The sequence below is a fragment of the Phalangium opilio genome, unplaced genomic scaffold (genome assembly GCF_054372755.1).
Source record: "Phalangium opilio isolate 3A_F unplaced genomic scaffold, DU_Popi_V2 ptg000032l_1, whole genome shotgun sequence".
NCBI lineage: Eukaryota > Metazoa > Arthropoda > Arachnida > Opiliones > Phalangiidae > Phalangium > Phalangium opilio.
Genome location: NW_028324159.1, coordinates 4,822,520 through 4,894,089, shown reverse-complemented (window position 1 = coordinate 4,894,089; position 71,570 = coordinate 4,822,520). Strand labels below are relative to the sequence as shown.

General features: G+C 37.3%; 5 protein-coding genes and 3 long non-coding RNA genes across 9 annotated transcripts; 5 read left to right on the top strand and 3 right to left on the bottom strand.

The window, feature by feature from the left end:
• The first annotated feature begins 23,128 nt into the window (after positions 1-23,128).
• Positions 23,129-23,558, top strand: LOC149685364 (uncharacterized). Its single transcript, XR_016384071.1, has 3 exons — positions 23,129-23,284; positions 23,345-23,407; positions 23,474-23,558. It is a non-coding gene; the product is annotated as an uncharacterized LOC149685364 (long non-coding RNA).
• A 7,468-nt stretch (positions 23,559-31,026) lies between these two features.
• LOC149685363 (zinc finger BED domain-containing protein 4-like) lies at positions 31,027-33,015 on the top strand. The gene has a single exon (XM_089871023.1). The coding sequence runs from the start codon at positions 31,027-31,029 to the stop codon at positions 33,013-33,015; it is 1,989 nt and encodes a 662-aa protein (XP_089727149.1).
• Positions 33,016-37,731: 4,716 nt separating this feature from the next.
• Positions 37,732-40,901, top strand: LOC149685362 (uncharacterized). Its single transcript, XM_089871022.1, has 8 exons — positions 37,732-37,762; positions 38,507-38,658; positions 38,729-38,926; positions 38,997-39,078; positions 39,260-39,814; positions 39,885-40,088; positions 40,162-40,336; positions 40,585-40,901. The coding sequence occupies exons 1-8, from the start codon at positions 37,739-37,741 to the stop codon at positions 40,713-40,715; spliced, it is 1,521 nt and encodes a 506-aa protein (XP_089727148.1). The 5' UTR covers positions 37,732-37,738; the 3' UTR covers positions 40,716-40,901.
• An 8,419-nt stretch (positions 40,902-49,320) lies between these two features.
• Positions 49,321-50,632, bottom strand: LOC149685361 (uncharacterized). Its single transcript, XR_016384070.1, has 2 exons — positions 50,478-50,632; positions 49,321-50,383 (listed from the first exon to the last, which is right to left on the bottom strand). It is a non-coding gene; the product is annotated as an uncharacterized LOC149685361 (long non-coding RNA).
• Positions 50,633-50,849: 217 nt separating this feature from the next.
• Positions 50,850-52,062, top strand: LOC149685360 (uncharacterized). Its single transcript, XR_016384010.1, has 2 exons — positions 50,850-51,518; positions 51,584-52,062. It is a non-coding gene; the product is annotated as an uncharacterized LOC149685360 (long non-coding RNA).
• Positions 52,063-53,630: 1,568 nt separating this feature from the next.
• LOC149685359 (uncharacterized) lies at positions 53,631-54,743 on the bottom strand. The gene has a single exon (XM_089871021.1). It carries the CDS (start codon positions 54,741-54,743, stop codon positions 53,631-53,633), a length of 1,113 nt encoding a protein of 370 aa, XP_089727147.1.
• A 2,826-nt stretch (positions 54,744-57,569) lies between these two features.
• On the bottom strand, positions 57,570-60,719 carry LOC149685358 (uncharacterized). The gene is made up of 6 exons (XM_089871020.1): positions 60,701-60,719; positions 60,200-60,621; positions 59,352-60,115; positions 58,551-58,826; positions 58,047-58,407; positions 57,570-57,887 (listed from the first exon to the last, which is right to left on the bottom strand). The coding sequence occupies exons 1-6, from the start codon at positions 60,717-60,719 to the stop codon at positions 57,570-57,572; spliced, it is 2,160 nt and encodes a 719-aa protein (XP_089727146.1).
• A 1,005-nt stretch (positions 60,720-61,724) lies between these two features.
• LOC149685357 (uncharacterized) lies at positions 61,725-65,733 on the top strand. Of its 2 annotated transcripts, XM_089871124.1 has the most exons (4): positions 61,725-62,173; positions 62,555-62,694; positions 64,094-64,166; positions 65,080-65,733. In XM_089871124.1, exons 1-4 carry the CDS (start codon positions 61,952-61,954, stop codon positions 65,671-65,673), a joined length of 1,029 nt encoding a protein of 342 aa, XP_089727250.1. In that variant the 5' UTR covers positions 61,725-61,951; the 3' UTR covers positions 65,674-65,733. The 2 variants fall into 2 exon arrangements, 1 of the variants encoding a protein (XP_089727250.1); XR_016384069.1 differs by lacking the exons at positions 61,725-62,173; positions 65,080-65,733 and adding an exon at positions 63,544-63,869 and having other exon boundaries at positions 62,578-63,480; positions 64,094-64,183.
• The last annotated feature ends 5,837 nt before the right edge of the window (positions 65,734-71,570 follow it).

Genomic DNA, 71,570 nt, shown 5'->3' with positions numbered 1-71,570 from the left:
CAACCAAAACGGAAATTATCAAAGAACCCCGTAGACTTTACGAACTCTTAAGTAACCCGGATGTTGAAGTAAAAAGCGTTTTAACAATCAATCAAGAAACGTTGCTAGTCAAATGGGTTCCTACGACTGAGGCCGACGTTGTTTTGAAGCATACCAACGTCTCCATAGCTTGCTATACAACGGCTATGGCGAGACTTTGTTTATTAGAATATCTGGAAATGGTTGGGGATAAATGCTATTATTACAATACAGATTCTCTTGTGTACATGTCCCCCCTGGGAATACCGCTAATAGAAACTGGTAACTTTCTGGGTGAAATGACCAACGAATTGGAAGGTTATGGTAAAAACGCCTACATTGATACCTTTGTCAGTGGCGGATGCAAAAACTACAGTTATTGGGTAACAGATCCCGACTCTGGCAAAAGGTTCAATACAACCAAAGTCAAAGGGTTTCGTCTTAATGTCTCTAACGAGAAACTAGTCAATCACGAAACTTTAAAAGGACTACTAGGCGTCGATTTAGATAAACCCCTTTTACCCATAACTGTTCCGATTCCGAGACATATTACTAGGCTTCCCAATCACACGCTTGTCTCTATAGATACCCACAAAGTTTATAGAGCCACGGTCGATAAAATCCGCATACTAGACAATTTTAAAACAGTCCCCTATGGTTACCAACGTCCAACTTAATTTATTGACTAATTTAAAACTAATTTATTTATTTATTTACCAATTTAAAAGTTTATTGACTAATTTATTGACTAATTTATTGACTAATTTAAAAGTTTATTTACAAATTGCCTAATTTATTGACTAATTTAAAAGTTTATTGCCTAATTTATTGACTAATTTAAAAGTTTATTTACAAATTGCCTAATTTATTAATTGACTAATTTAAAACAAATTTATTGATTTAAAACTAATTTATTTATTTAAAACTAATTTATTGACTAATTTATTTATTTATTTAAAAGTGTATATTGTATATTTAAAAGTTTTTAAAATAATAAAAAAATTTTAAACTGATTTTGTTCTTTTTTCGCTTTCCTGTCATACGCGTTTATACGCGGCGCGTTCTTTCCCGCGATGCACGGCGCGTTTTCCCGCACGACGCGTTATTTCCCGCGAGAAGAAGATGCGCGCGACCCCCTATATTAACGCTAGACTACTTAATGTTTAATTTATTTAAGCTCGAGAACTCGGAGAACAATGATTCCTTTTTATCATCCGTGTACCATAACGGTAAATGGACCGAGTGGGGCTGGAAAGACGTTTCTTTGCGAAAGAATCATTAAAAATCATCGGGAAATGTTTGAACCCAATATCGTTGAAATTATTTTCTATTATTCAGAATATCAACCATTTTACGACAGATTGAAAGGTTTGGTTGTCTTTAAGGAAGGTTTGCCGGATATGAACGAGTACGACGGCTCTCGAAATTGTCTTCTAGTAATAGACGATTTAATGGATCAGAACAAATCAGGTTTGATCGGTTCAATTTTTACCAAGTTTAGTCATCATCGTAATTTAAGCGTGTTATATTTAACTCAAAATCTTTATCATAAATCCAGCGACGCTAGGGACATCAGTTTAAACACAAATTATTTGATACTGTTCAAGCAGGTTAGAGATAAATTACAAATAAATTATCTAGCTAGACAAATGTACCCGCGTAACCCGAAATTTTTAATGGAAAGTTACTTGGACGCTACAGAACAACCTCATTCGTATTTGCTACTGGACTTTAAACAAAACTGTCCCGAAGATTATAGGGTTAGAACAAAAATATTTCCCGATGAGACAATGGTAGTGTACGTGCCCAAAAAGAGATAAATAAGACACGTATCATACAAGAGCATTCATTTGAATTATGAAACGCCGAGCGATTACATCACAGCGAGACGTTCTCGCACTCTTGAGTAAACTTAAAAAAGGACCTAGACACGCTTTTATAAGATCCGCGGATAAAGGTTTAATAGACGCTATATCAGAATTAGTTTTAAATACGCTACACGGAAACGTGAAATTGAATTTGGCCCAAAGAAGTAGGCTATACAGGTATAAGAATAATCTGCGTAAAATAGCTAGTAAAAGAATAGCTTGGAAAAAGAAAAGGGCTATTTTATCGAACCAAAAAGGCGAAGGTCTTTTTTCTTTGCTCGTACCCCTTCTTTCATCGGTTACCGGAGCCTTTAGTTCGTAATGTACCATAAAATGACGTTGGTACCCTTGAATGAACGGAAAATACCGTCTCAACCCGATATTCAACCCGTTGATACTCTAAAGACAGATGTTATGCAAGAATTGAATAGGGAGATGCAAACGGTTTTAAACAACAATTCGTTAGACGATCGCTCCAAATGGATTATGTACCAACAGCTAGTCCAAAGGTACAATAACGTTTCTCGAGAAATCGTGCCGGATCCTACCGAAAAATGGATTGACATGTTCCCCCTTAAATATAAGGGGAGAGCAAAGAAGGTTTTTACTCAGTTGCAATCGCTTGGCGAAACCTTAAGGTGGTCGAAAGAAGGAAGACTTTTTGTAAACGGACGAGAGATCAAAAATTCTGATATAGCGCAGTTAGTATACCATTACATTTCCCCCCTTAAAGAAATACCCGAGGGCTGGAGCGATTTTCATAACATTGTAAAAGAAATTGAAGGGCCAAAAGCCACCGTCTCTCCCGAAACAGCCCCCCTACTTCCCCCTCCTCCTCTCCTTCATTTCACTTCCCCGCCAAAAAGAACTCCGTTAAAGCGGAGGCTAAGAAATTACGGTAAAGAAAATTCAAGCGGGCCACGATACGTTACGAAAAGGAAATCTTCTTCTATAATACCAAAATGGCTGAGCTTCAACCCGACAACACCGAAAAATTAAAAGCCATATACTATGATCCTTCTAACCCCGCCTCGTTTTCAGGAATAGACGCTTTACATCGAGCTGTTAAAGATGATGGTATATCGAAAGCGGAAGTAATTTCGTTTTTGGAAAGTTCCACCCCGTATACTTTGCATAAAACGGCTCGTAAAAAGTTTAAGAGGCGCCAAATTATAGTTCACAATATCGGTGATTTGTACCAAATAGACTTGGTTGACATGCGATCCTTGGCCAAAGATAATGATAACTACACGTTTCTATTGACGTGTATAGATTGTTTTAGTAGAAAACTATGGGTCGTGCCTTTACTACGTAAGACGGGAAAAGAAGTTGTTAGAGCCTTAGCTCTTATATTCAAAGATCAAATACCGATTAGAATAGAAACGGATAAAGGGAAGGAATTTTTGAATTCCTCGGTCAGAAAATTTCTCAAAGAAAAGGGGGTTAAATTCTTTACAACCGAGAATGACGTCCACCACGCCCCCATTGTAGAAAGAGTGAATAGAACGCTAAAGTCTCGTATGTTTAAACTGTTTACCCATCTCCATACTAGAAGGTATATCGACCACCTGCGAGATATAGTGACGGCGTATAACGGCGCTTGGCATAGTACTATTAAGATGACACCAAATAATGTTAAGCCAACCAATATATTAGAAGTGTATAGAAATATTTACGGGACTGAAAGCAAAGGACAGAAAAAACGCCCTCCCCCCCGAATAAAAGTGGGTGATTACGTCAGGGTTAGCAAAGTAAAAATGGTTTTTGAAAAGGGTTACGAAGCCAATTACTCCACCGAAGTTTTCCAAGTTGATTTTATCGGAACTGCCCGTGATCCAGTGATTTACAAGTTAAAGGATCTGGAAGGAAACCCTATAAGTGGCGTGTTCTATCGCGAAGAGGTTCAGAAAACGGTTAAACCCCAGCGGTTCAACATTGAAAAAATCATAAAGCGGCGAAAAAGGCGTGGTAAATTGGAGTTATTAGTATCTTGGGAAGGTTACCCGAAAACCCAAACCTCTTGGGTTCGTGGAGAAGATGTCGAATCAATCGTTTTACCTAACCCTACCAAGTAACGTCAACGGCTCGTTATTTCCCGATAATACCAGGGCGCATTACTGTACCAAATTGCCTAATCCTATTCATTTAAATGGAAAATGGGAAGTGGCTCTAGTAGATATAATGTATACGTCTACTTTTACAACATGCCAAGGCCTAAGGAAGAACGTGATGTTAGTTTTCATAACGTTTCCAGATACGGGAGCAAATATACAGTTGGGGATGTAGTCGAAGGAAAGAAAAGAGAGAAAAAAAGTAAAGACGCTAGGAGGGAGACCCTAGTTATGCCCGACGTTCCCCCGGGGTTTTACAAGTCTATAGAACATTTAATAAACGTCATAAATAATTCGTTCGACAAAAATGGCCCAACATTGCGGTTGATTTACGATAACGTAACCGGGCACATTACTATAAACCAATCTGAAAAATTATTGAAACCTTATTTAAAATTCGAAAAAGCCGTTGCCGAAATTCTTGGATACGATGAAGCTAGCGAATGTATCGGTCGTAGCCAAAGGCCCTCTAATTTGAATTACCACGTTCCGGACCAGTTATTCATCTATTTAAATATCGCTAGCGATCAGATTGTAGGCGATCATTCGGTTCCTTTACTACGGATCGTTTCGGTCGACGCCAAGAAACCTTACGGGTCTCAAATATTTCAAACCTTTACCAATCCTCATTACGTACCCGTTGGTAAAAATTACTTTGATATCATCGAAGTTAATATAAGGAATAGTTTAGAGGAACCGGCGCCATTTGAATACGGGAGCTTAACGGTTAAACTACACTTGCGATGCCTAAGCCCGACGTCTTAGAAAGGCGAGAATGTTGCTACAAGCGATATTACAATAATCAAGCGGGGGCCGGAGGGTATTATATTGGAAATAACCCTAATTTGAAAGGTCACGGGGGGTTCGGATCCTTTTTTTCAGGTTTGGTAAAGTTTGTTAGGCCTTTGCTTACAAGCGGTGCCAAATTTCTCGGCAGAAAAGCTGTTAGTACAGGGACCAAAATTTTCAGTGACGTAGTATCGGGCAAGGATATTAAAGAGGCTGCTAAGAAAAGAGTAACGGAAACTTTAGATGATATTAGAACACAACATGGGGCAGGGGGGAAACGTCGCAGACGTAAAAAACCCTTGAAACGAAAACGGGCTCAAAGTAAAAAAGGTATAAAACGAGCGGCTACCAGGAAAATAAAACCAGTTCGCCGTCGTATACCCTACAGGTCAAGACGACACGATATATTCTCCTAAAAATGTTTCAAGCGACAAAATCTGAGCTGGATTTTTTCGAATCTGTCCCGATTCAAACATCGGTAGAATCGACCAAGTATGTTTGCTATCGACCTATTTCGGTTTTGGATGGAGACTCTCAGATTGAATTTTACGTTCCCGGAAATGGCGAAGAATATATTGACGCCTCTCTAACTATGCTTTATGTTCGAGCTAAAATAGTACATACGGACGGTACAGATATCGATGATACAGATAACGTAGGACCCATCAACAATTTTTTACACTCGCTCTGGGATACGGTAGAAGTGACCGCCAATGATACAGCTATTTCATCTTCAACCGGAAACTACGCCTTCAAGGCCTACCTAGAAACATTGCTAAACTATGGAGGAGACGCTAAAAAATCTCATTTAACTTCTTCTTTATGGCATAAAGACACGGCTGGGAAAATGGCTTCTGCAACTGAAAACCAGGGACATCTTGTTAGAAAAGAGTTAGCAAAGGGATCGAAAGAGATTGAAATGTACGGGGCCTTACACGCTGATATGTTTAACGTTTCAAAATTCATACCCAATGGCGTAAGTCTTAGAGTCAGGATGACCCGAAATAAACCGGGTTTTGTTTTGCTCGGAGCTCCTCCCCCGGGCGGCATATGGTACAAGCACGAAATACTCGAAGTAGGTTTATATATTCGTAAAGTGAGAGTAGCCCCTCGAGTAATGCTAGCTTTAGAATCGGCTTGGACTAAAGCCACGGCTAAATATCCATTCACTAGGACAGAAGTGAAAGTTTTTACCATTTCGGCAAATATTCAAAAAACTACTATAGATAACGTATATTTAGGGGTTTTACCAAACAGATTAACAGCGGGTTTAGTAACTCATAACTCGTATAACGGCAAATTGAGTTGGAACCCTTTTGACTTCCAAAACTTTAACGTGAATTATATTAATCCGATTATCGGTTCGGAACAAGTACTAGCTAAGCCTTTGCGACCAAATTTCAAAAAGGGTCTTTACGCTAGATCATATTATTCTCTGTTTACCGGATCTGGTACTCATTACAAAGACGACGGTAACGAAATATCTATGAAGGAGTATCCCAAAGGCTATACGCTTTACTGTTTTGATTTGACTCAAGATGGTACCGCGTCAGATATAAATCATTACAACCCTATACGACAGGGACAATTACGACTTGAACTCGGGTTCGAAGAACCGGTTCCCGAAACGCTGAGCTTGATCGTTTATTCAGAGTTTCAAAGTTTAATGCACATAGATCATAATAGAACAGTCGTTGTAGATTCGCCATGAACGCTTCAACCATAAGAAGGGTTTTGAGATACACCCGAGGATTCATGGGCGTATACCCGCGTGATATTCTACCCAAATATATCCTTCGATATCCGGCTTCCATTGTTATAAATCTAGATAATCACAAAGGAAACGGTAGTCATTGGATTTGTCTCTATATCGATGGGAATAAACAATGTTATTATTTTGATTCCCTGGGGCTGGGTCCCTTGACAGAAGATATTAAAACATTTATGAGAGAAAATTCTACGAAAATAAACTATAATAGGAGGGCTTTGCAGCCCCCCACCAGTTCCGCTTGCGGTATATACTGCGTTGTATACATTATGCACAGAACGAGGAGAAGAAGCACAAACCTGTTTTTCAAGAAATTTAAAAGGGACCCGTGGATGAATGACGTCATCATATCCAACCTCTATAAGAGAACCACGCCCCCCTCGGAATTCTCGTATCCAATCCCGACTCGGTATTAGTCCACGTCCGGGCCTCATCGTTTCCAGCCTCTATAAGAGAAGCCCAACGGTCGTTTGAGGTTTCATATTCAACCTCTGTTCGGTTTTACACGGTCATACATAGACTCGCCGCTAGTTATTATTATTATGAAGTCCGCCGTTATTGAGTTAGAATATCTGAACGGGTGCACTCGTAGTGACGGCACTACAGACCTCATCGTTAAAGAACTGGCCATAACGACCATCGAGGCAAAGCCTTCAACCGTTTCCTGGACATTCGCGCCACCCTACAATAAATCTCACGTGGCGATTTCAAAACAACGCCAGAACCAATGGGTCTCGCGTAATCTACACCAGCTGGACTGGACTGCTGGCCTAACCTCTTACAGCAAAATCGACGAATGCCTCGCCGCTGCTCTTCAGGGGGTCGATTTGATCTTCTCCAAGGGCGATTCCAAAGTCGCCTTTCTATCGGACCGCCTTAACAGAACGGTGCACGATCTAAACGATTTCAAGTGCCCGAAAGCCACCACCGCGGACATTTCTTCTCTCCCCGTACGTTGCTTGTACCCACATCCAGTCGGTGAGCACCGAACGGCCTGCGCCTTTGACAAGGCTTTAATTTACGCCTTATGGGCATATTCTAACAAAGCCGAAATTAATATTTCGTGCAATCTTGATACACTTAACGAATTTTATATGTAAAAAATAAATAAATGTCTTTTTCCCCTAAAAATGATTTTATTTTTTCAACATACACATATTACAGTTTTAAACAGGGCCTATTTTTTTTCTAGCTAGGAGAGCGAACGTGTCTAAACACGTATTGCAAGGACCCGTTATTCGGGGTTTGTTGTTAAGGATTGATTGGGCCTCATTTCTAATAAAACCGAGATGATGTAACCTTGACACGCTTTAGTTATAGTATGCAAGTCTAGACACGGATTATTTTTACAGGGGCCTCTTTTGTTTCGTTTTGTCGAGGGGCCCTAGGTCTTGTTAGAGTTTAGTTTTTATGGAGTTCCGGTTATAGGTTGGGTTCTAGTTAAAGTTTAGTTTAGTTTTTGCTGTGGGGGAAGGAAGGAGTGGGCCTCATTTCTAATAAAACCGAGATGATGTAACCTTGACACGCTTTAGTTATAGTATGCACGTCCAGACACGGATTATTTTTACGGGGGGCCTCTTTTGTTTCGTTTTGTCGAGGGGCCCTAGGTCTTGTTAGAGTTTAGTTTTTATGGAGTTCCGGTTATAGGTTGGGTTCTAGTTAAAGTTTAGTTTTTGCTGTGGGGGAAGGAAGGAGTGGGCCTCATTTCTAATAAAACCGAGATGATGTAACCTTGACACGCTTTAGTTATAGTAAGCAAGTCTAGACACGGATTATTTTTACAGGGGTCTCTTTTGTTTCGTTTTGTCGAGGGGCCCTAGGTCTTGTTAGAGTTTAGTTTTTATTTAGTTCCGGTTATAGGTTGGGTTCTAGTTAAAGTTTAGTTTTTGTTGTGGGGGAAGGAAGGAGTGGGTGAACAGGTCTGGACATGAATTATTTTAGCCACTAGGGGGTGTATATGCTTTTATATAAGCAAACGGGAAAGGCCGTTGGGCTTCATAACCCAGTATGAACGTCGAGGCGAAAAGACGTGAAAGTTTCTCTCGTTGGGAAGCCCCGTATACAAATCCCAGAGATTTAGCTAGAGACGGATTTTTTTATTTATATACGTATGGTACCGATACCGTAGAGTGTTATTTTTGTCACGGTATATTAAACAGTTGGAAACCTCGAGATTCGTTGCACGAAGAGCACAAACGGCATTTTCCTAGTTGTCCCTTCATCCGCGGACTTCCAACAAACAACGTACCGATCGAAGACGACAAGGGTCACGACGTTCCACCCACCGCCCGCTCTGATTATATGGAGTTTCGCATTCCAAAGTCTGTCATTCAAAAGGCAATTTTGGATACCTACGTCAAAGAAATTTTCAGCGACCCCAAGAACCGCGATATGCTAAATAGGACATGAATTCGGAAAAAGCCCGTTTAAAAACTTTCCAATCGTGGACGTCGCTTTACGTTGATACCGCCGAACTAGCGCGAGACGGGTTTTATTTAGACCGTAGAGATACCTACAGATGTTTCTTTTGCCACGGTACTCTTCAAGTATGGACAACCTCGGAATCGGTACACGATAAACATAGACAATTGCACCCCGACTGTCCATTCATTTTCGGGCAAAAAACGCTAGTCCAGACGGACCGTACCTTCAGATGTTTCTTTTGCCACGGTACTCTTCATGTATGGGCAACCCCGGAATCGGTACGCGATAAACATAGACAATTGTACCCCGACTGTCCGTTCATTCTCGGGCAACAAACACTCAATGTGCCTATCGAATCATACGTTACTTCGGAAAACGAGGACTATATCTTCCATATCAAGAAAAGACGAAGCTAAAAGACTCTTACAATGGTGGAAAAAAAAGTTACTTTTTGCCCTTTAATCGTAATATATAAAATACCTTACGAGGATCGTTTGAACTATTATTATATCGATAAATTGCATTTTAACGAACGCATCCGTAATATTAATACTTTACTTGAAAAAATACTTTGTGTAAATATATAAATAAACCTTGTTAAAAAATATTCAATGTTTCTTGCTTGATAACATACATAGCGCAAAAGTAAAAATTCGGGAGAGATTTACTAGAGAGAGGGAAAGTACATTTCAGTACGGAGTTGACCAAAGGCGAGAGATCGCGCGCAGGCTCGTACACGGGAACCTAGCTAGAGAGGAGGAATTCAGTAATACGCTGGAGAGGCCAGATTGCGCGCTAGAGAGAGAGAGATGGTAAAAGAACCCCCGCATTGACAGCGCTTTCGCCGGTATGGAGCTCGGGGCGAAAGAGAAAGTGAGAGAGAGAGAGGGGCGGCGTAAAAAAATACAGTGGCGGGAAAGGAGCTGGGGTAAAGAGAGAGAGAGACGGGAATGGAGCGGAGGTAAAGAGACGGCGAAATAAAGAGATGGTGAAAGTCAGCGAAATAAAGAGACGGTGAAAGTCAGTGAGGGGGAACAAAATGTACCACCCCCTCCGGGGGCGGAATTGAAGGGGGCAAAAAGTACCGGGGGGCCAAAAAAATTTGACCCACCCTGCGCGGGTATCGAGGATGGGGGAAAAAAAATTCATCCCCCCCTGCGCTGCCCGCGGGTATCGAGGCTTACTATTCTCTTTTAGTAGACGCTTCATTTAATAAGCGCATTAAATTTATTGCATGGGTTATATGCATGCATTGAATAATGTATTAGATAGACTTCATAACATTTTTTTAAATTATTTGGATTTTTGTTATCATTGACCGTTATTAAAAGGGGTTGTGAGCCTGTATGGATAGTGTTTGTCATCCTCATAGAGCTAAGTGGAGCCGGGGAGGGATTTAAAAAAGAAGAAAAAGTCTGTTACCGCCTTTAATGCTTTAAAACCGTTAATGGCATGTTTTTAATCTGTTCACATTAGAATTATGTTGATGATGTCTAGCCCGTACTCAAGATGACATTACTTATTTTATGTTGATGATGTCTAGCCTGTACTCAAGATGACATTATTTATAACCAGCATGCCAGCACCCAATCAGTTCCGATACACTCTCAAACCCAAAAATTCGGCAATTTATTTTCCACGTGTATTAAATTTTACATATTTCTGACTGTCAAGAGTTCATTGCTTTTTTCTGTTGCATGATTGCAATTTACATCCTCCGAAGTCTTCATGACCACATACCCATTTTAAATATAACTTTAACTATTCTATTGTCATTCATTAGACCTACTTCAGATTTACCATATTCATATTTAGAGAAAAAAAGGAGTGATTATACCAATTGCAGCATACTGAAATGCTTACTTTTCAAGTAACTGTTCATTGGGAAGGTGTAAATATGGTTACTGGTTATGTTTTATAAGTTATATCGATTTGCAGTTGTAAAGCGCTTCCGCGACTTCCAGTGTTAGTTGCGAGGCGCAAATGGCTTGACACTCAGTCTCTGGATAAGCTTTTTCGTCAGCAGTTGGAAGATATACCTCGTCTGCGAGAGGAAAGGATAAATATTGATTAAAGGGTATGGGTGTATCTCGCTCATGAACACACCATTCCATGAGAATATAATAAGTGCGAAATTGTTAATGCCACAAGAGCATGAACGAATCATGGAGTTGCTCTTGCGATTTTGGTCATGCTAAGTGCTCAAATAAGGCTTTAACCATTCAGTTACCACGGGCAATCAGCCCTCTCACCTTTTTACAGCAGTGACTTCTATACTGCGATCGACAGTTGCCACACAATCTGAATAAGTAATAAATAATAAAAGAAATAAATTAAATGGTGTGTTTTTATTTAAATCGGATTTTAAGGGGGAAAAATAAAGAGTTTAGTTGAATACTTCATAAATTAATTAATCCTTCATAAATTACACTCACCACTTTACTCGACACGTTGATCAACGTCGGGAGGTTGATAGAAAGTGTTGAAATGTCGTCTGCTGTAAGTGCGTTCAGCACATAGTGTTACCGAAGCAACCAGTAAAACCGGTGTTTAACCGGTAACTCATTTGTCAGTTTATGAAAAAACATTTTGAAAAAACATTTTGAATTTGGTGTATAATTTGATAGTTTACATCTGAGTCTGCGCGGAATTTGCACCAATCACTGAGCCAAGGCATGTAACGTCATCGGTAGACGTAGCCAATTAAAAGGCCAAGGGCAATGGTTGACGGTCCAATCAGAGAGCCAAGGGCTGAAGGAGGAGCTTAACTTTTCTGCAGAATACGGCCGCAGGTACTCATGATTCCACCTCTGCCATAAGCGATTCAGGATAGTCTGTTGGTACTTCCATCGTTTCCGCAAATCACTGTATCTGTTGTCTAAGATCGTAGAATGTTGGGGAATAGAGGTCAAATCGTCTTCCAATAAGGAAATTCCCAGGTGTGAGAGGTTCCGGATCAGTAGAATCGTCATTCAAATAGGTGATTGGTCTACTATTGATAGTGGCCTCGGTTTCTGTCAACACCGTTACCATTTCTTCAAAGTTGAGGAAAGCATTCCCCAAAGTCTTCTTCAAAGCCATTTTGACAGATTTAACAAGACGCTCGTAAAATCCCCAATACCAGGGCGCTCGTTCAATGATAAATTTCCACTGGACACCCCGTGACCCTAGAAATTCTCCAATCCTCTTTTTGTTTAAATGCTTCCAAACGGCTATCAGCTCTCGGTTTGCCTTCTGGAATGTTTTGGCATTGTCCGAATATATCGTGTGAATCAGACCTCTTCTGGACACAAACCGTCTAAATGCCAGCAGGAAACATTCAGTGGATAAATTGGAAACCAACTCTAAATGTATGGCTCTCGTGGTTCCACCGGTGAACAAGGCGATGTACGCCTTCTCTCCCTTTCCTTCTATTCCTTTAATGTAAATAGGACCTGCGAAATCGACCCCTGTTATCATAAAGGGCGACGATTCTTTAACTCTGTCTTTGGGGAGGGAAACCCATTCTACGTCCATCGGTATTACTCCCCACTTCTTGCAAATGAGACAATCACGTAGGATCCCTTTTGTGGTCTGTCTGGCCTTCGGTACCCAATTCATTTCCCTCAGCTGCGTGAGGGTGGCGGCTGTACCCGTATGCATGACTTCTTGATGGGCATGCATGATAATCATGTGGGTAAATCGGTGGTCGTTCGGGAGAAGAATAGGATGTTTGGTCTCGAAGGAGAATTCGGACTCTTGCAGTCTACCACCTATTCGTATGACGTCATCCTCGTCTAGAAAGGGTTTCCATTGCGCGATTTTTGATTTCAGTGTTAGTTCTTCCTTATTTTTAATTGCAAGATACTCTTCTTCAAAGTTTTCCCTCTGGACTAATTTGATCCAATAGAGTTTGGCTTGCCACAATTCTTCTGTGGTCAAAAAATCGCTTTTGAATTTGTTCTTCATAGCGGCAGGAGTGTAACGCTTCACCCATGCCGTTAATCTGACCAATTTTCTTACTTCTTCGTATTTATTTAGGTTGAGTAGGGGTTCTGATTTCGTTTTGACTCCAACATAGTTTTCGGCTATTGTTTGCCGTGTAACTCTTCTTTCTTGGTCTATTTTCTCTTGATAGGGTTCTATAGATTCCTTTAACCTAAATTCTCTTGCCTGACTTAACCAAGAAGGTCCATGCCACCAGGTGGTGTTATCTTGAAGTCTTCCTATTCCTTGTTCCTTACTTAACACACCCGCGGGGTTTTCCTTCCCTGTACAGTGGTTCCGTCAATCTTTGAATCTCTGAGACTCGGTTGGAAACGAATGGTTTCCAGTCTTCAGGAGAACCCCGTATCCAACTGATGGTTATGGTGGAATCGCTCCAGTAGTAGATATCGGCTTCTTGAATAGAAAACATCTTCCACAACCGAGTGGTCAATCGCGCGCCGATTAATGTAGAAAGCCGAATTTCGAGTTTACCCGCTTCGAATGTTTCGATAACAATTGTAGCGAAACTAATGGATGGAAATTTATGAAATTAATTTCAAAAGAAAGCTCTAACTTGATAATATAATATATGTAAAAATTAGATTCGAATAACATGTAAAAAATATGACAAAATTCCGATGAAAGAGTGCCGTTTTAAGCAGGAGTTTCCTCATAGCAAAAGTAAAAAGGGGGAAGTACGTATCTCTAGCTTTAGCTAGTGCAAGTCGTCCCTTTCTGGTTGCGATTTAAATTTAATTTGAAGAACTGATTACTCAAATTCTGTTGATGGTTTTGTTTCGTAGAAAATGCCCAAAAAAACCTACAAAACGTCGTTCATTTTATCAAGTCGTCAAAGGTCTAGAATTATATACTCCAATTTTCACCAAAGACTTCACAGAGCTGATGCACTAATTGATGATGAAACATCTACAAGTTCAGAGTCTAGTGTTTTAATAGCTGGAGAAAGTCAGTGTCATACTCTGGGAGATTACAATGTAATCGTAACAAATACAGACCAAGCGAAAGAATCTGTCCTGAACGATACTCAAAACGAATCTAATGAAATTTGCTCTTTTCACTAGGAAACTGACGAAACGCGAGAAGGAACGGTTCCTGAAGATGATGTTGGAGAAGGAAATAAACAATAAGCGGAGGTTAAGAATGATGAGCTTAGCTTTCGCCAGAAATTAGCTTATTGGGCTGTAGATTGCCGTGTCACGAAAAATACATTGAACAAGCTTCTAGTAGTGCTTAAGGAAGAGTTCCATGACCATGATTTGCCCAGTGATTCCAGATCACTGCTTAACACACCAAGGTTTACTTCTGTAGAGCCCGTGAGCCCCGGGGAATATTTTCATTTTGGTCTTCGAAATGGGATAATAAACATATGGAGTGGCTATCCCGAGATAAGAATAGATATTGCAGATGTCTCTGTAAATGTTGACGGGATTCCTATAGCAAATAGTACACTTAGTCAATTTTGCCCAATTTTGGGCAAGCTTAATTCTATTAAAGGCAGTTGTCCATTTGTTATCGGTATCTACCATGGTTGCGAAAAGCCGAAGGACTGCAATTCCTTTTTAAAATTTTTAGTGGAAGAATCAAAAATATTAATTGATGAAGGGGTTGAATTGTATAATAGTGGTCCACGAATACCTGTAAAAATTTCCGCATTTATCTGTGACACACCAGCTCGCTCATTTATTTGTCAAACCAAGGGTCACACAGGATTTTATGGTTGTAACAAGTGCACTACTAGAGGAAAGTATCTCATTGGAAGAACGTGTTTCCCTGAATTAAACGCTTCTTTACGAACAAACGAATCTTTTCGTGGTGAAGAACAGAGAAGCCATCACATAGGGTTCAGCATTATAGAAGAGATTCCAAACTTGCTCATGGTAAGCGGCTTTCCGCTAGATTACATGCACCTAGTGTGCCTAGGCGTTATGAAAAAACTGCGAAATTTAAACTACCACCCGTTCATGTTGAAGAAATGTCGACGATTTTAACATCATTACAAGAAGTAACTTCTTCCGAGTTTGTTCGCAAACCTCGCTCGCTTGTTGATATAAAACGCTTTAAAGCAACAGAATTCAGGCAATTTCTGCTTTATTCAGGACCTCTAGTGTTGAAGAAATTTCTACCCAAAAATTATTACACACATTTCTAGCATACTTTACCAAAACCTACAGTGTGCTGTATGGTGAGCATTTTGTCTCATATAATGTCCATGGACTAATTCATCTAGCCAAAGACTCTGCAGTGTTTGGAACGTTAGACTCTTTCAGCGCTTTCGAATTTGAAAACTATTTGCCATCATTGAAATTGAAACTAAGTAACTCTGGGCGTCCTTTGAAACATATAATTAACCGAATTAGTGAAGAAATTAACATCAGAAAGAAAAATGGAGAGATAACACTAAAGAAAATGAAATATCAAATTTTGTATAACAATGGCCCTCTTCTTACCCAAACAATAGCATTGATAAACAGTATAAGAAATTTACGCTAGATGGCTTTGTGATTGAACTCGAATCAAGAGATCATTGCTGTTATTTAGCTAACAATTCTTACATCGTTATTGAAAATATAGCAACTTTGACCACAAAAGTTGGCATTGTTATCGGAAGAAAATTTCAAAAGATAGAGAACTATTATACACGGCCTTGCAACTCAGATTTGACTGGTGTTGTTATAGCGAGTAATCTAGCAATAACTTTAAAATCCTTCAACATAACAGATATTGTTGGCAAGGTTCAGAAGTATCCTATTGGAAGCGACTCGTTTTTACTTATAAGGATATTACACTCAATAAAAAAATGTTAATTATGAACTATTTAAGACAAATCCGCATGGACTATAGGAAATCATGCAAAAAGATACACTAGAATTTATAGCAATATAAAAAATTTTATCATTTACTGCCACAAATGCGCGTTTCAAGATATTTTTGCAATTAAATGTAGTCTATGCATGGTTAGGATGTTCAATGAATTTGAGTTTGTTGTAAATTAGAGATAATACCGGTTGTTTTTTATCTATGTCCAGATTATATTTTCTATACTTGTGTTTTTCATGCATCGCGGTCATTCTTGTAATCTTTATTTTTTATCGCGATGCCTTAACTATATAACCGGATAACATTCCGATAACGTTTGTCAGTTCCCAGTGATCAGTTCCCAGTTATCTGTTCTCAGATATCAGTTCAGTGTATTGTTCCCGGATATTAATACTAATGTTCTAAATTAAATTAATAAAGAGTTTATAACCAGTTAAACCCAGAGTCGTTCTTGCGTCAAATAACAACAGGTTATGGGCCCAGCACGCTTCCACTGCGCAAAGGTTTAGAAGTCATAAGAAGTTCAACGCCGGGAAGATTATACTTTAAGGTGCGAATTCAGACATAGAATGGCCGGAAATCACCTGGGACGAATCAAGACGTTAACTAAGGATAATTATGATACCTGGAAAATGAAAGTGGAAGCCCTGCTTCAAAAGAACGATCTCTGGGAGTACGTAGATGAAACTTCAACGAGGCCAACTCTGGTACGGGGAACGGAAGGCAACGCCCAGGCGGTCGCTACCTGGGACAGTAATGATCGGAAAGCAAGAGCGGACCTAATCTTGTCGATCAGTCCGTCGGAGTTGAAGCAAGTAAAGAATTGCACCACCTCACGGGAACTATGGAAGAAGCTCGAATCCATCTACCAGTCCAGTGGACCTGCCCGGAAAGCCACGCTGCTGAAGAAACTGACCCTCAAGAAAATGAAGGAGGGAGAAGATGTCCGGGATCACGTCCGAGAATTCTTCGATGCAGTAGACAAGTTGGCTGACATGGGAGTAGCTGTAAACAACGACCTACTGGCCATTATGTTGTTATACAGTCTACCAGAATCGTACGAGAACTTCCGGTGCGCAATAGAGTCCAGGGATACGTTACCTGATCCGGAAGCCTTGAAAATAAAGATCCTGGAGGAATCGGACGCCAAGCAATCTAAAGAAGACGAACCCGTGCAGAATGCGATGATGGGCAGTAGGGGTAGAGGAAGAGGTTCACGTGGACGAGGAAGCACGACCTTCAAGTACAAGTGTCATGGATGCAGGAAACCCGGCCACAAGGTAGCCGATTGCCCCGACAGAAACCATGGTTCAGGCATAAGAACCAGAAGGAAAGAAAACGCCCATCATGTACTGGCAGAAAATTTGGCCGAGGAAGAATTCGCATTGCACCTGAAGGCTTATCACGATTCCTGGTGCCTGGACAGCGGAGCCACCTCGCATATGACTTCCAGCAGAGACTGCTTCAATGATTACGAAGAGACCACGAAATCTTTAAACCTGGCCACTGCAGAGTCAACGAAGATACGAGGTGTTGGCGTTGTAAAAGTACACGCAACGAATGGCAGCGACAATCGAATTCTTCGCCTGGAACGAGCCCTTCATGTCCCGGATTTAAGAACAAATCTCCTATCCATTGCCAAGATGACAGACAAAGGACGTGAGGTCACATTCAAAAAGTCGCAGGCCTGGATTAAGACGGCAACCGGGGAAGTGATTGCAGTTGCTGACAGAGTTGGAGACCTTTATTTCCTGAGAAAGGCTGAAGAAACGGTCCATTCAGTGCAAGCGGAAATAAAGCCTAGAAGCAACCTGGAGAACTGGCATTTCCTACTCGGTCACTTGAACGAGAGAAGTTTAAAGGAAATGGCCCGGAAGAATTTGGCTACGAGACTCAACATTGAAAAAGATGGGAGTCTGGGAATCTGCAAAATCTGTATCAAAGGAAAGCAATCGAAGGAGCCGTTCCCGAAACCTGAGGATAGCCGCACCTCGCATGTCCTGGAAATAGTACACTCTGACGTATGCGGCCCGATGAGAGTAACGTCGATGAGTGGAGCCAAGTACATCGTCGTTTTCACTGATGATTATTCCCGGTGGAGTGAAGTCAGCTTTTTAAAACACAAGAGCGAAGTGTTGAAAGCCTTCAAAGAATTCAAGCAACGAGCTGAAAAATCAAGACCTTGCAGTCCGACAACGGAACCGAATACTGCAACAATGAATTCGACAGATTCCTGAAAGACTCTGGGATAAAAAGAAGGCTCACCGTACCATACACCCCGGAACAGAATGGCATTGCCGAAAGAAAGAGCAGAACACTCCTAGATATGGCCCGATGTATGATGGTACAAGCGCAACTTCCACCATCATTCTGGGCAGAAGCGATGGCCACGGCTAACTACATTCGAAACCGTTGTCCTTCCCGGAGCATAAATGGAGAAGTACCATTTACCAGATGGACCGGAAAGAAGCCATCCCTGCAACATTTGAAGATTTTCGGCGACAAAGCTTTGCTGTTGGACGAAGATAAAAGGAAGGGGAAGTTTGCAGCCAGGAGCAAAGAATGCGTTTTCATCGGCTATTCTGAAGTCTCGAAGGCCTATCGACTATGGGTTCCGTCCGAGAAGCAAATTTACCAAAGTCGAAATGTCAAGTTTCTGGGAGAATTTAATAAACAAGGCGGATATGATGATTTCGTCACTCCAGAAGTCAACCTAAAATACGGAAGCAAAGCTAAAGGCGAAATCGAAGTCCCGGCCACTACACACGCTGCAAAACCGCCAGGCGGAGAAGAACTCAAAGAAGTCAAAAAGGAGTTCAAAGATGAAATCCCGGAAGAATCTAATTCCCAGGAAAACGACGACGTCTTTGAAGAACCGTCAGAAACCCTCGTTCTGAAGAAAGGTCCCGGAAGACCGAAGAAAATAAGAACTGGAGTACCCGGACGACCGAAGAAATCGTTCAACATGATTCCGAGCGTCTCAGAAGAGTCTACTGAAGAGGCTACTGACGAGCAAGAAACCCTGTCCGATGAGTCAGCAAACCTAGCTATCTTATCAGAACCTTTGTCCATGAAGCAAGCCCTGGCTTCTCCGTACGCAAACGATTGGAGGAAAGCAGTAACGGAAGAGTTCGTTTCGCTTATCAAGTGCGAAACCTGGGACATCGTTGACTGTCCGGAAAACCAGAAGGTCCTTGGAAATCGTTTGGTCTTCCGAACGAAGTACTTACCCCGCGGAGAAGTAGAGAAAAGGAAAGCCAGGCTCGTAGCGAAAGGTTTTGCCCAGAGACCAGGGATCGACTACCAAGAGACGTTCGCACCCGTCATTAGATCCAGCTCAATAAGACTGCTTATGGCCCTTGCTGTAGAAATCGGTTTGGAAGTCCACCAAATGGATGTCGTCACGGCCTATCTTAATGGCGAACTCGAGGAGGAAATATATATGGTCGTCCCGGAAGGATTAACAGAATCCCTCAAAGAAATCGTCAAGTCAACCCGGTTCAACAAGTCAATCGTTGCCAGAGCAAAAAATGGACCAGCGACCTGGAAGAAGAGGGACATAAAGTCTGTCGTATCAAGAAATCCCTCTACGGCTTAAAACAATCGGGCCGCCAATGGTACAAGAAGTTACATCAAAGACTTTCGGAAATTGGAATGACACCATTGAAGAGCGACCCCTGCTTATACGTTTTAAGAGTCGCGGAAGATATTATGATCATTGGAGTCTATGTCGACGATCTGATCCTTGCAAGCAACAACCCGGATTGGATGACAGAAGTAAAGATTGAACTTGGGAGAAAATTCGATCTGAAGGACCTGGGGCCAATCCATCACTGTCTCGGAATGGAATTTCACCAAGATCTAAAACAAAATACCATCCGGATCTCCCAAGCGAAATATGCAGAAACGGTCCTGGAACGTTTCAACATGCAAGACTCCAAAGCAATAGCAACTCCAATGGATGCCAACAACAAGTTGCAAAATCCGGAACACCCAGTAGCAGAAGACATCAGTCGTATTCCGTATCAATCTCTGGTCGGCTCTCTCATGTACCTGGTAGTATCATCAAGACCGGATATGGCGTATTCAGTCAGCGCATTGAGTCAGTTCAACACAAGTTATGACGAAACTCATTGGATTGCCGGGAAAAGAGTTCTGAGATACCTGAAGGGAACTCTTCATCATGGGTTGCTTTATCGGAAGACCGGATTGCCAATCCAAGGTTTCGTTGACGCAGACTATGGTGGTTGCCCGAAAGATAGAAAGTCATATACTGGATATGTCTTCAAACTAGCCGGCGCTGCAGTATCCTGGGAAGCAAGGAAACAGCGAACCGTTGCCTTATCCAGTACAGAAGCAGAAAATATGGCGATGTCCGACGCAACCAAAGAAGCCATATATCTCAAAGGACTTCTCAACGAACATAGAGTATCAGTTCAGGCGATCGAGCTGTACAACGACAACCAGGGTGCCCAGAAACTCGTTCAGAATCCTGTTTTCCATGCCAGAACGAAGCACATTGATATCCGGCACCACTTCATTCGAGACACCTACGACCAGGGACATATAGCCTTGCGGTATCTACCAACAGAGGAAATGCCAGCTGACATCTGTACGAAGAGCCTGTTCCGTCCGAAGCATCTCCTCTGCGTCAAAGCCATTGGACTGGAAATAATTAAATGACCACCCCCTGGATAGAAGATTGAAACCACCGATATTAAGAGGGACTGTTGTAAATTAGAGATAATACCGGTTGTTTTTTATCTATATCCAGATTATATTTTCTATACTTGTGTTTTTCATGCATCGCGGTCATTCTTGTAATCTTTATTTTTTATCGCGATGCCTTAACTATATAACCGGATAACATTCCGATAACGTTTGTCAGTTCCCAGTGATCAGTTCCCAGTTATCTGTTCTCAGATATCAGTTCAGTGTATTGTTCCCGGATATTAAACTAATGTTCTAAATTAAATTAATAAAGAGTTTATAACCAGTTAAACCCACAGTCGTTCTTCCGTCAAATAACAACAGAGTTTTATTGTATTTGCAATTTTATTCATTCAGACTGTTTACAGTTATCTTGGTGCACTTGCAGCTTGTTGTTTTCCGTACCATTTTCAGTCTCTTCAAAATGTACGTATTTTTTTGGGGATGCACTTTATTAATGATTTATGAAAAGGCATGCCAAAATTTGAAAATCCATACTTTTAATTTTATGAATAAGCACTTGTATGGTCACGTGGATAAAATCATGACTAGTGAGAAGTACGTTACATTAGCTTTAAAGTTGGAGCATATACTCTCATAAATCAAATGATTCAATTATATTAACATATGTGCAACTTGTTAAACGTATATAAATTTATTTATTTTCAGAACAATGACCACAGAGGGATATTATTTAGTGGAATTTGATAGCTCATTCGAGCTTGCCGTTGTTCCGAAAGAATGGGTAGATTGCGATGGCCCTGAAAAAACGCTTTGTTCCTATCCAGGGAAGGAGAAGAATTGTACCAGGCTTGTTGTTGGTTCAATCTCAAAAAGAATGGAAAAAATTTCCAGTTGAAGTTTTGTTCACATGTGGTGAGTTTTAAGAAATATTTACATGAAGGAAAATGTATATCGCTAGTTTATTTGAAATATTTGATTTTTTAACAAATATGAAGTATTAAGAATCCGCTTGAAATTCTCTATTTGCATAGAACTATGACGTTGCTGTGAAAAAATTGAGAAGATAAATAAATGAGTCGAGCAGTGAGAAAGAGCTGGGACGTGGGCGCAGAAATAAACGAAAAACAGATTTTTTAATAAATAAATCCCAAATCAATGGAGGCTACCATTCAAGTTCTTCAGACGAGACAGATGATGATCCTGAAATCCATTCACCGCTTGCGTCACCACCAAAATTATCATTAAAGCGAAATCTGTCGGATGCTTCTTCAGGTACAGGTTTCTTTGAAATAATGTATAATTGAGATATATAGTCATTGCATGCCGAATCTATGATGATAGGAGAGTACAGTATATCTTAAATTTATGCACTACCACATCTTTTTATTACTGGAATTTCAAAAAGTTTCGAAAAAAGGGAAGGCGTCTGAAATCAGACGCATCCAGGGATGCGAGCAATGGTGTTAAAAGTAGATCTCGTAAGTAATTTTGGAATTGAATGCTACTTTAAAACACTTTATTATAATGGGTTTATAAAATTGAAGTATCAAAGACTCGGCAAGAAAAAACTGGAAATCCAATGGACCAACCAACTCATGGGTTATTTTCTGACTCAGAGCGTAATGTTAAATGATTTCGTATTCGTTACTTAAGGCTTTAGCTAAACACATGCCCAAGCTACACCCTCCACCAATGTGGTTTAAAGCTAGTGCGATTGAAATCCATGTAATAGCTTGAATGGACTGTATAACGCCTATGAATCTTGCGAATCAAACCAATTAAAATAGCGAGAAGCAACTCAAAACGAAAGGGCCGTAAAAGAATTGAGCGCTGTTATAGTGGACAGTAGAGTTTACGTTAAATATATTCCATCTTTCAATGGGAAACAGTTTTTTGTATATAACCAAACTAGTAGAGAAATTCAGAAATCTGAAATTTTAAGAAGAATGAATTAACTTGACCTAAATTTTCTCACAACGGAAATTCTTAAAAAGAAAGAGAATTATATGTGTCCAATGTTTCGTAGCCTTCATTCCTTCACATAGTTTATAATTACATGAAAAATATTGTTGTAAATTCCCGTTTTAATCTGAATATCTTTTTCTGAGAGTCGAAGCACGAGCAGTCCATCTTAAATAAGTCTAGGTTTACTTATTATAAATATTCATGTATTTAATGTTGAAATTTATTCTTAACATCCTGCAATGAAAGCAATAAGGATGAGACGCATGAAACACAAAATGCAGGGGAAATTCTTAAAAGTATTAAATTTATATTATGTCACGAACTTCAACACAGTAAATATTTTAAAACCATTTTAGGCAAACCTAGCAACAGTCAACTTGTTGCAGATAAAGGTGATATAATTATTTCAAATGTTTATTTAATTCCACTACAAATAGATAGGACAACGTATTTTATGAAAGTAGCTCATTTTCCCTCGATAATTGTTATCCGTGTGTTAGATTGCGGAATTAAAGGTCTACGATTAAAGTTTTCTCAAATAAGATAATATCGAAACTCCCATTTATTAATATAGTTAGTCATTATAGCATTGACCTTAGAACTAGTACTTGTAAATTTATTTTGTCCCTGGCTCTTTGTATAGATTCTCATGATGATATCCTCGAAGAAAGGGGTAATTCCAGATCACCTCAACCCAAAGCTAATTCTAATACTGATGAAGGTATGTCTATGATTAGAACGGTTAATAATTATGAATTTAAGTTTGTAATATAAAAATAAATAAGGTTTCCAGACGCCGAGAAACAAAGGAAACTCTGTGTCTAAATCATCGTCATCAAGTTTTATTGCGACTAGAACACCTAGTAAGTAGTGACGAATCAAGTTTTTTAGTGCCAGTCATCTAGCATTAACTTATTAAACAGCTTCTCATCACGATGAAGGTGAAAGTCTGATCAGAAAGAACCGGATGGTTATGGTGAAAGAGAGTGAGTTTGAATATCACATAATCTTTTTATAGACTGTTAGTTTTAGGTTTATTTTTCTACTCGTAGGCTGGGTAAAAGACGTTACTAGAAGTTTGGAAATTATAAAATATAATCAGAAAGATTTATTGGGCATGATAGAAGTTTTAGTCAAACGAGGATCATCATCAAATCCAGTAATTGATTCTGAACCTGCCAAAGAAAGCGATATTAGTGAATTCGGCCTACCACTATCAGATTTGGATCAATTATCGCAGCTTGAAGAAAATTTGAAGGAAGATGAAAAGAAGCAGAAATTGGTATGAAGCAACAATTGAAATATTTATAGCATTCAAACACATTCTTTCATTTCAGCAACGAGGACTTCAACAGATAGGAGGAAGAAATGTCAAAGAGAGTGTGAAGCGTGTTTTTTCTCAAGCATTCTCTGACAAACTCGCTGTTCTTTACAACTGGAATGGTAAGAAAGGAAAACGAAAGCTCAGTGATCTTCGTATCACTAGTGTTATTATGGGTAAGTTGAGAGAAACTGTTTTCAGCATCATTCAACAATGTTTGTACGCCTCAATCCTTAATTCATAAATCTTAATTTTACTTCTCAGATACTGTTATTTTAACTAAAACTTTTGATACTACTGCTAGTGAGATAGAAAATGAGATTAAGTCAAGGCTAAGGCACGCTTCCGACCGCATCAAATCTCAAGAATCAAGTATCAATCGCTAAGAAAACAAACTTTTGCTCAATAAAAGGAGGGTAAAAGCAAAATGAAAAGATTTTTTTAACTGATGTTCTATAATGACGCACATGGATAGTGAAACATTGAAGAAATACCTCCAAATATGTGTTTGTAAGTATTAAAATAGATTTATATTTAATTGATAGTTTTAAATATGAGCTTTTTCAATTTTTTAAATCTTTCAGAGGTATTGAATTTTGTATTGCACATACTCAAGCAAAACGAGTTTTCATTCTCTCTTTAAAAAATTTCAATACTTTTCATTGCGTATAAAATTTTAAAGTATACCTTTCTAACACGATAAAATTTTAAAAAGTAACAAAAAATTTGAATAATATTGCAAAGAATGTTTTCAATATGAAGGAACTATTTTTAATGTTAAAAAATTTAGATCTAACAAAGGATTTTTCTCGAATGTATCTGCATATTGTTTTTAAGTAATTAACGATAGTCATAAAACTCTTTTGAATTTTGTAGAAAAAAATTAATAGAACTGAAGAACTGAAATCTTTAATAATTAAACTAAATAATTTGAACTAACAAGAAATAAAATTAATTATTTTGAACTAACAAGAAGTAAAATCTAAATAATTTGAACTAATAAGAAAAAACTTAAAAATTTTAACTAATTGTATGTAAGAACTGAAGATTTAACTGCGAGAAGAATAACTTGAGAACTAAAAATTAAAAAAAAAAAATAGAAAGTACTTTATAGATCTCAACTTTTAGTTTAAGATAATTCTTTCACTAACTAATGACTTCAATATTGTTTAAATAATATCTGCTTCTCTGTTTCAGTTTGAACATATGTATTTCAATGGAATGTCAGTATATTTTTAAACACTGTTCTTACTCTGCATTAAACCATAAATTATTAAAATTATTTCGTTTCATTTGTGTTTTTTGCCTTGGTAAAGTATGGAATTTCCGGGTAATCTTTAGGATATTTGAAAATGATAAAAACAACTTTATCATCGTAATTATTAGAAAGCTCGTCTGAACAAGAGAAAAAAACCCTGAAAAAAAGGCGTTATTATAGAGTCAATTTCCTTGCTCAACTTGTTAAGTGGAACGGGGGAGGGGAAAGCAGCATTGAAGGTATAACACAACCCCCTCCCCCTCGCGTCTAGGACCACGCACCACGTAGATTAATGATTCCAATAAACAAATAAATAGTTTCTTTGGTCCTAAAGGCAATGTTTCATCAAGGATTACCGGGAGGGCCGACTCAGTATGTTTTTAGGAAAGTGACATGGTAGCCCTGCTTACACTAGCGGCCCTTATAATCGCCTGCATCGCCTGCCATTTTGAATTCCCCCACTCCCCAACCTCCTCCTTCCTTCCAAACTACTAGTTTTCCGTAAATGAACCAGCTGGCAGCAGTACGTAAGTTGTTTCAAAAATTACTTAACACACTCAAAAGAGTCCTCATTAAAAAAGTTTCCTTATTGATTATCATGGGCTTGCGCCATCTTTCGAAGACACCCCATACTAAGTACGAAATAAGAAAACCGAGGCTCCATCTGGCGCATAATATTTTGAAAAAGAAAATTCCGTTGGACCAAGCCGCCATTACGAGCGTGGGTATAGGAAAATGTGATATTAAATTAGTTTTGCCGCTATTCTACCTCAAATTCATATATTTAGATATATAATTCAATATCCAGAGTATTTTCACGCTCCTTAACTTGTCTAATAGGACAATATCTCAATATTGGTCTGTTATTTAACATCGTACGTGTAAGGATGACTGATAATACTGTAATTTTGGGCTTTATTAATTAATTCTTGGACTGCAAATTGTTGTTTTAATTTTCATATTTTAAACAGCAGCACAATTGGAACACCTCAGTAATTAAGATAACGATAAAATCAAATACATATCTACGTATATAAAGTATTTATTAATCTTCGTTTTTAAAATGTTTCTATGGAATCATGAGTGAATCATATCTCCCTAAATATTATTCAGGCCGATAAGAATAGTATATCCAGCGCGATTTCTTCCGGAAAGCTGAACGCGTCTCACAGCTCAGGCTCGTATAGGCTTCCGAAGCTTACGGCGCGTAAGAAATCGCTGGATATATTCTTATCCGCCTGATCGAATAACTATGAGATATTCACTCATGGTTGAAACTTATTTCTAATGAAGTAAATTCATCTCTTGCATGCAGTCATGAGAAAAATGGTATCAGGAGCAAATTAATGTGGAACATACGTGGTATCAAGATTTTTACAGAAATTTACCGAAGAACAAATTATCAAGGTACGATACGAGTTAGCGAATTAATTTGAACAAATTTGAATTCTAATATCTCTTTGTAAACAGAAATTAATTCATGAATTCGGATGAAAATAATCTAAAAAATACAGCCAACTGCAAATCACCAAGAATTAAACGAGCATATGCGTGCTTAATTTCAAATTTCATATTTCATTAGCTAACGTAAGAAATTTAATATATATAATTGTTGTCAATAATTATGAAGATAGACAATTGGCTTAGTTTGAAAACTTACTAAGAGATAAAGTAACTAATTCAATATTTAATTTGTACCGATGTTGAAATAATTTCGTCTTAAAAATTTGGTGGATGATTTAATTAGTATGTTTCAATTTGTTCTCAACAAACTAGAATTAATTTCGTCAAATATTTTAGGTATTAAATTTAAAAGAGGATTGGAAATTGAAAATATTATAATATTATATTATTATAATTTACCTAGTTTGAATACAATGAAAACTTTCTAAGAGATAAAGTAACTAATTCAAAATTTAATTTCTACCCATGTTGAAATAGTTCAGTCTTAAAAATTAAGAGGGTGTTCTCAACAAACTATATTTTGACAAATATAATTGAAAATATTATAATAAGCATAATTGGAAAACAAAAGCAATATTTGGTCCATATTTGGAAGATAAATTTGGTTTTTAGTAGTTTAAATGTGAAATTCAAAAATATATAGCAATTCAAATTCTTTAAAATAAATATAGTACTTAAATTTATCAAAAATAAATAGCAATTCAAATTCAGGCCAATTTTTAAAAATATGTGATGAAAAATGAGGAATGAAAAATGTTAAAAAAAATTCTTGCGAATTTAATGTTTTTCCTAGTAAGTATGTAAGAAACTTAAGTGTAACCTCTGTTTTAACCTTAAGATGAAATAAAATATACATTTTTCCCAAGGATAACCAAAGAATATCTGTTTTTAAATCCAGTGAAACAGCATCCAACGGATAGTAATATTATATTGTATGGATATCCTTTATATGACCCCCACACATCCCTGGGATGTCATCATGGCCAGCCAAATGACAAACTAAGCACATAGATTTGAAGACATTTGGATGTCCCTTGAATATCCAGAATACGTCAAGTACTGGATTTGGGACATCCTGAGGATGAGACCTATATCCAGAAACCATATCCAAAGGATAGCCAATGGACCATATTTTGCTAGCTGGGTTGGAGCAGATTTGAATTTATGCCACACATCCAGTGACTCACCCGATGCTCGGTTTTTGGACAAGACTTACTAAACGGGATCGCTTCGGAAATGGCTGTGAACGTCACTTTATACCACACATCCAGTGACTTTGCCCGAAGCTCGGTTTTTGGCCAAGACTTACTAAACGGGATCGTTTGGAAAATGGTTGTGAACGTAATTTTTGTCGCACATCGACTAAAGCAGTAAATTATTTTAAATTAAACGCAATTTATCAATTTTGAATCCACTATCAGTCGCCTAGAAATCCTCAATTAGTTCAAATTCCTGACATTAACATACATCTAGACAACAGAACTTGATGGACAACAACAAAGTTCATTGATACAGAACTCCCAGTAGGTACACTGTAAAAAATAGGGGTGTTTTTAAAGTGTTATATCGGTGTTATTTTATAATACACCAATGTTACACGTTTATCACTCCAAAAATACACTCTAGGAAATTGGGGTGTTTTAAAAGTGTTATATCGGTGTTATTTCATAATACACCTTTAACTAAAAAATTGCAGCACATTTAAGGGTGTTGTTGAACACTGAAATTACGGTAAATAAGGAGCATACATATAAAAGTGTAATGAATGGTGTTAAAATAGGTTCTTTCCAAAAGCATGCTTAAAACTTGGATATTTTACAATAGCCTGCAGGTACCATTGAGGTTGTTTTATATCGTTGACGTCATAACATTCTTTAAAAACATAATTATATTTTCAGAGGGGGCTGTGGGTGTTGCCCAACGACTATGAAACATGAAAAATATTACAATTTTATTTTAATATTGATGATTGAGTAGTCATTTTAGTACTGTCACGGGCAAGGCTTTTAAAGACTACGCATAATCACTTTAGTACAGTCCGAGTGGCTAGACACTCGAAAACATTGCATAAATATATTTTCAATAAATTATATACTCAAAAGCCTTGGCGATTTTACCTTCATTGTTATTGAATAAGACGGGGAACTTGAATGTTATAACAAATTTATTTGACCTCCTATTGACAGATTAATAAAAACCGCCCCTCGGACAAATATAAAATTCATTTCTAATCTTATATTTATCAAGCAGATGATAATGCATTTCTTTACCAGCCTTGAACATTGCCCACTGGTTTGAACTGGATTCTATTTCATATGAATGAAGTTTTGCGTGAAAAGATTTGGTTTTCAAAATAAAACCGCATATATACATTTGACCATTTATAATTAAGATATATTTTATCTCGACAAACCAGAGATTTCGTGGGTTAATTATATTAATTAAAAGGAGCCCTTCCTTTAAATACGATACATTGTCGTAAACAGCTGAAGTAACATTATACAGGTTTTCAATCTGTGGGAACTTCTCTAACAACATGTTTTGTAGTTCAATGGGGAATTCTTTCCTTTTTAAAAATTTACCGTGACTGGATTTTTGAATGCCTTCTGTTTCAGTTGCTAAAGAATTGAAGCATTCAAACATTTGATGCCTTACTGATAATGTTTTTGTTATATTTTTGAAGTTTTTGCTGTTCTCTGCTATGTCCTTGAAATTCGCGTGCTTGGCTTCTAATCTCATACACGAGATAGGGAAAAGCGGTCCAAATTTTCGAATACAATTGGGATAATGTATTAAGTAATGAAATTTTGGTGATATGTTATCAGACCCATATTGCTCTCCAACACTTTGAATAAACTCATCAATTAAAATTTCTAACCGATCAATTTGGGGAAATGGAATTTTTTCTGCAAATAAGGCATCGCAAATTTGGCGGAGCTTCAAGTATATCTTCCAGTCAGAACTATCGTCGCTTACGTATCTTTCGAACATTAATGGGAAAAGCCTGAAGAAGCAAAATATTTCGCTGGCTGATCCTTTTAGATTACCATTCCCAGAAACGGAGTTTCTTAATTGAGGTTGTGGTTTGTTGATTTCGGTTTTTCCATAAGGGAAGGTTTCAAAAATTTTGTTAATATCTTCGATAGATACGCCATTTTCACGTATAAAACTGTTTAAAATTCGTTTGAGCAAAAATGGGAGAACCCCTTCGAGTAAATCGTGCATAATATCAGGAACCAGTTGTTCCGTCAAATCAAAGTACGAAAGAGTCATCAAAGGACTTTCATTTTTTACGCCATACAATGAGGATTCATTTGGATTTTTTTTTTACGAATGACAAATGGTACTTGTGCCTATTTATGGATCTCAAAACCACCTCCTTTTCTGTCCGTTTCGTGCTGATTTCTGACTTATCAACCATGCAAAATCGGCAAATTCTGCCAGAGCCAAAATAAGGATCAAAACCACCTATTTTGTGCTGGCCGAGATTGTCACCACTTATTATAGAAGCGTATCCCTTTACGTGTACTCCTAAACCTTCAATAAGGACTCCTTCCTTGGCCAAGATTTCCAGTTCGTATAAAAGGGGCTTAAGGAATTCACTCCAACCATAACTGTCAATATCCTGAGACTTGGCTAGCGAGATTAGATGGATATCTTCCAATTTTGAGCGATATTTATATTTTCTATTCAATATTGTGAAATAGCACCCCAAAGTTTTGTGAACTCCCCGTTTGGATCCTAGAGGGTTCACAACCTCAAACTCATCGAAATAAATTTGAAGATGCAGAGTTTCTGGTGCTGGCAAATTGCCTTGGTTAGTTTGGACAATTTTCTCGCAGAACGATGCGTTAAGAAAATGGGATACAAAAGCGCCTTCAGATCAGGCCTGTGCGAGTACTCGATCAAAGGCGAGTACTCGATCGAGTCTCGAGTCGAGTACTCGACTCGAGACTTGAAAATCGAAATTTTAGGACTTGAGAATAGTTTCGAGTCCACAAAAAACCTCACTACTGGACTCGAGGAGGACTCGAACCGAGGCTTAACACCATATCAAGTCCAAAAATATGTACCATGGATAAAGAATTTATTCTTCTTTCCTCTCTAGTCAGCACGCACAAATCTACATTACATAGTGGCCTAGCTTTCCCGTGCTGACAACCGAAGCAGCAACAAAGTATATATCGAATAAACTGCCTTCAGAGATAGGGAGTTGCCTACCCTCTAGCGTGAAAACAAAAATTCCTCACGCTCATCCTTTATCCATGTATTTCCCCTGAACTCGGTGACCCGGAATTTCAAGTAGAGCGCGGCATCTAGTGGGGTTTTACCGATTTAGATTTTAGAGAAGACAGGTGATTGGACTAAAATTTGACGTCATCTAGAAGAAACCAAAACCAAAACTTAAGATTATTTTTACTGCGCGTCATTTTCGTTGTGACTGGTGGGCACTAAGTTTTATACTTTGTAAGTATTCCTATTATAATTTTTATAATATAATTATGTAAAATACTAAAATTAAACTATTAATAGTATTCAGTTACGGGTTTGTTGACGACGAAATGGCTTCAAGATTTAATGACGATGAGATTTGCGATGATGATGAAAATAGTGAGATTAATGAACATGAGATAGAGACAACTTATGCAACTGAAGAGATTGAAGATGTGGCATCAAGTTCAGCTAAACGATCTTTGAAAAAAAGCCAGGTTTGGAACTATTTTGAAATACAAGAATCTCAGGATCGGCCTGCGGCTACTGCCACTTGTCTTGTGTGTAAACTTCCTATCAATTGCAATAATGGAAATACGTCCAGTATGCGTAAGCATTTACTACATAAGCATGAGAAAGAGCATTCAGCATTGATAGAGTGCGAAAAAGAAACTGAACCTGTAAAACGTCAATTGTCTCTTGAAGAAACCTATGCCAGGCTGACGATGTTTTCTCCTAAACACCCGAAGGCTGTTCTTATTACAAACACTATTGGTAGAATGTTAGCTATAGATTTCCAGCCCTATAGTTTGGTTGAAAACCCTGGTTTTCGAGCCGTCATTCACGAGTGTGAGCCTAGATATCAGATTCCATCCAGGACCACATTTTCAAGAAGCGTAGTTCCTAAGCTCTATGATAAAATGATGAGTGAAGTGAAAATGGAACTGAAAGAAGCCATAGATAGCCACGTGAAGTCCTTGTCATTTACATCCGACTTTTGGAAGTCTAACTCAAACGACAGTTTTTTGGGCTTAACCTGTCACTACACAACAAACGATTTCACACCAAAAATTTACGCAATCGCTTGTTTGCCCTTCTATGAAAACCACACTGCAGATAACATCCAAATGTCCATACATGAAATCTTACAAAACATAATTCCAGTTGAGAAGGCCGCAAAAATTCCAATATTCGTGGTAACAGATAACGGCGCTAATATCAAAAAAGCTATCATAGAGTCTGAGTGGATGCACATACCGTGTTTTTGCCACACACTTCAATTAGTGGTCAATAATTCTATAGATAGCATGGTGTTAAATGGAATATCTATTAAGAATATCTTTGAGAAATGTCGCAAGATCGTGGGGCATTTCAAATCAAGCTACAAATCAAGCCAATTATTGGATGAAGCTCAAGAAAAGATTTTCCAAGTTCCAAGATCAAAGACAAAGCATTTAATCCAAGATTGTAAAACGAGGTGGAACAGTCAGTTTTTCATGAAACAACGACTTTTCGAGCTTAGGCAACCGCTATCTCAAGTCCTCTTGGAAATTACTAATATTGAAAGCTTAACTAGCAGTGAATGGTACTCAATTGGTCATCTTATTGAAGTTCTGGAACCTTTTGAAACAGTTACCAGAGATCTATCTGCTGATAAATATCCAACTATGAATCTGGTTTTTCCATCTTTGCACCACCTTGAACGTGAACTAACAGAGCTAAGCCATGGTCTACAACCGGGCCTGGACATCAACGTAGCTAGTCAGTTTTTAACGTCCTTGAGGATAAGGTTTCCAGCTTACAGAAATGAAAAGTTGTATATAGTGTGCATGTTGTTGGATCCACGCATCAAAACAATCTTGCTTACTTCTGCGGAAAAGAAAAATGCAAAAAAAATCCTTAAGAACGAACTTGACGCCTACATTTTGGAAAATTCAGTGGAGGTATCCATTGGAGAGCAGATACCTTCAACATCTTCAATCGCCAATGAGTCTCAGAATCAGGGAATATGGAAAACTATTGCTAAAAAACTGAAGAAATCTGACAATTCGAACCAGTCCATTTTTAATGCGAGCGATGAAGTAAATACTTATTTGGACGAAATAAATATTACCAAAAACTCTGATATTTTAAAGTATTGGAAAAAAAAGGCAAACCGTTTTCCATTGCTAGCCAATCTGGCGAAAAAATTTCTTTCAATACCCGCCTCATCTGCCTCAAGTGAAAGGTTATTCTCTACCTCAGGAGACATTGTGACCAAAAAAAGGCAATCTCTGCTTTCAGAACATGTAGAACAACTTACCCTCCTTCATGACAACTTGCTTCGAACCCAGAAATAATTCATCAAAAAGTTTAAAATGCAAAATGTTTTGTTAAAAATTGAGCCAAACACTTAAAAGCTTGTTAAAAAAAGTTAAAACCCTGGTTTAAAAAAGTTCTACATTACGAGATGAAAAAATTTCCTTAAACTAATTATTGTCTGGAACAATCTAACGTCGAGATTAGTTCAAAAGTTATGTAACGAAAATATTTTCAAAATTATGATTACCTAACTTTGTGACAATAATAATAATCCAAGCGGAGATTATTTTTTGCCATTGAATTCCTTTAGTTCCAAAAAAATATGAGGGGAAATATAATGTTGCATATTATTTTTCTAAATAGCTAATTCGTTTTTCAATAATTAGCTTATTTTCTCTAAATATAATCCAAGTGAAGATTGTTATTTTTAATTGCATATAATAATTAATATTCCAATTCCATTAGTTCAAAAACTTGAAACCCATTTAAAAAAAGTTCTACCTTACGAGATGAAAAAAATTCATAAAATTAATTATTGTCTGGAACAATCTAAAGTCGAGATTAGTTCAAAAGTTATGCAAGAAGAATAATTTCAAAATTGTTATTGTGATTTCCTATCTTTGTGATAATAATAATCCAAGCGGAGATTATTTTTTTGCCATTGAATTCCTTTAGTTTCAAAAAATATGAGGGAAATATAATGTTGAATATCATTTTTCTAAATAGCTAATTCGTTTTTCAAATAATTATCTAATCTTCTCTAAAGATAATCCAAGTGAAGATTATTATTTTTTATTGCATATAATAATTAATATTCCTATTCCATTAGTTCAAAAAGTTAAAACCCATTTTAAAAAATTTCTACCTTACGAGTAAAAAAATTTCATAAAACTAATTATTGTCTGGAACAATCTAAAGTCAAGATAGTTCAAAAGTTATGCAAGGAGAATAATTTCAAAATTATAATTATTATTCCCTAACTTTGTGATAATAATAATCCAAGTGGAGATAGCTAATTCGTTTTTGAAATAAATAGCTAATTTTCTCTAAAGATAATGCAAGTGAAGATTGCTATTTTTAATTGCATATAATAATTAATATTCCTATTCCATTAGTTCAAAAAGATATGAGGACAATATTACTAAAAGTGTTTCTTAAATTTTGATAAATAAATGAGAAAATAAAATACTAACATGTTTATTGACGTTTGTTATTTTTATATATCCAAGCTGTGATATTTTAACAAAGAAGAGTAAAAAATAAAAGATATGAAAATATTTAGCATTGATTTTGACATGAAATAATTTATTAGGACTCGACTGGGACTTGATATAATTTATCAGGACTCGACACTGGGCTTGAGACGTAGTTTTGAAGCTGACTTTAGGACTCGAGGACTCGATACCAGTTAAAGGACTCGACTCGATATTCTATACGAGCTTTTTTTAGGACTCGAGACTCGACTCGAAGCCCAAAAAACTGGACTCGCACAGGCCTACTTCAGATTCAGCAGTCGCAATTTCGTGAAATTTAAAATCTTCCTGTTTTTTATAAAGGTTAGCAATAGTTCGCAATAAAGGCACATAATGAAAATGGCGAGTTTTGATAGAGCCTTCTGAAAGAGCAAAGTTCACTTGAGTAGGTTCAACCATTCCCATTTCTGTCACACACACAGTTTTAATCTTATGTACGGAATTTAAACTCTCGAATACCGCACTCACAGTTTCGATATCGCTGAAAATCTTATCTTTGCACTCATTTTCGTCCCAGTTTTCATCACCGTTAAATATTTTTTTGGCTTGAGCAGTTAATAATTCTTGGCATAAATTTAGCAAATCATTCGTTAAATCCTTAATTACTGAATGCGCCAAACGGTGTTGCTCGCTATATTTTAGTAAAATTAAAAGGATGGCTCTTTTCAAATCAAATGAATGTGAAGCTGCATTTATATTGTGGGAGTTTTCATCCACGTCCATTAAATTGTCAAAAGGCAATTCTAGATTATTTTCTTCTTGAATGTCATTATCATGGGGGATGGCATCATCAGCGTCATCTAAATTCTCCTGAAGCGCCGAAGAATGATTTTTCTTGAGGTGTCGTCTATAACACACCACTTTCTTCAAAACGCGGCCACATGAATCAATACTGCACATTACACGAAAATTAGCTTCTTTTTCATGTTGAAATTCTATGAGTCAATAATAATGACAGTTTTTCGCGTAAAACGTGCATTTATCACAACTAAATAGTTTTAAATCGCTATGTGCCATTTTATTTGGAAAATTCAGAGAAAAATAACGGATCTTGAACTTGAAACTATTCAAAGTTTTGATAGTAACATCTCATCTAAGAAAATATTTCTAATCATAAATTAAAAACTAATAACCACTTGTTTTCAAGTTATACAGAGTACGTTACGGAATTTTTTATCACTGTTCGTAAAAAAATGTGAGTTTCCCTCCCTACGTCTATTGCTGTTGGCGAATAAAACCACTATTTAAAGTGATAGTAGCAAGAAGGAATTTATATACTGTATATCTCTTCTTGATAGTAGTGATAATTTTGACTCTGTGCGTGTAAGGTTTTCAATGTTTTATATAGTTTTAATTCAATGTTTTATATAGTTTTAATTCAATGTTTTATATAGTTTTAATTCAATGTTTTATATAGTTTTAATTCAATGTTTTATATAGTTTTAATTCAATGTTTTATATAGTTTTAATTCAATGTTTTATATAGTTTTAATTCAATGTTTTATATAGTTTTAATTCAATGTTTTATATAGTTTTAATTCAATGTTTTATATAGTTTTAATTCAATGTTTTATATTGTTTTAATTCAATGTTTTATATTGTTTTAATTCAATGTTTTATATAGTTTTAATTCAATGTTTTATATAGTTTTAATTCAATGTTTTATATAGTTTTAATTCAATGTTTTATATAGTTTTAATTCAATGTTTTATATAGTTTTAATTCAATGTTTTATATAGTTTTAATTCAATGTTTTATATAGTTTTAATTCAATGTTTTATATAGTTTTAATTCAATGTTTTATATAGTTTTAATTCAATGTTTTATATAGTTTTAATTCAATGTTTTATATAGTTTTAATTCAATGTTTCATATAGTTTTAATTCAATGTTTTATATAGTTTTAATTCAATGTTTTATATAGTTTTAATTCAATGTTTTATATAGTTTTAATTCAATGTTATTTTAAATTCCTAAACATTTTTAAAGTTGGAAAGAAGATTCTACTGCAGGTCCGGTAGGTCCTTGTAGATAAGACCCGTTTGTAATGTTGATGCAAGACACGTCGATGACCTAACATAGGCGTCAACTTATAGTGATGAATTCCGTGGTTTGTGACCGTAATTGTAATTAAATATTTCTCAAAACATTTCTCAATTGGTGGTTGTTTTTTTTTTCACATTCTATTCGAAAAAATAAGGTCTCGAGATAAAATGTAATGATCGATTTCAAGGTTACTATCCCTTTAGTAATTTTCAATTTAGAGCTAGTTGTAAAACAAACAAATTGTGAGAATAAGATCTATAAATAACGGCAAACCAATCGAAGACGGAAATTGTAGATGCGAAAGCGCGAAAGAGTTCATAGTGTAAAAAGCAGGGCGAAATGAGGTAAAAATGGAGTGACAATGATGATGAGCTACTTACTGCACTAAAACTGACCCAGTGTATACCTTGTGCACGCTCTAACCCTTCGGTAGGCGAATGTTAAGTGTTCCAGCGTAGCGTCATTGTATTTGTTTGAAAAATATCTTCTATTTTTAAGACAGAGGGGGCGTCCTTTGCAATTCCGTACTGTACGACCTTACCTAAACGCTGATTACCACACCATCCCTCTCTCCTTGAAATATGAAGGAGTTTTCAGTTTTTTTTTAATTTAGACAAATGCTGGAGGAGGGGCAGGGAGCAGCCTTTTGTACATTGAATGCTGTCGAACATCAATTTCCCCAGTGAGAGATCATACTAAAGATTTCATTGTGGATTCGTGAGCCATGGCTTATTTTTTACTGAACATGGTAAAAACGGTTAACTACGTGCAAGTTTAAGGTCGAGTGTTTCTTTGTAATTAACGGCCATACTCATGTACTAAGGCTTAGGCTGCGAATAACTTTGTCTTAGGGATTAAACTGTGAATTTAACGGAATAGCTATAAATTAACACTCATTATCGGAATTAAATAGTAATTATGGAAGCGGAAAAAATAGAGATTCTGCTTTGCAAAGGCGAGGATAAGAATAAAGTGAACTTGAGTGGCAGAACACTTAAATATTTGAAAGAATTTTTATTGCTAAATCGCAATTATTTTATGGAATATTCTGGTGGAAACCTGCTGTATCAGGTCAGTTTTAATTTTTATACATGTTTTGGATAATTTTTTCGAGGATCATTATGTTTTCCTCCACAATCTTCAAGGGGAAATTCACTTCATGCTTAACGACGCATTTGTGCATTGATTACGTCATATTTTAAAAATTAGATGCGCAAAATTTTGTGGATTTCCCCTCGGATGAATTATGTCTTTTAAGAACCACTTTCTATGTAAAAAACATTCTTTCAAGCAACTTGTGGAGTACATATTTCGAGTGTACAGGGAATCTAAGAATGACTAGCTCCTTGTATTTAGAAAAAGCTTCATTTCATAAACCTAATTAATCTTCTTTAATTAAAGATTTATGATGATGACTATAAAACCTTTGTAAACATCACGGAAGGAACCATTTAAAGAACAAAATGGTTATAAAAGTTGTAGAAAAGGTAAGAAAATATGTAAATTAATAGCTGATGAATACCATGAAGGTTTATTCGTACCACATTTTGAGTCCGATCCTCATAAGTCTTACCTCGGTTCTGGCGGCCATACTGGTGGGTTTCAGTTTTCCCCCGCATTTAACCCACAACTACGTACGTGTAAATCATGTCATGAACCTTAGCTCCTCCCCCTTTTTGGCGAGTCATACGTCCCACCCTCGTAAGTCTTACCTCTGTTTTGGCAGCCATATTGGGAGGTTTCAGCATTCATTATGTCAAGAAGCTTTCCTGCCCCCCTCCAAGTAAAATGTCTGAGTAGAAAGTAATTTCAGTCCCGCACAATACTTTTTTAAAACGCTTCCTTAACTGAAGTGATCTTCCCCACGTACCCCTCTATCTCTTACATTAGTGGCATCTCTCCATTCTCCGTGATAGCACCCTTTGTCGCAAAAGCGCTATAAAATCAGGGGTTACACAATCTATTCCCCTCTCTACCGATATTACTATGAAACAATTTCAGCTAGACAGCTTTTTATCATTTACTTTTTTTTTAATTTTGTCGCAAATTTCTTTCAACTTTACCCCTTTGATAAATTTCACTTTCCAATTAATTTTCTATAATCTAGGCCTAATACTTTATTGTCACTTTAACTAAATATCTAAGTTAAAATTAAACCAAAAATTTAATATAAGGCAAAGAGGCTAATTATAACAAACTAAACGTAAATTTTTCATATTGAAATTAAATAGACTCATAAATCCACATATTTGGCTGGTGAAGCTTCAGCAACATCAGAGGAACCAGTGCCTGTATCAGATGGCGCGCAACCAATGCCAGCGGTTGTTAACGCTACGACTATTTCAGAGTCAAACGCAGGTGTAAATGAACCGGTATTACCTTGGTAATTTTGCATTTTTTTATGGTAGATATAATTTATGTTCAGAACATTTTAAATAAAATTATATTTTTAGGTGTATTGGCATTAAAAGAAAATCATTAACCGTTTCTGGTTCAAGAGCCAATTTTGCTCTTGAGTATGTACTTCCTACATTCCCAGCACATATTTCAGATGCTAATATTTATAAGAAACTGCCTGATAAGGGTAAAAAACAAGTTGAAAAAGAAATCATTTCTATGGTTTTTAACGACCTTGTTTCAAAATATGAAGCGTAAGCAACTTTTAAATAAAAGTATTGTGAAATTAAAAATGCAAACCATCTTACATTTAAATTATATTAGGTACCCTCCATCGCATTTGCATACAGCAAAGATGACTCTTCGAAAACTTCCCCATTTGGAAGATGATGCAGGATGTGGATTCGTGAGTTTAGTCTATCTGACCACTGACAGACAGCCGAATGCCCTCTGAGATATTTTTACCCACTTCGCGCTCATGCGCTTATATGTTTCAAATGGCGCACGAGCGTGAATCGCGTAAAAATGTCTTAGTGGGTATCCGGCAAAGTTGAAGGCCAGTATTTATAAGTAAATTCATATTGTAGGAAAAATGGCAAAACAAACTATGCAACAAATTCAAGAACTTTCGACGAACTCTTACAACAAGTTCCATTTCCGACAAAAGGGCGAAATATGCCAGCAAAAAGAAACCAAAAGCGGATGACTCTAACAACACGAGTGGAATACAATCTGATTTTCCAGATGAAGCAGACTCTAATAACGCGAGTGGAATACAATCTGATTTTCCAGATGAAGCAGACTCTAACAACACGAATGAAATACAATCTGATTTGCCAGATGAAGCAGTGGCCAATAAAAGGAAACATTTATTGGATGATTCTGATGATGGAATAAGAGTTAATTTAAACGGAAAGAAGTCAAGAAACGATTTTGATTCTTTAAACAGCGAAGACTCATTAAACATACACGTTATGGAAACAAACAAGTCTTCGCCAATAAAATCATTGGCTGGTACTTCCACGAATTCTGTTAATACAAGCGAGACTAGCAGCGCTGAAGTTGGAATTAAATCAACCAAATCTTCTTCTGCAGTGGCGAAAATTAAAAAAACCAAAAAGTCCAAGGAAAACCGTTTTGTCGTAAAGTTCATTAATTATTTTGAACCTTAAAAAACCTTTATTTTTCACAAATTTTATAATTTATTTATAGATTCAAGATAATTTTGAAGATGATATGAGCATCGCTAAGCATAAAATATTTATGGCAGCTGAAATAAAAAATAAGAATCCAGACCTAGAAGCCATTGACTCAAGGATGGAAAGAACATTCGCATCCAGAGCATCAGCCATACATGAAATGGCTGGGGTGTTGGAAATAATGGTGGAATACCCAGCTCTTAAAGACTATCGCCAGGTAATATAATGCTATATATATGTAGGTACTTAAATTGGAGAGAAAATTTAAAAAGGAAAACGTTTTATTATAGCTTAACTTAGAATTTCAAAGAATTGCCAACCGACACCCAGATGAAAAATTCCAGCATGCTCTGAAAGTTTATGGAAGTGAAATCTGGGAAACTGCACCAAAACATACATCTAAACTTTTAAAGGCAGAGGTGATTGAAAAAATCTCAAACGGAGCATCGAAACTAGAGAAAAAACGTATGTAAATTTTCAATATCGTTGTGTTACTATATAAATCTATGATTAATAAACGGAGTTAAAACGTGAAGTCATGAATTTATTCAGGGATGTATATAAATAAATTCATGGTGGTATCCATAGGTTCCAAAGCATTGTACACTTTGTAGCTTTTCCATAATCTTATAGATAATTAATTTAAGACATATATAGTTAATATAAATGTTCGAAGTCTGCAAAACAATTAATGATATTATTTACATTTGTAGGTGCGAGAAACGAGGGAATTTTACTAGTAATTCCCTTTTTTTTTGGAGAAAATTACCAAAAAATGTTTTGTTGGGAAAAGGTAAAATTATTTACTACGAATTATCATGAATTAGCGTCACTATCGTGCTAGTTAAGGCAGCGGGGCTTATTCTAAACGACATTTATGAAGTCCTTTTTGACACCCAATCAGCATCAGCATAAAGTCGCGCCGCTGTTTCGTACTCTATAGTTTCTCTCTAGGACACGCCACCTTCTACCTAGCAAGCACACAAACCCATAGTAGCAGAAGTAAATAGGGGGAAGTACTTTTCTCCAGCTGAGGCTAGTGTAAGGGGCCCTTTTCCCATAAACAAGAAATGCCCCAAGGCATATTAACGCTTTTTGCAGTGTGATATTGTCTTTAACAAAACCCGAAATAAGGGATATTCACACCGGCAACGCCAGTTCCATTCCCGCTACCAATAAGCAAAGGCGTGGAAAAGTATAGGAAAAATATCGAAAGCTTAACAACAATCGTAGTGGCTCAAATGTAGCGTATCCGCATCCCACACCGGAGTCGTCAGTCACCCGTAAGTTCGAGCCCCGCTAGCTCCGAAAGACCGCATTTTCTCGTCGAAAATATGATCGAATTTAGTATAGATGTCGCTAATGCGGTGGAGAATCAAATTCCGGCGAGCTCTGCCGCGAAATTTAAATTTACGAAAATGTACGCGAACGCGAAACAGCCTGCCTGCCTGCTTGCCAGCCAGCCTGCTTCCAGGGGTTGCATAATAAGCTTATTGCTATAGGCAAAAAGCTTAAAAACACGGTTTGTGGAGCAAAATTTGAATTCTTCTGTACAAAAAGAGGCAAGTTGGAGGAACACGTAAGAAAATTTCTCTCCATAACTTGCCTCTCTCTGATCAGATGAATTCAAATTTTGCGCCACAAACCGTGTTTTTATGTGAAAGGGCGCCTTAGCTTAAGCTGGAGACGTACTTCCTCCTATTTACTTCTAATAGTATAATTATATGCTCATATGAGTGTATACAGTAGTTCTCGGAATTATCAAAGTGTCTAAGAATTTGTTTTTTTATTCTTAAAGAACATCAAGCTAATCCCCGTTGAGCCAGTCATTGTTTATGACGAGCAAAGTATTATTGGTTCAAAAACGTTTAAAATTCACGTCGATGGTGTAATTGTGATTGAATGCACCGATTTAATTACAGCTATAATCAGCTATGTTTGCAGCTATTGGATTTTTCACTGTTTGAAAAAAACGTTAACTTTTTTCGAACACCTTTTTTTGGACTTAAGTAATACAAAGCCATGTAAAATTGTAAAATCTACCATTGACAAGCTGTTAAAATGTGGAAAAGTCAAATAAATTTTTTTAATTTTCTTGCATTTAAATTTAAACGCATTGAAAGAATACAAACTAAAGCGTTAGGTCCTGTGGATAGGGGGAGATCTGCTAAATTTACACTGTAAAAAGTAAATTAAAATTTAAAATTGTGTTTCTATTAACTTTTTTTTTCGTCAATACGCTTAAATGTAAGATGTTTGAATGCGTCAATTTACCTTGAAGGGTGTAAAATTTCGCTAAAAAAGAATTTAATACAGTGTTTACGTCTTTTTGGAGTGTATAGTGACACTTTTAAGAGCGTATAGTGACTCTTTTAAGGGCGTATAGTGACTCTTTTAAGGGCGTATAGTGACTCTTTTAAGAGCGTATAGTGACTCTTTTAAGAGCGTATAGTGACTCTTTTAAGGGCGTATAGTGACTCTTTTAAGAGCGTATAGTGACTCTTTCAAGGGCGTATATTAACTCTTTTCAGGGCGTATATTAATTCTTTTCAGGGCGTATATTAATTCTTTTCAGGGCGTATATTAACTCTTTTAAGGGCGTATATTAACTCTTTTAAGGGCGTATATTAACTCTTTTAAAAGTGTGTAATAACTCTTTCAAAAGTGTATTTAACTCTTTTAAGGGCGTATATTAACTCTTTTAAGGGCGTACATTAACTCTTTTAAGGGCGTATATTAACTCTTTTAAAAGTGTATATTAACTCTTTTAAGGGCGTATATTAACTCTTTTAAGGGCGTATATTAAATCTTTTAAGGGCGTATATTAACTCTTTTAAAAGTGTATAATAACTCTTTCAAAATTTTATATTAACTCTTTTAAAGGCGTATATTAACTCTTTTAAGGGCGTATATTAACTCTTTTAAGGGCGTATATTAACTCTTTTAAGGGCGTATATTAACTCTTTTAAGGGCGTATATTAAATCTTTTAAGGGCGTATATTAGATCTTTTAAGGGCGTAAATTAACTCTTTTAAAAGTGTATAATAACTCTTTCAAAAGTGTATATTAACTCTTTAAGGGCGTATATTAACTCTTTTAAGGGCGTATATTAACTCTTTTAAGGGCGTACATTAACTCTTTTAAGGACGTACATTAACTCTTTTAAGGGCGTATATTAACTCTTTTAAGGGCGTATATTAAATCTTTTAAGGGCGTATATTAACTCTTTTAAAAGTGTATAATAACTCTTTTAAGGGCGTATATTAACTCTTTTAAGGACTATATTAACTCTTCTAATAGTGTACATTAACTCTTTTAATAGTGTATATTAACTCTTTTAAGAGTGTATATTAACTCTTTTAATAGTGTATATTAACTCTTTTAAGAGTGTATATTAACTCTTTTAAGAGTGTATATTAACTCTTTTAATAGTGTATATTAACTCTTTTAAGAGTGTATATTAACCCTATTAAGAGTGTATACTCTTTAAAGAGTGTACATAAGCACTTTTAAGAGTGTATATTAACCCTATTAAGAGTGTATACTCTTTAAAGAGTGTACATAAGCACTTTTAAGAGTGTATATTAGCGCCTAAAACGGTGTATAATAACGCTTTAAAAGGAGTCTTATAACACTCATAATTTCAAAATCTCTTTTTTCAATTTTGGGCATAGGGGTGTGATTTAACCCACACTAGAAATGGTGTTGAATTTAGCACCATCAAAAAGAGTTAAAAAGGTGTTGAATCACACCACTGTTTCTTAGAGTGTAGCGCCATGAAACCAAATGAGACCTGAAAACAATTGAATAGCAACCCCCCCCCCCCACAACAAAAAGTAACAATCGGGAGTGCTCACCCTCTTAATTACGTAACAAACTGTTTTAACCCCTGTTTAGTATTATTTTGAGACTATAAAACTTCCTGGTCTATTTCTCTCTAAATCGTAAGAAATTAGTCGACATTTTAGTGGTAATCCTAATATGAAATGTCTTCCATAGTAAATATATACTATCTAATAGGTTTTTAGGTCAAATTGTGACTTGTTATGTAACATTGCCGGGATCCCCCCCTCCTTCAACCCTGTCCTTGACACGTAATTCGCGAACAATTCCAAAAAGATTTATTCCACTCAAAAATATTGCAATTTGAATCAAGGATTGTCCTTGTTTGAATTAACACAGAATTCCTTATTCCACACAGGAATATTGCAATTTGAATCAAGGATCGTCCTTGTTTGAATTAGCAAGTTGGCTAATGGGTCAATCTACGACTGATAGACAACTCGTCCCATCATAGGTCTGCCGATCATCATGAAATTTTAGGCACACTAAATTGTGGCCAAATAATGAACAATTGTAGATTTTGAGCGATAAATATCAATTGATTCAGAAATTATTGCAATTTGAAAATACCCCCCGTTTTCCGAGTCTTCGAACATTCATTTTCGTACCATTAAACATAAAGTCGAACCTTACCTTCATTGTTTGAGATAATTTCATAAAAAATATCATTTATAGAGTATTTGAAGCGTAGAATCCGAATATGGTTTCAGATTTATTCTATCTTTAACGCTTGTCTTTTAATTCCCGGTCATTTGGGATTATTTTTATTTTTGGGGGCCACATTCGGGGGTCCATAACCCCCGAGGAACAACTTCGATTTTTTCATTGAAAACATATTTGAATAGATGCTTAAATAAGCTTTCTTTTGATATATAAATTGACCCTGCTATTTAGTTCCTAGGGCACTAAATTCACGTTTTTGCATTTACACAAAAAATGATACTTTGAAAAAAACTGAAATCAATCAGTACATATTGAGTTCGGAGTCTGACACAGGAATAAACTTATGATGACTTCGAGTTCCAACCACAGTTGAAGCTTTAGAGAATCTTTCTTCCAATGAAATTCTATGTGTTTTAACGTCATCTTTTGTCACGTAAATAAATTCTATTCCATTAATGTGTTCAGTAGCCCATTGATAAAAATGTACTGGAGTTATGATTTGATTTTCTACTGTTCTTTGAAGAGCAGCTCTAGCAACCAAGCGCTTTACTGTACCGCCAATACCATCACATGGACTTTTTCCATGCGATGTTGCAAAAAAGTTCCACTCCGCAGTTAGGCCAAAATCCAGTTGGTTTGTACATACATTTATTTATTTGGTTCTTACAGTTTTTATACTGTGATGCGGCTCCGTCGCTAAAATAATTTACATGTTGCAACTCGGGAAAGGTGGTTTTCAATTCTGATATAAGAAATTTTAGGAAGCAGTGGACAGTGGCGGCTCCATGATCCATTTCATCAGACACAATGCAGAAACTAAATGGCTTGATGGTACCTTGGATTTTGCAATAGATCACAAAGGGGTGTATGGTGCATTGTGATGTTTCCCAATGAAAACCATGAACGACATCCTGTACGATAAACGAAAAGTTTTCCGCGAAGTCCAGCAATATTACCGCCTCATTTTCCCTTAGCGAGTCTTTTATATCTCTCAAATACTTGGCTTGAGCCTTGGCTACGAAGTGGTGCTGAACTATTTTATCCATCATATTTGACGATTGCTAATAAAAATCAGACATATTTTCACGAATATCTAAAAGCTTTGTTTGTCCTTCTTTGTGGGCCCATAGTTTATATGTGATGTAGTCATCTTCATCGATTTCTTTTTCTTCGAATAATGATGTAAGAAAGTTGATAAATTTCTCTTTCGTAGGACAATTTTCACACCGATGAAGCATACAAGAACGATTTTCGGTAGAACAAACTACTTTCAGCATCAGAGTTTTTTAATCCATTTTCGTCGGCATGGCTATTAACATGAGCTTTACGTTTTGGTGAATTTCGCACAAACAAACATTGTGCATTCCTTTTGACGTTACTTGAATACAATGAGAAGGTCGTAAAGAACAAAATTTTGAAAATCCAATCTTCGTTTCGGGATTTTCTTCTTTGAAATGTAAGAAAACTTCCTTGAGGTTCGATATAATCAGCCTTTTCTGTTTGTGTACTTTTTCTCCGTCAATTCGGACATATACAAACCTTTTTTACCTGGACACATTCGGAAAACATCATCCGACTCGTAAAATCTTTTTACAGCGTTAATGGTTTCTATTTCGAGCATTTTTCCTTTCCTTCTTTCAACCTCTGGTAAAATTCCTGCTCGAGCTTTAACTTTCTTGGACTTTCTTGCTAAATAAGGTGTTACATGAAACTCTTCACATATCTTTTTTATTGTCCAAGATGTTGGGAGAAGCGTCAGGAGTTTACATATTTCTTGCCTCGGGGATATGGTAACTTTCTTCTTGAGTTCAGCAACGAGTTCATTTTCAAAATCAAAACAGGATGAACAACAACTTAGGTCACTAGTCTCTACCATAAATGCTTTAGAAACCTTCGCTTTTAGTTCATCGGTTGCTTGAGATGTTTCCCGTACTCAATACGTTCTTGACGTCCAATACTGTGTAGATTGATAGGTGAAGTATTAAGATTCAAAAATGTGGTGTTGAGGGACTCAATTTCTACGTCCACAAAGGAAACTTCCTCATTTGACATTGTTGATCGAGGTGTACACGATAGTGAGGAAGTGGTTTGACTTTCAGTGTTCTGATTCTGAAATTCTTCAAATTTATGAAAACAATTTCGACATATTATTTGTCCTGGTGCTATATGTTTTTCAGTCACAGCTTTTAACTGCTCAGCAAGCTCAATTGATATTACATTTAGGCGAACTGGAAGAAAAGTATTTATTCTAGTGTGCCACATAATCATATTCCATTCATTCCTTACCGTTTACGTTTCTACGATGCATATCAAACGGGTCACGACAAAATCGTTGTCGATATTCATATTTTGTAACGAATTCGGCATAATGATGATGACAAATGCTTTCTAAAGGCTCAATTAAAATGTTGGAAGTACGTGCTACAATTAACTTCTTTATATCATCTTGTAGTTCGTCCAGTTCAAACATTCCTTGAATTTTACAGTGTCTTTTTATGACATTCTCCAAAATTACGTTTCCCGATTGAGCACAAAGGTAGTACATTAGCAGCTTCCATGATCTATCTCACACCGACGCGACCGACGCGTATAAACAAGTAAGGTTACTACACCTAAAAGACAAGGGTTAATGATAGAATAAATCTGAAACCATATTCGGATTCTACGCTTCAAATACTTTATAAATGATAATTTTTATGAAATTATCTCAAACAATGAAGGTAATGTTCGACTTTATGTTTAATGGTACGAAAATGAATTTTCGAGGACTCGGGAAACGGGGGGTATTTTCAAATTGCAATAATTTCTGAATCAATTGATATTTATCGCTCAAAATCTACAATTGTTCATTATTTGGCCACGATTTAGTGTGCCTAAAATTTCATGATGATCGGCCGACCCATGGTGGGACGAGTTGTCTATCAGTCGTAGAATGACCCTAATGGTACCCCAGAGTTAAAGGGCGTTTTTGCAAGCCATTTAGCAAGTTGGCTAATGGAACCCCAGAGTTAAAGGGCGTTTTTGCAAGCCATTTAGCAAGTTGGCTAATGGAACCCCAGAGTTAAAGGGCGTTTTTGCAAGCCATTTAGCAAGTTGGCTAATGGAACCCCAGAATTAAAGGGCGTTTTTGCAAGCCATTTAGCAAGTTTGCTAATGGAACCCCAGAGTTAAAGGGCGCTTTTGCAAGCCATTTAGCAAGTTGGCTAATGGAACCCCAGAGTTAAAGGGCGCTTTTGCAAGCCATTTAGCAAGTTGGCTAATGGAACCCCAGAGTTAAAGGGCGTTTTTGCAAGCCATTTAGCAAGTTGGCTAATGGAACCCCAGAGTTAAAGGGCGTTTTTGCAAGCCATTTAGCAAGTTGGCTAATGGAACCCCAGAGTTAAGGGGCGTTTTTGCAAGACATTTAGCAAGTTGGCTAATGGAACCCCAAAGTTAAGGGGCGTTTTTGCAAGACATTTAGCAAGTTGGCTAATGGAACCCCAGAGTTAAAGGGCGTTTTTGCAAGACATTTAGCAAGTTGGCTAATGGAACCCCAGAGTTAAAGGGCGTTTTTGCAAGCCATTTAGCAAGTTGGCTAATGGAACCCCAGAATAAAAGGGCGTTTTTGCAAGACATTTAGCAAGTTGGCTAATGGAACCCCAGAGTTAAAGGGCGTTTTTGCAAGCCATTTAGCAAGTTGAATAATGGAACCCCAGAGTTAAAGGGCGTTTTTGCAAGACATATACGTAGTTTTATACAGGCATGACGTGTAATAGAGTAGTGGCGGTAGAGAGGGGAGTAGACTATGTATCCCCCTTTGGTCGCGCTCTTGTAAGAGAAGAAACTGTAAGCGCCTAGTAGGCGGACTAAGAGATAGAAAGGTATGACGTTTCATCTTACCTTACCGCCACTGCTATATTAATTAGTTATTAGCTAAGACCCTACCGGGTAAGCCAAGTAGATACAGCCACCCGCTCCACCCACTTTTATCTACTACTGGTTTTGTTACCGTTATTCCTTATAGCTTTTGGGAGAGCTTGTTTAAATTTATGGAAAGGTTAGCGCCTTAGCGGACTGAAACACTAACATTTTCCGCGCGAGAATTAAATGCCACTGGTTCGTGGGTCGACGTGACTATTTTATTGCGAAATTAATGAACTCCATTTTGAAAACAATAAAAAACTTTAATGATAAATGGTTGAAAAAGCACTTATTTTCAATTAAAATTGAGGTGTATCGCTCGGGTTAAATTTGATCCTGAAATTATTTAAAGGGTTGCGCGCGCTATAACCCTGCACTTAGTTTCTAAATTTTTGAGAGTTGCAACATATGACTCGCTCCGTTAAGGCGCTAAAGAGATCTGCTCTATTTTTATTTTTTATCTGGCTATATCCAGAGCTTTTCAAAGGCCCCAAGCTCTCATCCTTTCTGGGGCTAAACCCTTTCTTGCTTGGTTATACGCGCTGACGTACTAGGTTTTTACGTTTTAGAGTTTGTACGAAAACATGTTTGTTATTTAAGAACCGTTGGTATGGGTTAGCTAGGCCCATACCACGGTACCGCGCAAAATTTTCCCTTTTTCAACTAGTTGTTTTTCGTTTCCGTCAAAAACCCCAAATATGCGCCGTCATCTATTTTTCAAGATTTGTTTGCCTCTCCTGCTTACTTGTTTACAAGAATTTAAAAAATTACAAAAGGTGAAATACAGTATAAAACGTGAAATACAATACAAAGCGTTGTAAAATAAACAAGATGGCCCCGGCCAGATTATGCTTTCGCTGCGCCCTCTAGCGGCTAAAACTTTTAAGACCCCGGAAATTTTATTTTGCGTTATTCTTTTCTTATTTATTAAATATACTTTCGATTATGAATGAAATTAATTTAGTGTGATTTTTTTCACATAAACACTAATGATAACTTGTTTTTAAAACAAATGTTTTAAGAAAACTAATTAAGTACAGTAATTTGTTTTTATATTCGCATTATATTTTATTGCCGTTTAAAAAACTTAATGATAATTTTGACCAAACACTTTCCAAGATTATTTTCAGTTACAATTTTGGATAAACAAAAAGATAATTATAAGTATACGCTATAAAATATTTCTATTATCGTTTAATTACCCAAATAACCCATGATAACAAATTTTACCAAGCACTTTTTAAGGTTATTTTCAGTTACAATTTTTGACAAAGAAAAATGATCATTGGTAGTTTAAATTTGCCTGAAAACGATAAAAATAATTGGTTTACCTCTTAATTTTAACTTAAATTAAGAGTAATCAATTACTAATCATCACTTATCTTAATAGTTTCTTAAATAACTAAAATACAGTGGAGGTTGCAAAGCCACCTAGGTATGGTTCTAGGTACTATTTATAAATTTCAATGCGATTCCGCACGCGAATAAAAAGGGGAAAAGGCACCCAGAAAGCAAGGGTCAGCCAAATGCTTTTGCCACTCGAATCGCAAAAGCAAAAACAAAAAAATTTGAAGCTTAAATTATCATTTTTGTTGCACAAAAAATATTTGTCTTGGATTCCAAGCCTTATATGGGCTTCTTACTCTAGGTTCCCAAGCCCACTGTTGAACTTGACAGTTGTAGGTGGCTCAATCTAGATATTGTAGATCAAGTAGTTCGATTTGGGTTACCGTTCATCTTGTAATATATATGTGGGCTTCATTATTTAGGATCCTAAACCTAATATGGGTGCCTTTCTCAAGGATCCCAAGCTTTATTTGGGTCTCTTACTCTAGGATCCCAAGCTTTATTTGGGTCTCTTACTCTAGGATCCCAGTCAACAGTTTTTAACGGTTACACCTAAATTACACTATAGCGCGAGCGGCTTGCGTCGTGATGCGCGTGATCGAGTGGGCTATGATTACACGCAAGGCTAGCAGGCTTGGGAATAAGGTATTTTTCGAAACTAGTCCTCCGTACCAGTGGGCAGTGACCCCTGGTGTCTTAAATATTAAACTGGTCCCGGGAAAAGTCACTTTTCCCTATTTATATTTCTTCTGGTTCCATCTAGTGTGAATCCAACGTAATTAATAAGTCAATTTGATGAAGTTATTTAATTTTTAATGTTGAGATGGTTGGCTTTCAATAAAATATTTCGTACCATAGAATTTCCCTAGATTTATCAAATTTTTGGTGGAATTTCCCTTTTTGCCGTTTTTAGGAGTCAAAATTTCCCTAGATATGGGAAATTTTCCTCAATCTGGCATCACTGTTCTGTTCTAAAAAAAATCTCTCTGGACTCTCTCCAGTCTCAACCTAGGAGTGTATACAAAATGCACAACTGGAGTCGAAATTTATGTTAAAATTAAAATAATTATAGTGGTCTCTATATCAACTTTTAATAAAAGTAGGAATTAATAAACTAGTCATTGGGACCAGTGACTCTCACGTTATGAATAAAAAATAACTGGTCCAAGCTATTAATAAACTGGTTTTTAACCAGTATACCAGTCTTATTTCCTAGCCTGAAGGCACGGATGTGTATTGTAGGAGTAGAGACTCGTAGCTTCCACTCTACTAAAAAAAAAAGCTAGACCTTATTTGTCCATAAAAAGGGGTATGAATTTTGAGCCTCCTTCCAAACCTAGACGAGCCCAATGAGATAGATAGAGTTGCAATTCAAATCGGCTTACCGCGAAACACATTGTGTTTATCAAGCACATTTATCAAAACATGACAGCGCCACCTGTCACCCTCTCGCGGAACTAATTACAACTTTTATTCGTTTATTTGCAATCAGAAACATCGTTATGATTTTATTTCATCTATTTATTAGATTAAAAAGGACTAGAGTTTTTATTATTTAACTCGCGTATTTTATTTAACACGTTTAAAAACTATCTTGACAGCTTATTAGTTGTTACACAGATTATAGCAGCAGACGGTAATAAAAATGTTCTTAGGGTGGCGCCACCCGTATTTGATAAAGATTCATGCTCGACAAAAGGTGTATCGCGAAACGTCGATCTCGTGATCTCACGTTGTGACTCTAGGTTTAATATATATATTCTATCTCATTGGACGAGCGCATGTAAACAAGAAAGATGGCCGCGAGCTACGTTAAGCCTCGGTCTTTTGTGTATCGAATCCGAGTAGATGATGATATGATTAAATTAAATTTTATATTAATTAAAACAACGTGGTAGGTGTCAGATTTCGTTCTGGTAAGTTAGTGAACTTGTAGTTGTAACTTGTATTTCTGTGCAGATATTAAGTGAATTTGAAGATTGCATCATTTTTGTGTCGCATTTAAGAATGGGATGCGATGATATTGATAAATTAATTTTATCATGGTTTAATTGATTTCTAGCCTTCTAGGTAATTGTTTATCCTTCTGGTGATAGAAATCAAGGACATTTATTTTTGAACTAGGGTTTGTAATTATTATATTACCAGTTCTTAATTTATTTTGATTGAGATAAGTATTTCAATATTAAAAATAATGTTGAATTTTTTTCTTAAGATAAGTGATGATTAGTAATTGATTACTCTTAAAAGTTAAAATTAAATTAATAAAAGTTAATTAAATAAATTATAATTAGATTTTAAAGGCAAATCTAAACTTCAAATGATAATTTTTGTAAAAGAAAAATTGTAACTGAAAATAACCTTAGAAAGTGCATGGTCAAAATCATTATTAAGGGTTATTTTTTGAAATAAAATTGTTTAACACCTTTTGATATAAAGCTTATTGCTAAAACAGTCGACTTATGTATTACTCAGAAGAGTTTAAATTTTAGGCAGATATGAATTAATCTGCAATCGCTTAACCTTATGATTACGTTAACATAAATAGCTCCGTTCTAGTTCTAATTGGATTTAAGCAAAAACGGATTTATGCACTCACATAAATCCGTTTTTGATTTAAGTAATTGTTAAACTAATCTAAAATCGCGTAACTTAAAAAGTATGTTAACTTGAATACCAATCGCGTAACTTAAATAGTACCTTAACGTAATTATTTCATTAGTTTTTTGTTCAAGTGAGTGTGATCAACTTAAGTCGTTTTTTTTCGTTTGAGTACTTTAACTTAAAGGGGCTGTTCGGAACGTGGGAGAGGGGTCGTAAAGCCCCTTTAAGCGATCGAATTGAAATCATAATAGTGAAGGTAATTATATCATTTGATGTTTGAATAAGTTTACCAACGTGAGCGTGATAAACTTACTGATACATTAATAATAGTGAACGTAATTATAATATTAGTTGTTGTTGGAGTTCGTTAATATAAATCTAATTAAAACCATAATAGTGAACGCAATTATATCATTAGTTGTTGTTTCAGTACGTTAACTTAATCTAAACCGAAATTCAATATTAACGCCGCATACAACCGTTCTAGCAACACCGAAAACAGCCTAACCCTAAACCGAAATTAAATATTAACGCCTCATACAAACTTTGTAGTTCTAGTAACAGCTATGTGCCGCCGCCGATAAATAAAACACCCTTGCACTAAAAAGAAATTGAGACGCGGGCGCGGCAGTCGTCGACCGTTCTAAACTCTAGTAACGAGAGTCACGTGGTCCCCCTCCTCTCTCTCTCTCTTTCTCTCTGGCAAAAAAAATAGCTAGCTCGTCGAGGGAAGAGTGAGATACTGTTGGTGAAAATCGCAGAGAGGTACTAAGCCTCAATAGCTCAGTCTGTAAGGCGTTGTACTCTGGTGCCTGTGTGGATACAGACGTGGCGGGTTCAAATCCCGGTCGTGCCAAAAAATTAATTCTTCAATAGTAAAATATTTACGGGACTTTGTATAGATGTCGCTGAAGTTCGTATTTCTAGCGGGAAGTTTGAAATGAAAGTAACTTTATTTATGATGGATTCTCCCAGGTCACATGAAAAATTGGGGGCAGAAGGGGGGGGAGAAGACGCCCAGCCGTAAGGGGTAATTGCAATGCTTCCGCAGTCTATAGACAGCGAAAGCAAAAATCAAAAAATTAATACAACTAAAATACAATAAAACAAATTTAAACATTAAACTAAATTTAAACCCAATTTTAGAAATTTAACAATCTCCCCCACCTTGAACATTGTTCAACACTTAATAAAGTTAGTTCATTTAAATTTCAAAATGATACAACATTTGTATCGGTCTCCTTAGACGCGCACCGTTTGGCAGGCGAACCATACATGAACGTACTACATCGTCTCTGCCACGCATCGTTTCCACAACAACCGCGGTTTTCCACATTAATCGTGGGATTCTCTTGTCTTCTATTAAAACCACGTCGTTGACTTTAAGTTCCGGTGTTGGATCTCAGTTAGGCCTGTGATGAGCTGAGCGAAGCTCCAGTAGATAATTTTTCTTCCAACGTGCCCAAAACCCATCGAGAAGGTTTTGTCTATATTTTACGCTTCTTTGCAACACTTCGCGTGTTGACGGTAAGGTTTCATTCCTCGAGAACACTCGCGAGGGGAGAGCCGTTAGTCTTTTCCCGATTAAGAAATGCGCTGGCGTGAGCGGTCGCGGTTCACTCGCGTCATGATATACGAAACTGATTGGTCTCGAGTTGACCATTGCTTCAATTTCAATTAGCAGCGTTTCAAGCTCCTCGTAGGCAAGGTGGGCCTGGCCATGTGTTTTCTTCAATGGTGTCTTAACCGATCTCACCATCCGTTCCCAGAACCCACCCCACCATGCTGCACGGCCCGCGATGTATCGCCACGAAATCTTCAAACTTCCAAAGTAATCTGCTACTTCTGGTGTACGTGGATGACTTAGTAGAATGTTCAAGACCGCGTTTGCTCTTTTGAAGGTCATCGCGTTATCACTATAAATTATCTCCACTATTCCGCGGCGCGCAATGAACCTCCGGAAGGACAAAAGGAATTTATCCGCAGATAGATCTGACACAATTTCTAGATGTATGGCTCTTGTTACCGCGCAAGTGTATAAGGCGATATAACACTTTTTCCCGTCCCTTGTGTACAAGGGTCCAGCAAAGTCAACACCGCATGTTGAGAAAGGTGGTGAGGGTTTAATTCTGGCTTCTGGTAGGGGTGCAGTTATAGCAACTGACGCTTTCGCTTTAAACCTCTTGCAACGTGGACAACCTTTCACTTCTTTTTTGGCTAATGGTCTGATGCTCGGAATCCAAAACTGTTCCCTAATCTCTACTAAAGTTTCATCTACCCCTGAATGTTTCAATCTAATATGACACGTGTCTACGACTAATTCTGACAACCTGTGTTTAGCACTCAAAATCCAGGGATGCCGCTCATGATAACTACATGTCTTATTGGCGGCATCTATTCGGCCTCCAACGCGCATAAGCCCATTTTCATCAAAGAAGGGGCTCAGGGTGTAAATGCTTGATGTTTTAGAAATATTATCTCCTGCTTGCACCCCAGTAGCACAAGCCTTCCGCATAATAGTCGGTTAAAGGTCGAATAGTCGGTTTACGGTCCAGTCGGCTGTACCGTGCTTATTCCGACACTTTTCCGACTCATGGAGCCGACTACTTCTTTTAGTTGGTAATGCCGACATCTGTCTGGCAGTTGGAACTGAGATGGTTTAAAGTAGGCTTGCCTACCGTCTAGAAAATTCCAACTTATTTTTTGCCAATTGATTACCGACTCTTTCGCGCTAGTCGGTATTGTGACGTTTAAGAAGAGTAAAATTAAAAGCAAAGTTATGCTTAGGCCGTTTAGTAACCGACATTTATCAGACAGTTGGAACTGAGATGGTTTAAAGTAGGCTTGCCTATCGTCAAGAAAATTCCAACACAATTTTTGCCAATTGATTACCAACTCCCTCGCGCTAGTCGGTATTGTGACGATTAAGAAGAGTAAAATTAAAAGCAACGTTATTCTTAGGCCGTTTAGTAACCGACATTTATCCGACAGTTGGAACTGTGGTGGTTTGAAGTAGGCTTGCCTACCGTCCTAAACATGTAACCCATTTTTGCCAATTGATTACCAACTCCTTCCCGCTAGTCGGTATTGTCACGTTTAAAAAGAGTAAAATGAAAAACGAAGTTGTTGGTAGGCCTTCTTTTTCCGTGGGACGGTTTTTTTTTTTTAGTTTTACTATTCCGCATATGCCACCAAAATATTTTTGTTATATATTTAACTTATACTATATTTCGACCCACAGTCAGAAGTTGATAATACTTTATTTTTGGCAACACTAGAAACTTAACCTTACAAAAAACTGCAAAGCAAGAAAACACATCTGATTTTCTAGTTTGAATTTTCCCTCCTGTAATTTCTCGGGTCAGGTGACACGCCTCTGTTCTATTGGCGTAACTAAGGTAACGCCATGCACGTCATCATCGAAGAGGGCGCTGCTAGGGCGAAAGCTTAAGCAAGTCAGCCTTTGCCGGGAGTGTGGCGCACTCCTGTAAGCCAAGCTTCTGGGCGGCAAAGTTTGAGGGAATACGACACATGTCGGCGATCCTACCCTATAGGTGCCGGCTGTCCCGTGTCCGCCGGAGGTGACTTACCCCAATTCCATCTTCCGTCACCTCCCAAGTAAACCTCATTCCTTCCCTGCATATACACATACGACCTAGCGGCCCCCGTCAGTGCTGGGCCGCGTAGGGTCTCCCGCTCAATTCTTCCTGGTGCTAAAGGCCTAACGGCTAAGCACTAGTGTTAGTAGGTGGTAAAAAAAAAAAGTCAGCCTTTCCAGTATCTCTGACGCTGCTGAGTCGTTAGAATGTTTAAACGAGATTTTTGTGGTCGAAAATGATTAGTTCTTGGCTTGCTAACTTTCAATTTCATCGCTAAGGTTCTTTGTCACACTATATAAACTAGAAACGTCTTCGTTTGTCACTTAAGGTTTGAATTTTGTTATTGAATTATCAATTAATCTACCTCTTAGAGCCAGTTTTATGCTTAAGCCTTTGCTTTTTACCTAGCTTCTCATCTGCTGGGAACCACACCCCTATAAAGTGAAACCAAAACTTAAACGTTTATGTCTACCTTCAGTTTCTTTGTTTGAATATAAAAGAAGCAAGTGTTTTGGGGAGCTTGGAGTTCAAAAACCTTATTTTTGGTTGTGAAAATAATACTGAATTCCAAAATAGATCTCAATTTGTTTTAGTTACAGAATTTTTATGCGGTTTCAAACATTTTAAGAGAAAAATGTGTTAAATAATACCCTTTAGAATTGTATGTTTTTCTTTTTCCTTAAAAAAATCTGGAAGCGTATAATAATATTTTTCATTAAGATTTTTGTATTTAAGAGATAGTAACTGGCCACATCGAAGATATTAACAATGAATATTAATAAATGCTTCAATTGATGTAAATATTATACTCGCCCTGAAAAATTTTACTTTTTGTTGAAACCAATTAGCTAGGCAGCTAATATTTCCATTAGACTAGTCGTGAAATATCGAATACATTGTTTAATATTTGAAATTGTTATAATTGATGCTTAACCTGTATGTTACTTGAAATATTCAAAGTACAAATTCTAAAGTGATTTTCGTTGAAAATGTATTAAAGAAATTTCAATACTAGGTATCAGTATTCTTTACTATAAGCGAATGAAGCGAATGAAGCCTCGAGTTAAGGCTTGATCGTTGACAAACCGTCGGGCCTCGAGTTAAGGTTTGATCGTCGCAAAAGCGTCGGACCTCTTGCTGACAGGCGGTTTAGTCGACTGTCAAACGTGTTGGATGAGGGTCGTATTTCATTCGTGTCGTAACAGTCGGTAAACCAGTGGGCCATCGTCCCCCCGGGCGGACATTTCGATTCTGAAACCCTTACTCAACCTGCCCTTTACCGACGATTTACCGTTCCTATACTAAAAAGCCGCGAAATCGTCAGATTGAGCGCGGCTTTAGGTATGCATAATGACGCCGACATATAGTCGGCCAACAGTCGTTTTATAGTCGCCTCATAACAATCGGAAAACCGGCGGGCCGTCGTCCCGCCGGGCGGACATTTCGACTCTCAAACCCTTACTCTACCAGCCCTTTACCGACGATTTACCGTTCCTATACTAAAAAGCCGCGAAATCGTCGGATTGAGCGCGGCTTTAGGTAGGCATAATGACGCCGACATATAGTCGGCCAACAGTCGTTTTATAGTAGCCTCAAAACAGTAGGAAAACCGGCGGGCCGTCGTCCCTCCAGGCGGACATTTCGACTCTCAAACCATTACTTTCCCGACTTATTACTGACGTTTTACCAACTCGTCGGTAACACACAAAGCCGACCATGTAGGCCCTACGTCGGCAGTGCTACTAGGGCAATGCATTCATTTCATCTCTGTAACTTTCCCTTTGCGCTATTCCCACCCAATGCTTCTCAGTCGCCTCAATTTCTTCGGCTGAGAGTGGACCTTTGACCTTAGATATAGACTTCAAATTTTGTACTAATCTTTTACACCAAGCTGTAACTCTATAAAGGGTCACTGTGCTGCTATATTTATTTATATCCAGGAGTGGTACATTGACCTCTTTCGCTGCGCCTGCTACTAAGTTAGCCTCCCAATTTCGCGCCCTCAATTCTGATAAAACATCAGGGTCTTCAATTTCTAGGGTTCCAATGCCATTTTCGGACTAGCTATTATTTAGAAGGCACGTAGGTCCGCGCCACCAAAGAGAGCTTTCAGCTAACTCCCCAATAGTTTTACCGCGTGTTGGTATGTCCGCGGGGTTCTCTTTGCCTGCTACATGTTTCCAGCAGGAGAGGTCAGTCATATTTTGTACCTCTCTTACCCTATTCGACACAAAGGGCTTCCAATGTGAGGCTGAACCTCGAATCCAATGGAGCACTATGGTAGAATCTGTCCACATATTTATTGAGCTCTTGTGATACCCTAACGCTTCCGCAACTGAATTAATCAACCTAGCTCCCAATACTGCGCCCATTAGTTCTAATTTCGGGATTGTTAATTTTTTCACTGGTGCTACTCTAGTCTTGGACGCCACCAATGCCGTAGTGACTTGCCCATTTGCGTACTCACCCTTAACATAAACAACAGCTGCGTAGGCATTCTCGCTTGCATCTGTAAAGCAGTGTAGCTCTATTTTAGGGGTTAAACCGCTTAGCTCGTTGTCAAAATAGTAGCGGGGTATTCTAATTTCATATAACTCAGGGAGTTCCATGCACCAACTGTTAAATCTGCTAGATAAATCCGCTTTTAGTGGTTCATCCCAAGAAACCCGAAAGGGCTCGCATTTACCCCAAAGGCCACTCTTGTTATTCTATAGCAAACTAACCGCTCGGATCCTTCCCCTGTCAAACACTCTACCCAAAGAAACCGCAATGCATCTCTATCCTCTTTCTTGATACCAATTTGCAAAAAGGCTTGTTTAATATCCCCAGTGTACGCTATTCTACCCCTTCTGAATCGCACTAACATTTTAAACAATTCCGGCATACGATTGGGGCCAGTCTCTAAGCATTCATTCAACGAAGGTGAATCTCTTGAATGGGAAGAGGCGTCATATACTACCCTTAGCTTTGTGGTTTGCCTATCTTCTTTTTCAATTCCCCTGTGTGGTATATAGTAGGTAGTATTTTTTTGATTCTGAACCAGCACCCTCCTTTACCAACTCAACTATCCCGTTCTGAAGCTGTTCTTGGATAACTTCATTGTACGCATTAAACTTTTTAAGGTTCTTTTTTAGCTTCGCGACTAAACTTAAGGTTCTCTTTTTTGAAACTTCAAAGTTATCCGAGAGTTCAGCCTTGTTCCCTTTCCAGGGTAACCCCACCTCGTATCTACCTCCCTTAAATTCAATGTTTTTCTCTTAGTTTCTCATAACCTCGTCTCGCTCCTTTGCTTTAGTCTGCGCCGCGTCGTTTATCCCCAGAGATTCTAACTCGAAAAAATTACGCAATTGTTCTGAGACTAACTCCTCTTCCGTTGTGACAGGTGTGTGCATCACTGCGACTGTGTTTACGCCGATATCTATGTTGCCTTCCGCGGTTTCTGTTCTCCCTAACACTGTCCAACCTAACGCGGTGTCCATTGCCACAAGCGCGTCCCCCAACCTTATAGTGTTTGCCCTCGCAACCTTCCAAAATAATCCGCGCCAATTAAAACATCTATGGGGGTGGGGCCTGATTCGCCGCATCGCTGACTACCTTCAGACAATTCAAGACTTCTAGACTCCAATTGCTCTCTTTCTTTTTCCCCTGGCACCGAAAACACCGCTCCACAAATTTCTGGGGTCTCTAAAGCTTGAATTTCAATTTTCGCGCCATTTTTTAGGTTATATAATGGGACTTTCACTTTTCGCCTCTCCGCCTTAATGGGAGCACTACCAAAGGGGTGAATTTCAAGAGGTTCTAACCCAATAACTTCTAAATCTAGCTCTCTAGACACCTTTTCTGTGACGAAGCATCTGTGGCTTCCGCCGTCAAAGAGAACTCTAGCCTTGTGTTTTGCGCCTAATTTATTGCTAATTTCTGCCAGCGCCGTTTGTAGGAGTATGACATTGGAACTTGTTTCTTGAGAAACCATGGTTAAGGTAGCGGATTGCGCGGTACTACTATTGTTATCAGTCCCTTGACCCTGAGCTACGTCAATATTAGAATCGCACAAAATTTCGTGGTGTTTTCTACGACATTTTCTACATTGTTGAAACTTGCTCCTACAGATTTCCGCCCGGTGACCAAATTTTAAACATAGGAAACACAATTTCTTATCCAAAACAATACCCCTTTTTTCTTTGTCCGCGATTTCATTGCATTGATAAAAAGGATGACCATTTTTCCCACAAAACAAGCATGCACTTACACGGTTGTCGTTATTAACGACAGCACTTAATGCGGCTCCCTAAGGATAAAGGCTTTTACTATGAATAGGCTTATGTTTGTAGGTTTTTTCATGATTGGCTCCTGTTTTCTGACTACCGCTAACTTGCTTCTGATTTTTGCTATCTGTCCAATGAATTGCGGCGGCTCTTTCCCTACATTCAATTTCTACTCTTAAAAATTCCATCATCTCATCAATTTTCCAAAGCTCTTTATCATCTTTTCCTCGACTAAATTCTCTTAGTAAGTCCATAGGTAAGATACGCCCTATTATTTGAGCTAAAAGCTCCCCATAACTGCTATAACCTAATGCTTCCAGACTTCTAACTTCTATCCGACACGTGTTATATAATTTTCTTAACCCATCTATATCCGAGGCTTTTTCTACGGGTGTCATGCTAAAAAAGTTGTTTAACCTGGCGCTAACTATCAAATCATTTCGACCAAAACGTCGTTTAAGGTTTGCCACGGCTTCGTCATAATTGTCGTCAGTTAACGTTAAGCCTCGAACTTCGGTTGCTGCATCCCCTTTTAAATAAGATTTTAAATACGTTAACTTATCTATTTTGGTGTAATCGTTGTCCAGGTGGATAGCGTTCTCGAATACTCCCCAGAATTCTTGTCATTTGGCGTGATCTCCGTCGAACGGCTCTATTTCTAGCTTCGCTAGCCGCACTGTTTTCTGTCCCCTGGTTGAATGAGGGGTTCCGTTACTTCCGGTCGCTGACACGTTGCTTAAACTGCCGGTGTTCTGGCCAGTAAGCCCGCTCGATGTACTAGCCCTTTCCTTTATCCATCTCCGCGCCCTTGACCTCTCGAGAACAAGTTTCTCGTTCCAAACGTCCCTGTCCTCGAGTTCTTTATCGAAATCGGCTTCATCTGTGATTAGGTCCAGCACCTTTTGGTTTATTTGCTCTAATTTTTGTTCTTTGTCGTCGAGTTGCACTATATAGTCCTCTAATGTTTGCGCGCACACAACCGCCGACGTTAATTCTCCTTTAATCAAGTTACAGTACCTTGTTACTGCACCGCGCAATGCCGCTTGTTGTTTGTAAGTTTTCTTGAACGTAAGCAATTGAAGATGAACGCTTGATCAAACTCTCCGATGTTGCACAATAATGAATGCATAAAGATTCAATATTAAACGTTTAATTTTCCAATTAAATTTGAGCGGTTTTGTGCTTATATTTACACGATATACTTACCTCTTACGCACCGTTCAAATATGAATGCGTGAGCGTCTAATTTTGAACAATAGTGTTCTGTTCAAATTTGAACGCAAAGAAATTATTCAAATTTGAACGTTAAAGCGTACCACCACAGTGTCGGGGCTACGCACGCCTAAGCATTTAAAGATGAACCTCACTTTTTTACAGTGTGATAACAAGTTAAATTGACATTTTCAGTTTGCTTCATTCTGTGGAAGTTGAACCTATAGCGCGAGCAGCCTGCGTCCGCGAGTCGCGTTATCCAGGAGGCTATGATCTAAAGGCCTGGTCACACACTCACACTTCAACGTGCGCTTCGTCGTGCAAACCGGTTTGTATCGGGAGGCCCAAGCGTGTAGACGGGACGACGGATAGTCGCGCAAACCGCCAAGCTCGGCTTGCGTAACCAAAGAATTAGTACGTGCAAACTCGGCTTGCACGGTAAAGAGTGTGCATATGGACAGTATACAACCGTACTTTGTTACACTGTACAAGTTGTATCTTCAGCAGGAACGGAAATAAGCAAACACAGTGATCAATTGGCATTAATTTTCGCATCGAATAATATTACTGGAGTGGGAGTGAAAATAGCTTTCGTTAATATTGCTCCATGGTGGCAGATGGGTATCACCGTAGCAGTGTTGTAGCCAATGAACAAAATTATCGTCAGTTTTTCCTTTTGCCGAAGTGGAGGGCTATTGCGCAATTGCTCAAATATGTCTGATATACACAATTTATCAAAACAATTTATAGCTGAATTTATAGAATTATACCAATCATTGCCATGTCTTTGGAAAATAAAATCAAAAGAATATTCGGACCGCAATAAGAAACATGCAGCATACCTTACAATGGTCAACAAATTAAAGGAGGTACGTAATACATAAGTAAAGGGAATTGTGGTTTCAAATTATGATGATGAAATTATGTTGTTCAAAACGGTGACTATGGTTGAATGCACTTATGAAATAATTAAATTTTGTTAAAAAGAAGAGAGAACTTATGGCAATTAAATACAAGTACTTTATTAGGTGTAAATTGCCTAATTGAAAATACACTAAGATGAGAGCTTTCGGCTCGCGAGCCTTCATCAGCCGAAAGCTCTCATCTTAGTGTATTTTCAATTAGGCAATTTACACCTAATAAAGTACTTGTATTTAATTGCCATAAGTTCTCTCTCCTTTTCAACAAAATTTAATTATTAACTTATACTATGGCTTCGGAAAAGTTTAATATTTATGCACTTATGAAAGGTGGAGGCTGACGCTGACAGGGACGCAGTGGTCAGGAAAATAAATTCACTGCGTAGTTCTTACCGCAAAGAAAAGAAAAAGGTTTTGGAGTCGCAAAGGTCAGGAGCTGGCACGGATGAAGTACATGTACCCACGCTGTGGTATTACTCGTTACACTGTAAAAAAGTGAGGTTCATCTTTGATTGCTTAGGCGTGCATAGCCCCGACAATGTGGTGGTACGCTTTAACATTCAAATTTGAATAAATTCTTTGCGTTCAAATTTGAACAGAACACTATTGTTCAAAATTAAACGCTCACGCATTCATATTTGAACGGTGCTAACAGGTTATAGTATATCGTGTAAATTTAAGCACGAAACCGCTCAAATTAAATTGGAAAATTAAACGTTTAATATTGTATCTTTATGCATTCATTATTGAGCAACATCGGAGAGTTTGATCAAGCGTTCATATTCAATTGCTTGCGTTTAAAATTAAGCAGTTCACCATTTAATAATACATGGTGAACAAGCGTTTGATGAAGTATTGAAATTTGACGTTGAATTTTGAATAGCCTGGAGAAATTTGATTTCAAATTTCATCGCTGAATGCCTTATGGTAGGGCATACTATATTAAATATAGTAAACGCACTGATAAGGAAGAAATCTAATGTGTTTAAAGCTACATCTTCTGAGGGCGGGTGAATTTGAAACACATAAACTATAATCGTTGTATTAAATAATAATTCAGTTGTATGAAGAAAGTCTGCACTTAAGGAAAGCGTTCTTTATCAAGTTCTTTCCGATTATAACGTTGTAGCAATAAGTTATATTATCAAACTATTTGAAGGACTATGTAAATATAAGGGAAAGGTGAAATACGCAATACTCCGTAACATTTCCTTTGATATTACTGTATATACAGGCAAATATATATTTAATTCAAGGTAAATAAGCAAGTTATAGTAAATTGTTGAGATATTGTTTTTTAATGAAACCTTTGTTTATAGTACAAATTTACAGCAGCGGAATCAAGAAATTTTAAGGCAGAATTAATTCTGTTTGGCACACCTTTTGCGATTGAACAATTTCGTTCTCGTGTGAACGCAAATATCGCTCTCGTTTCAACGCCCATATCGCATTCGTTTGAACGCCCATAATGCACTCGTTTGATAGTCCAAAATTTATTATTTGAACAACTAAAACGCTCTTGTTTTAATACTAATACTAATACAATTCTACTAGAACGCCAAAACGACCGTATCTGAACGCTTCATTAGCCCAAGGCGGTTATTCAAAATTGAAATTGAATGAAATAAAGATTCATTTTTGAATGGTAATGTATAGGTTGTTCAAAAATGAATGCTTGAGTTAAGTTTTGATCGACATGACGGTAGTTTGATCAAAAATAAATGCTCATGACTGGTTTTGAACGCCTAAAACACCCCTTGTTCAAAATTGAATGTCTCTGGTTAAATTTGAACGCGTCAATAGAGGCTTGTTCAAAATTGAACGGTCACTATCAGTTTTGAATGCCAAAAGCACGCTTATTTTTTACAGTGTATTCAACTTTTTGGACGACCAAGAAATAGCTCGACCTTCAGTGTCAAACTTTGAAGAATCCCTTTCACATGTAAGAGAAGGAAGAGGTTTGTGTTGTTTGCACCCAGTATTTATTTTCGTAATGTCATTGTTACATTGTTTAATTGCTTATGTTACATATCGAACTTTGCCAGGGAACACTTCCTTCATTGTTATCATACAATAAGAACTGTTCTCTGTTCTGCTTGGCATCATTAGCAATCGCTCTATAGTGTCCTCTCTGAAGGTCAGTAAGATTGTCATCAGTGGTCCGTAAACCTTATGATAGTGTCCCTTGAATAGTGTCTTCCTTATCTGTGCTCCCAGCCGGCATGTAGCTTGTTGAATTATGTCTTATTAGAAAGTTATGAAGCACACAACATGCCATAACAGCAACGTCTATATTTTCAAGTTGTAATTTAATGCTAGTATGAAACAGAGGAAATCGAGCAGCTAATATACCAAAGGCATTTTCGACGACACGCCTTGCTCTTGATAGGCGATAGTTATATAGTGTACGTTCATTTGTAAGCTCTCTTTGATTATAGGGTTTTAAAAAGTTAGGCGTTAAAGCAAATGCTTCGTCGCCTATGAACGCATAATTGAGTATTTTATTCGAGTTATTTAGCTGTTCTGGGTCTAGAATGTGTAACGAGTTCGCTTTCAATTTTCTGTGGAATATGGTCTGCTCAATTACACCTCCATCCGAAATTCTGCCATTTACACTAAATTCTGCTATGATGAACTCGTAGTTTGCATTAACCACTGCCATCAACACCATACTATGGAACCCTTTATAGTTATAAAAGTATGAACCGCTTTGCGGTGGTGGTATAATTTTAACGTGTTTGCCATCAACGGCACCCAGGCAATGGGGAAAATTCCACTTTCTTTCAAAGTCGTGCGCTATTTGCTTCCATTCTTCCTGTGATGTTGGTACCTAAAATGAAATTAAAATATTTCAGAATGAGAACTCCATGGAGTCTGTGGTATCGCCTCAAGACCAGGAATATCGGCCGCCATCACAATCCTATAATAACAGCAGTTGCACAACGGATCCGTCACCGCTAGACCTGGACTTGTTACCCCCTACTCCAAGTAGCGAATGTGCATCAGCACCACCCAGACGCGTAAATAATAACAAAAGGGGTCGAGAGATTGACAATGTTATAGCTACGGTTGGTAAAAAGCTGTCAGAAGCAAGAACCGAGGACCAGTATGACGTGTTTGGACGCAATGTAGCACATAAGCTTCGAAACATGCCCAAGGAACAACGTATATTTGCTGAAAAGTTAATTAACGACGCTTTGTTCGAAGGAGACCTAGGAACCCTGTCGCGGAATTGTTGCATTCACATTCCAACTACCGATACTACGCCATTACCAATCCCTACTCAGCCTATCTTCGTGAATGCTATACCGTCGAACATGGATAGCCATGCAACACCCTCCCAAGGCACCCATACCACAACCGCGACTACTATGAATAGCATTGAAACCTATGTTGCTGCTCATGAAACTATTGCTGATTATGTGACTCATTACCACCCAGAACAATAATTGGATTACTATGTTGCACACAATGCCTATGTAATAAATAAAGATTTAACAAACTTAAAACGTTGTTTTACCTTCATGTATTCCTTTCGCAAAACCATAAAGATGGCTCGACATGTGTCCGGGATAATCGCAGATAACGACTGATGGGAAATCGCGGTAGAAAATCGTAGATCTCGGTATGATCTTCCAGTAGCTAGAAAGCGTAAAGTACAGCTCAATCGTTCATGCGGAGATATGGCTTCGCGCATCACAGTATCTTGGCGATGTATAATGGGTGTCACCAAACGAAGTAATTTAGTATATGCGTTGACATCCATTCTGAGATAACTACGCCAGTCATCAGGATCTTCTCTTAAATCGTTCATTAAATGTATATGTGAATGTCTTTTTCGACGTAGCAGCCATGTTTTACACCATTTACTTCGTGGGCGTTTCTGGCTCTTGCGCTTCAATAACAAAGAATAGAGCAAACCATATAATAAGAACATATCACTATGGCACATTTTGCGATCATGGACGTTATGACAACTCTGCAACAGAAAAGCCAATAATGACGTTTGCACAAACATTAGCATCGTGTGGACGCAAGAAGGTTGTTTCAGTTGTATTGCGCAAATTATACATATGTCAGGGTCGCTGTCGTTTGGCCGCGGTGCAAACCGAGTTTGCACGAATAAATTCTTCGGCAGTGCAATGTTTACGCAAATCGCGCTTATCGATTTGTACAAGCCAACGTCATTCCGTCCACACGCTCGGGTTTCCCGACACAACCAGGTTTGTTCAAGGACGTTTGCGGTTAAAAATGAGCGTGTGACCAAGACGAGAGTAGAGCGTGCAAACCAGCACTTGCGCATGCGTAAGCAACGCACTTCCGAAGCGTTAGCACGTGCAATCTCTTTGTGTTCAACAAAGCTGGTATATGTAGACGGAGGCCAAGCCGTGTGCTCCGTCGATTTGCACATGTTTTTATGCCGTTTGCACAAGCTTTATTAGCATCGTTTGGACGTTGGAGGTGTGTTCCGTGTTTCTGCACAATCTTTACCGATAAGGCATATCGCTATCGTGTGACCGGGCCTTTAAGAAGATACAGGCTCTATGGTTGAACTTGTTTTTGAGCAGTCGACGCTTGTTTAGTATTTTGCCGAGCTTGAACAACTTTATTTGGATTTTATAACTAACTATAACACCCTTAGAAACAAATACATCGTTATCAGGTCCAATTTTCGTCTAGAAAAGTAATTCAGGTAAACAATTACAGTTAATAGAGGTTTTTATGTCATGTAAAGTAAGCTTTTCGAGGTTCTTTACGGCCAAGGCTTAAGTTGTATTTTAGTTTGTATATGTAATATAGTGTTTATAGTGTCTTTCCTTTTAAAGATTATAAAAAGCTAATTTCCAGCACGGTTTTGGAATTACAAAAATACGCAGTCTGCTTCGATTCATGCTACAAATCCTAACCCTAGGGCCTAGGTTTTACGCTACTTTTATTCATCATGAGTGTTTGTTGGCGCTTCTAGTTTTAAGTAAAAAATGTCATATCTATCCAATTATTATGGTTTAGAAATCAACGGTAGTGTTTTCACCCTGTGAAGAATTCAACTTCAAAATATTACAGGAAAGATGACAAAATGTTCAATGTGTTTTCCCTACGGCAGTTAAAAGAGTGGTGTTTACGTTAGCGCACTTAATTCAACATTCTCATTTGAGGACAGGTATACACGGTTTCATTATTTGTTAATCTCACTAAAATGCTACTAATTGTGATGGTGTGTGATATAATTCCTGAAACTGAACCAATGTAGAGGACCAGATTATTCGTTAAAACAATTTTGATCCTATTGAATCAGTCATACTGTGATGTTAAGTTATCATTTTATAAACTATTTGTTACCAACAGTGGATTGTTTAATTCGTAAGTAACAGTGGTACTGGTTAATCCAGGAGGACACTGTTGTTATATAATTTAATTAGTGAAAAACCTTTCAGGTTTACATCACAGATTCTCTCAACGTAACCACGTTAGAAACGGAGGGTTACGTTGTTTGCTATTTCCACAGTCCACATTGCCGTTTGTTTATTGGTTTAAATTGCTATGAATTGTATAGGTATTTGATTTATTTACTGGTATTCAAGCTAAACTATAGAATAACATCATTCATTAACATATTGTATAGATAATATTTACCATAAACCTAGCACAGGATATGATAAAAATTTAGCGCAATGTGTTGGAAATAATCAAAAACTCCTCTAAACATTAGAATTAAGGTGAAATAATTGTTGAAAGTCATTTTATAAGCTTAATGAGTACTGACGAAAAGTTAATTTCAACGTAATTAAGTATAATTAACGTGAAATTAAACCCCAAATATACATTTTTTGGATGAAAACTCAGATAACTCTTAAATGATGTTCTTGATTAAGATTGTATCTACCCAAGCCGTTGGTAAAGCCCCATGTTTTTTCTTTCACACTGAAACTAATTTAAATTATCTCCAAAGTACCTTAATAGGCGCGAAATTCAAAAGTTTAGCGTAAAATGAGAACCGAAAACTCCACTAAAAATTGCAATTAAGGTGAAGCATGCATTTAAACTCATTTTATAACCTAAATGTACATTGCCAAAACACAATCCTACGTTAATTTTAACTCAATTTAAAATAATTAACGTGAAATTAAACCAAAATATACATTTTTGGATAAAAGCTCCAATAACTTTTAAATAAACTGTTTAATTATGATTAATACTACCCAAGCCATTGGTAAAGCCCAATATTTTCTATTTCAAACTTAAGTTAACTTAAACTATCCTTAAAGTACATTACTCGCTGCGAAATTCAAAAGTTTAGGGTACCATATTGATGAATATACGGTAAAAATATTAAACTGCACTAAACATTGCAATTAGGGTAAAAAATTCAAATAAATTTTAAGCTTAATCCACTCTCACGAGACACGCTCAAATTGAGATTAAAACATCACAAGGTTTTCGTACAGCCACAGTAGTTTCCTATTTCACTTTCAAATTAATTTAAATGATCATTAAAATATATAAAAAGCGCATACATTAAAATTTTAGGGTAGTTGCAATTAAAGTTAATATTTTATTGAAACTTGTATTAGAAACTAAATCCACTTTAGATAAACAAGATAAGCCGTTAATTTAAACTCAATCAAGTATAATTAAACTCAATCAAGTATAATTAAACTCAATCAAGTATAATTAATGTGAAAGGTTCGTGTTTTGGGTAAATTCATGGATATCTTATAATTAAACTAACAAACTAAAATTAAAACTACACTTATCTTTCACCCAGCCTCCACTTTCCGGTTTAATTCTTACGATTAATTGAATTGTCATTTAAAAGCATTTTTCCCAATTTGAAAAGAGAGCCATTGAAAAGGAGCGATATTTAAAAGTTTTGGGGCAAAATAGTGATTGTTCCGCAAGAGTCAAACAGCAGCAAAGTTTGCAGCTAGGGAGAATTTCTTGTTCAAACGCGTATAATAAACTGAAATAACACTAGTAAAAGAAGATAAGCCGTTAATTTCAACTTAATAACCATGTTTAACGTGAAATTAATAGAAAACAATAGGTTTTTTTGGGTAACTATAGATAACCCTTAACTGAAATAATAAAATAAGATCAAACTACGATAGTTGTTCTTTCAGCCTAAATGTTTTCCTATTTAACACTAAAATTAATTGCATTATCACCATAATACATTAATAGGCTCCAATTACAAAATTTTAGGGTAAGGAATGTGTCAAGATGAAACTTTTCCATTTAAATTTTAATATATCATTATCATAGTTCGCAAAATCACCAGCAACAATTTAATCTGGCAACATGCAATGTAATAATGTTGCAAATAAAACAAGGGAAGCCTTCATATGAGCAGTTCCCATATGAGCGGATTTCATAATGGCGGTCCTCATAACAACAGTTCTCTAAATAGCGGTTCCCGAAATGGCGGTTTACCCATTACAGCAATTACCGATACAGCGGTTGGGTTCTCGTAAACACGGCGTACCGTTCCAGCAGTTCTCTAAAGAGCGGAAAAACAGATATGCGAAAAACTATAGTCGTTTATTATGGTGTAAGCTGGCCCAGCTGGGTTATAAGCACTCAAAAAGAACTAGGTCAGATATGGATAATTTGGTTAGGTTAAAGTAGATTATTTCAACTAAATAGTATTACGTCAGGTCAGGTCAGGTTAGGTTAGGTTTAGTTTAGTAATATTTTGGAATTGGTGTAACAATGTTACGCCTTTTCCAAAAAATTACTGTTTACAATTATCTACTTCCGAAATAAAATAATCTTTCTCGAATTATAATATGCCTTTTCCAAATATTACTGTTTACAATTATCTACTTCCGAAATAAAATAACCTTTCCCGAATGATTTTTCTATCCTAGTATGAGAATTGTAAACTGATACAGCCTGAAGAACTACAATATTTAAGTGTACTTCAAAAACACGATCACATTCCTGATAAAATGATTACGGAAAAGGTTGTATTTGAAACCATAGAATATAACTGTATTGTTAAGACATGCTCGAAACTCAAGACTAACACTGCTAATTCTCAAAATAGCAGCCGCTATTTTAAAACAGCAGCCGCTATTTCTAAAACAGCAGTTTTGAAAAACTCCGCTGTTTTTTTGGAATCGCGGTTGCTATTTCGAGAACTGCTCTACACGGAACTGCTCATATAGGGTACACCCTAAAACAAGGGCGTCTAGCCCATAACTAAGCCACATCGCATGCCATCTCTCGCTCTCCCTAATTCAATAAATTTTCTTCTACTGAAATATCACCTAGCATACCAGTCAAGTGGGGGGAGACACATAAAATTTTAAAGCACAGTCTTGCGATTAGTCTTGGAATTTGGGCCTCAAATTACAACCTCTAATCTGTTCGGTACTCATGAACGTCAACTTTAATGTTCAATGTGATTACCATTGTGGTGCAGGCACTCTTCATCTGCCCATGTCTTGCAATAACTTTTCAAGCAACGAACTCATGACGCAGGAAGTCCAATTAAATGCCTTCAGAGATTTTCCTATCAAGAAAAAGGGTCCCATAATTTGGTTTCCAAGAATGCCCTCCCAAAAATGCACGTTATGAAGGTTTAAGGTACCATCCCTAAATAGCCTCGTTAGAGAACAGTACCTTTCTAAAAAATAATGGATCGGCTTCAATTAATTCACGCAAAAGTTTTGCCGTCTTAGATAATCCTCGTAAACCTCATGCTCAATTTGCCCTGGTTTGAATACACTGGCATTTTGCTAAGAGACGAGACTAATTAAATTCGATCCTAACTGCTACGCAAAGACGATTACTTTTCACTACTGCCTTTTTCTCGGTTCCACAGACAACTCGGACCTTCTTCTGGAAATACTAAATATATTTCAAACATACAAATCTTTTCGAAATTCCTATATTGAGTAGATGATTTTCATTAACGTAATAAACACCAAAAAATAGCCCTCTGCAAGTCGATATTATAGACGCCATCTTTAAAAATGGCCACTCGAAAATTATTACCCCAAATTCTGAAAGAAAGAAAAGTTATTCAAAGCTGTAATTCTCAACATGTTGATTAGGGTATATAATTTAATATGGGGGTTTATACATTCTCGTGTTGTTAAAGATTAGCTTTAAGACAAACCTCTAACATTTCATTCACATTCATGTCGTCCGCCTGAATTTTTTTCACAATAATTGCATGTCAGAGGCCTTGATTAGGCGCAGCACCTACCTAGGGGCTCATCATATTCCAAATTGAACCTGCGTTAACGCCGTCAAGGCACACGGGATCGGCCAGCGGCCCCGACAAACGCCCCTTGAGCAGGTGACAGAAGCTGGACACCGTCAGCGGAGAGCCCAGCCA

Bases quoted from the DNA above. Each gene is read 5' to 3' on its own strand.
- LOC149685357 (XM_089871124.1), top strand. From the start codon at position 61,952: ATGAACAAAATTATCGTCAGTTTTTCCTTTTGCCGAAGTGGAGGGCTA. The intron at 62,174-62,554 runs GTACGTAATACA...CACTTATGAAAG, and splicing joins TGGTCAACAAATTAAAGGAG to GTGGAGGCTGACGCTGACAG. The intron at 64,167-65,079 runs GTAAGAGAAGGA...AAAATATTTCAG, and splicing joins TTGAAGAATCCCTTTCACAT to AATGAGAACTCCATGGAGTC.
- LOC149685358 (XM_089871020.1), bottom strand. The intron at 58,408-58,550 runs GTTAGTTTGCTA...ATATGAAATTAG, and splicing joins ACAGGGGAAGGATCCGAGCG to AATACCCCGCTACTATTTTG. The intron at 57,888-58,046 runs GTAAGAGAGGTA...AATAATAGCTAG, and splicing joins AGCCCTTTGTGTCGAATAGG to TCCGAAAATGGCATTGGAAC.
- LOC149685363 (XM_089871023.1), top strand. From the start codon at position 31,027: ATGGCTTCAAGATTTAATGACGATGAGATTTGCGATGATGATGAAAAT.
- LOC149685359 (XM_089871021.1), bottom strand. From the start codon at position 54,743: ATGCGGAAGGCTTGTGCTACTGGGGTGCAAGCAGGAGATAATATTTCT.
- LOC149685362 (XM_089871022.1), top strand. From the start codon at position 37,739: ATGGTTATAAAAGTTGTAGAAAAG. The intron at 38,659-38,728 runs GTAATTTTGCAT...TTATATTTTTAG, and splicing joins AATGAACCGGTATTACCTTG to GTGTATTGGCATTAAAAGAA. The intron at 39,815-39,884 runs GTAAAGTTCATT...ATTTATTTATAG, and splicing joins CCAAGGAAAACCGTTTTGTC to ATTCAAGATAATTTTGAAGA.